The sequence below is a fragment of the Corythoichthys intestinalis genome, chromosome 2 (genome assembly GCF_030265065.1).
Source record: "Corythoichthys intestinalis isolate RoL2023-P3 chromosome 2, ASM3026506v1, whole genome shotgun sequence".
Lineage (NCBI taxonomy): Eukaryota > Metazoa > Chordata > Actinopteri > Syngnathiformes > Syngnathidae > Corythoichthys > Corythoichthys intestinalis.
In genome coordinates, this window is record NC_080396.1 from 50,754,090 (window position 1) to 50,826,178 (window position 72,089).

Below are 72,089 nucleotides of genomic sequence, written 5' to 3' on the forward strand. Positions count from 1 at the left end.
ATCAAAGTTGGTTAAGCCTGTAGTGTGTAGTGTGTTTTTCCACTTTCATTTTGAGTATAAATCCAAATCCGGACCTCCATGGGTTGATACATTTAATTTTCATGGATAATTTTTGTCTGACTTTGTTGTCAGCACGTTCAACTATGGAAAGAACAAAGTATTTAATAAACATATTTGATTCATTCAGATCTACAACATGTTATGTTAGTGTTCCCTTTATTTTTTAGCCGTATATAATGCAAATAAGGTTGCTTCAAAGTTGGTGGGGAATATTTGAGCATCCCGAAAAATTGCTAGTGTAATGTCCCTAACGTCCCTATGTAAACCTACGCCCTGGTTTATTAGAATGTTTTGTAGCATATAACTAACGGGGAAAAAATAATTTCAAATTCTGAATTAGTTTTCTTTTTCTTTCATGATAATTTTATTAATCCAATTATTTTTACTTTAGTAAAGCAGTCAAATTAATGGTTTTAAGAGAGTCTTTTTCTGTGCAAGTACTGCGAGTGCTTTTGTCACTTGATGTTCAGAAGGCGCTGTCATGTTGCAGTAAATTGAATTCACTGTTAGGGGGCAGCACAGTTGTGTCCAAGTCTTTAAACGGAGATAAACAAATCGGGCAGCGACGAAGAAGGAGCACCCGTCACTGCAAGCTTGTAGCAAGATTGCTAATGCGGGGACGAAACGACTTGTTTGTAGGTATTGTCAGTGTATAAATCTTAGTGTTGTTTTGGAACTAAATAATTGTTGGTCTAAATCATGCATGAACATCCTTTCAGGTTGTATTCTTTCGTAATGGTGGAAATGCTGTAGCCTGGCGTCATTGTTGTGTTTTTTTCATCAGAGGCCTTAACGCGTCAGAATTTAATATTCGTGTTTAGTAAACGACGATCTTATAAATGTAATAATGATTACGCTGGCATTACCGTTCTTATAGTGAGTTAAGAATAGAATGGATTTCCGACTGGAAGCTCGGATGTTTCATGCTTCTTGTATTTTTAGGATATCATCATGAGCTATGCAGAGAAACCAGACGACATAACAAGGGACGAATGGATGGATAAGCTCAACAATGTCCACATACAGAGAGCTGATATGAACAGACTTATTATGAACTACTTGGTGACAGGTACAATACTCAATAAGAATAGAAACGATCAAGGACCGGTGCAAACCATAAAAATAGAAGTGAATGTGTATGGCACCTGTTTTTTGTGCAACAGAGGGATTCAAGGAGGCTGCAGAGAAGTTCAGAATGGAGTCTGGAATTGAGCCGAGCGTGGACTTGGAATCCCTTGATGAAAGAATCAAGATCAGAGAAATGATTCTGAAGGGACAGATCCAGGATGCTATTGCGCTGATCAACAGTCTGCATCCGGAATTGCTGGATACAAATCGCTACCTTTACTTTCACTTGCAGGTAATGAATGGATGAATGAATTAATGCTTTTATTTCAGAGCCTATTCTAGCTAACTATGGGCAGTAAAGGCTAAACGGGGTACACCCTGAACTCGCCGCCAGCTAATCGCAGGGCACAATGATGCAATTATATTTGCTCATATTATTATGTCGGACAATTTGGAGTGTCGAGTCAACCTACCATGAATATTTTAGGGGAGAGAGAATATAAGAGTAGGTGGAGACAGAACACACAGGCATGGAGAGAAAAGGCAAAATCTGTACGAAAGCCAGAGCCTGGAATTGACTATTAAACTGATAAGGTGGCAAACGTGTGGAAACCTTGTTTTACCAATGGTGTGGTGTAGTGTGCAGAATAAACCGGTCAAATACAATTTCATGTTAAATTGGAGTCTTGATTCCGAACTGTGAAGCATTGTGCTGGTCAGATCGAGCATATACCATTTAAATTTGGTTCAAAGGTCCAGTGGAAGACTCTGTTACATAAAATGACTTGAAGTCTTCAAATGTATGTAATACAATTTTATATACCCATATGTGAATTTTAATACCTTTAAGATTCCTGTATAATATTCCCCAATAAGCACAAGCATCCTGCATCTTGTCCGCTTTTATATACGTCACATACTGAAATTGTCCTTCCATTGCGCTGCAATGACAGTCAGCACCACAATATATATGCTTAACCTGCTCACCTGTGTTTTCTAGTAGATCCAAATTTAAATGAGAAAAATCCTGAAGAAAACTCAGCTCATTCTTTGTTTCCACAAGTATTTACATCCATTTAAAATTGTCTTTACAGCAGCAGCATCTTATTGAGCTCATCCGCCTGAGGGAGACTGAGGCGGCCCTTGAATTCGCCCAGTCTCAGTTAGCAGAGCAGGGAGAAGAGAGCCGAGAATGTCTGACTGAGATGGAGAGGACACTGGCCCTGCTTGCGTTCGATAACCCCGAAGAGTCACCTTTCGGAGATCTGCTCAATATGATGCAGAGGCAAAAGGTAGCGTTCAAAAGCATATTTCCTCATTCCGTCCTTTTGTGACTATACAGTTAAGAGTTTTAATTTGTTTCGTGACCACACTTGTAACATTTGAATCTCAATAATCTTTAACATTTGAAATGAAAGAGAATGCCAATGTTTTTAGCCTCTCCCAAAATGACAACAAAAATCTTGTAAAATTGGTTTTATAACAGAAAAATAGCACTATGGCAAATTATAACACGTACTAATATAATTAAAATTTAAATTAGTAGTTTATGACTTCTATTTTTTTGCTTCAGCTCAATGGACATTGTTTCTGATATGTGCATTAGTCACTGGGGGGACAGTAAGATTTTCACGACTCGCTCAGTAAGATGCAATATATATATATATATTTTTTGCCAAAGATAAGAATGTGTGTATGAAAATATTACTGTGCTTCTTGTCTACTTAAAGTGCTCTAGTGTAGGGCTGTCCCAAACGACTAATTTCCTCCCGATTAGTCAGCCGTCTATTTTTACGATTAGTCGACTAATCTAATTTTTTTGGTTTGTTTGTTTGTTTGTTTTTGTTTCCTAATTTAATAATGAATTGTTTGTTGAAGCTTATTAATTCACAAAAAAACATTTTGGAACACCTACATTCTTTATTAACGTATAGATAAATAACATAAATATCAATAATAAATCACAAAAAATGAAGTCAAATGCTGCTGGCATTAACTAGTGCAAAAAAAATGTAAACGGAAACACTGTGACTTCACCTTTTTAACAGGAGTCAAAACAATTCTTACTCTTTTTGTGGTATGTCTATATTGTTCTAAATGTTAAAATTAATTTCAATGTCCCGGACAATCATTTTCAGAATACTTTGTGTGAGTTCAGATGCTCATTCTAGTGCGCATTCCGCATTTTTTGGGGAGGGAAAAAACTGTTCAACTTTTGTTTTAATTTAAAAATAGATAAAGCAGAGGGCACACTGAAATATTACCACAATTATTTTGAATGAAAGGCACAGTCATGAAAGGCATAGTCAAAGTAACAAAAATTAAATATATAGTATTAATTTGATAGTATACTTCTATATGTATATTCACAATAATACTTTATGATATAAAGTAACTAACATTAGTGCAGTCATGGATTATAGTAAGCAGGCCAGTGCTGTGTTTCCATATATTTTTTTATTATATTATATATATGTATATATATATATATATATATATATATATATATATATATATACCCCCCAAATTGGAAGCTTCCATGATCCTAATAAATACAATCTGCACGCTGTGCACAGAGATGTCGATATCTACAGCTTTCAGGAGCAGCAGCAGAGTAGGGTAAAAACATGAAGTATGTGTGGAAAATACTTAATGATGCAAGTTGATGAGACGCACATAAAGGCAACTTCAGTTTAAAAAAAATCTTTAGAAAGTTGTATGGACTTAAAAAAGGCCAGTATTTTTCAAGGACACATTCGAGTATATCGACACACGACGAGTCTAACCAAATGATGTGCAGTAGACGTGCTGGGGTCCACATTGTCGCAGACAGCAAGGTCGCTGATAGCTAGAAATCTGAGCAGTTCTTGAACGCGGCACGAGCAGTAACTCGCTCATCTGCACACAACCGAGAACTTTCTACCGACTCCTTCCTTCCCTCCTCCTGCACCTCCGCCCGATTTCTCGCGGCAAACCAGACGATCTCTCGTGGCACAATAGTGTTGAAAAACACTGCGCTAGCTTGTTGTATCATGTTGTGTTCCAAAATTACACTTGGGTGACGCCGCTTCAAGTGTTCATTCATAGCCAACGTGCTACGTGCGGGTATGCGAGCTCAGCTTAGCAAGAGTACACTGTGGCACCCTCCATATTTTCCTTGAAATAATTCCAGGCTCTGGCCATTCTGGTCCACCTTTTCCACCGCTTGCATCGCGAGCGCCCGCCATTCTAAACTTTATCCGCATGTAATTTTTTTTTTTTTAAACCGTCATTACCCGTCGACGGTATGTTTTGCCCATCGACGTATGTACGTCATCGATGACGTCGACAATGTCGACTAGTCGGGACAGCTCTACTCTAGTGATTGTGTTCAAAATATCCGTTGAAGGATTATAACACTGTAACAAAGGTGCCATTTGTGAACTTATCTATGGCGTTATGGCTCTTTTGTCTGTGATTAAACTGAATGGACTTTATTAAGGCAAAGTTTAGTCATTTTAAATGCTCAAAGTGCACTTCTCTTCAGTGTATAGCTTCTGAGTAAATTTAAACCAGGAATGGCAATAAACCGTTTCAAGACTAGAAGGACTATTCACTATCTGCAAAAAAAATGCCTTGAATTTCTAATATCTAGTAACTTGGGTCACTCAGGTTTAAGGGATGTTCCTGATCGGATCACGTGATCGGGAATTGGGCCAACTGCGCCATTTTTTTCAGAGGATCTGAATCGGGTGAAAAGGATCGGGTTTTAATTTAAAAATGTGTATTGTTTTTTAAGGACTAACAGTAACAAAATAATCCAGAAACACAATGGCATTGCCAAAAGAAACAAAATACATATGTTTTATGCTCCGTAACTTTCCTGGAAAAAGCGGAAAATGACTTACAGTAAACAATTCAGGACTGTAACATGTTTGGAGCTTCTGTTTGGGGAAAAAAAAAAATCGGTGTTGGATTGGGACGGCATGTTCTCAAACTCGGGTGACTCAGACTCGGGTGCAAAAATATGCAACAAGGACATCCCTACTCAGGTCTTAAGGCTTCGATGTGTATCATCATAATAAGAATGGAATACAAGGGTAATAAGGTATTGTTCATGACATGTCTGTCTGTCTATTCAGGTGTGGAGCGAAGTGAATCAGTCTGTGCTCGACTATGAAAACCGGGAGTCAACACCCAAGTTGGCCAAACTTCTGAAACTGCTGCTGTGGGCTCAAAATGAACTGGACCAAAAGAAAGTGAAGTATCCAAAAATGACAGACCTGAGTAAGGGGACCATCGAGGAGCCAAAATAATGAAAGCATAAAATGGACACGTTTCCGGTATCTATTTATACTCCAACAAAATGATGTTAGATCATTTTTCTGCCCAAACCTTTATTACATGAACTGGATTGATACCATTTTAAAAAAATGACCTCTCACTCGATTGGAACATGTTTGACATTATCGTTTTGGTTCACATGATATCTTTTTCATATTTCCATGTCCACAAGGTTTTTTTTTTCTGTCTATTGGCAGGGAAAGTTGGGATTTGAGGATGAATAAAGCCTAAATTAGGCTGTCTCGGTGTGACCATTAAGTTATGCTTCCAGTTAAAATGTTTGTTGTGTTTGCACGTCCTCACTAAAAGCTTCCATGTCAGCAACCAGATGACACAAGACACAAGAAGACATTTGGATTTTTTTTCAAAATACTCGTTTAAATGTAACTATCCTTGTCACAGTTGACAAGGTTGCGGTTACAAGCACATGATAATAAATACAGAAATCTGTCGTGTACGTATTTAGAATAAGCTGCTCATTTGCCGTGCTTCTGTTCACTGCTATTTTATTTTGCAATAAATACAATTTTACAATTTTAACCGTTATTGGAGTCTTTGATAACCTTGGATGTTGTAGCTGTCATGAACTGGGATTGCCGTCATAGCCAATCGTGGCCTAGCCCATAGGTCAAAATTAGTCTCAAAGGTACCATATGGGCATTATGTACCTTTTAGATTTTATTTTGACTAAGACATTAATGTCACCTACCTGAAGCTGTAGAAAATTACATTTTGACATAAGCACAGGCAACTCTACATTGCACTTTCTGCTTAGCATTGCTCATGTGACTTACCGCGTCATGTGAAATCCAACAATTTTTTAAACCCATTAATAGGGCACTCATTTAACTCATTAGCTGTCATTGAAAGATACAATCCATTTTGATTGGGTCCCTGAGTCCCTGTTAATAGTCTATGCTTTTTTCTCACACTTTTAAAATTCCTTTTTATTAATTGAAAAAAGGAAAATAGTAAATGTCTTCCATCTACCGCTTAATCCGGGGTCGAGTCGCGGGGGCAGCAGCTTTCACAGGAAAGCCCAGACTTCCCTCTTCCCAGTCACTTCAACCAGCTCCTCCGGCGGGATGCCAAGGCGTCCCCAGGCCAGCCGAGAGACATTGTCTCTCCCATAAGTGGATTTTATGGGGGGCCAGGCCCCCTCTGGTGTCCAAAAAGTGTCATTGCACGTAATTGACTTTCCTATATACAGTGCCTTGCAAAAGTATTCGGCCCCCTTGAATCTTTCAACCTTTCGCCACATTTCAGGCTTCAAACATAAAGATATGAAATTTAATTTTTTTGTCAAGAATCACCAAAAAGTGGGACACAATTGTGAAGTGGAACAACATTTATTGGATAATTTAAACTTTTTTAACAAATAAACTGAAAAGTGGGGCGTGCAATATTATTCGGCCCCTTTACTTTCAGTGCAGCAAACTCACTCCAGAAGTTCAGTGAGGATCTCTGAATGATCCAATGTTGTCCTAAATGACCGATGATGATAAATAGAATCCAAATGTGTGTAATCAAGTCTCCGTATAAATGCACCTGCTCTGTGATAGTCTCAGGGTTCTGTTTAAAGTGCAGAGAGCATTATGAAAACCAAGGAACACACCAGGCAGGTCCGAGATACTGTTGTGGAGAAGTTTAAAGCCGGATTTGGATACAAAAAGATTTCCCAAGCTTTAAACATCTCGAGGAGCACTGTGCAAGCCATCATATTGAAATGGAAGGAGCATCAGACCACTGCAAATCTACCAAGACCCGGCCGTCCTTCCAAACTTTCTTCTCAAACAAGGAGAAAACTGATCAGAGATGCAGCCAAGAGGCCCATGATCACTCTGGATGAACTGCAGAGATCTACAGCTGAGGTGGGAGAGTCTGTCCATAGGACAACAATCAGTCGTACACTGCACAAATCTGGCCTTTATGGAAGAGTGGCAAGAAGAAAGCCATTTCTCAAAGATATCCATAAAAAGTCTCGTTTAAAGTTTGCCACAAGCCACCTGGGAGACACACCAAACATGTGGAAGAAGGTGCTCTGGTCAGATGAAACCAAAATTGAACTTTTTGGCCACAATGCAAAACGATATGTTTGGCGTAAAAGCAACACAGCTCATCACCCTGAACACACCATCCCCACTGTCAAACGTGGTGGTGGCAGCATCATGGTTTGGGCCTGCTTTTCTTCAGCAGGGACAGGGAAGATGGTTCAAATTGACGGGAAGATGGATGCAGCCAAATACAGGAACGTTCTGGAAGAAAACCTGTTGGTATCTGCACAAGACCTGAGACTGGGACGGAGATTTATCTTCCAACAGGACAATGATCCAAAACATAAAGCCAAATCTACAATGGAATGGTTCAAAAATAAACGTATCCAGGTGTTAGAATGGCCAAGTCAAAGTCCAGACCTGAATCCAATCGAGAATCTGTGGAAAGAGCTGAAGACTGCTGTTCACAAACACTCTCCATCCAACCTCACTGAGCTTGAGCTGTTTTGCAAGGAAGAATGGGCAAGAATGTCAGTCTCTCGATGTGCAAAACTGATAGAAACATACCCCAAGCGACTTGCAGCTGTAATTTGAGCAAAAGGTGGCGCTACAAAGTATTAACGCAAGGGGGCCGAATAATATTGCACGCCCCACTTTTCAGTTTTTTATTTTTAAAAAAAATTTAAATTATCCAATAAATTTTGATCCACTTCACGATTGTGTCCCACTTGTTGTTGATTCTTGACAAAAAATTAAAATTTTATGTCTTTATGTTTGAAGCCTGAAATGTGGCGAAAGGTTGCAAGGTTCAAGGGGGCCGAATACTTTTGCAAGGCACTGTATATAAAAGTTGAAAAGCAATCAAATGAAAACAAAATAAAATAAAAAATAAAACAAAAATGAAAAAAAAAAAAAAAATTATAATGGGTCAAAATTGTTTTTCGAGCACCTTAGACGGTCATTTGTTTGCATATAATCAAAAAAAAAAAAAAAATTGGGGGGGGAAATATTTTTTAAAATGATTTTTTTTCTTTGACCGAAAATATTTTTTTTTTGATTGAAGCAACTTTTCTTGGGGATTGAATGATTTAGACACAAATGTCCTAATCATAATATGGTCCAAACACAAAAAGGATTGCTTCAATCAAAGAAAACTTTTTCAATGAAAAATTAAGTGTTCAAATGCAAATTTTTCAATCTCAAATATTTTTTCGCATTCAAAAACTTTTTCAATGATTGAAATTTTTCTTTTTTTTTGATTGAAGTGATTTTCTTTTTTAAAATCTATATTTTTTTGAAGCAACTTGTTTTTTCATTGAATAATATAGACACCAGTGGTGGACTTGGCAATTTTGGGGCCTAAGGCGAACATATCCAGGGGCCCTCTTCATGGGTCAGGGGTTAAAAAGGTGAGAAGGGTGTGGAGGAAATATATTCTGGTACACTAGGGCTGTCCTAAACGACAAATTTTCTCCTGATTAGTCAGCTGACTAGTTTTACGATTAGTCGACTAAACTAATATATATATATATATATATTTTTACTAATTTAGCAATGACCTTTTTGATGACGCTTATTAATTCACAAAACCATTTTGGAACACTTAAATTATTCATTAAAGTACAAATTATTAATTAATCACAAACATTGAGGTTAAATGCTGATAGAATTTACTAGTGCAAAAGAATGGAAAGTAAACTGATTCAGAACACTGACTTTGCCTTTCCAACAATATTCAAAACAATTCTTCAAAATAAAATTCTAGCATTATTATTCTAGTATACTACTATATATAATAGTAGTATAATAATTATAATAATTATTCATTGCCAATCATATTTGTCATAATGAGTGTCATTTGAAAGCTATTCTTAGTGTAGAATCTGTAGTATTTACTCAACATATTATATTAATATATTATATATCTGAATTATGCGGGATTAACTCCAGAAATCGTTATTTATATGACGAACATGACATGCCTTTATTTTGAAATATTCACCGGAGGTACGTTCGCTAAACCGCTAACCGAAAGCTTTACACTCCTTAACAAAACATTCTTCGCCATTGCTTGATGTGTCACAAATATTTTATTTTTTTTTTCGTTAGCAAATGCTGTTAACCATCTGTTGAGTGCCATTTTATGACTGATTGGAACTGTACTGCATTGTTTCGCCACAGGGTGTGCTGTCATGTATTTTATGTTCGGTGTGAAGAAGAAGAAAGTTAAAAGAGGCATTAGCGGTTTGTTCTCAACTTCTCCCGACCCTCACTGCACTTTGGCTCTCATTGAGAGCACGTTCGCTCATGTGTTCGAAATAAACGGTAGCCGACATGCAAAGTAGCAAGTGAGCTGTAAAAATAGCGAGCTTAGTGGCGTGAAAAACGCGGGAGAGCTTAGTGAAGCTAATGAACAGCTAAGCGGAGCTATGCAATGCTAAGCGAAGCTAAACGGCGCTAAATAAAGCTAAGTGACTGATACTCAGTCCGTCGTCGTGGAACAGTCCATTGTAGTGCGTGTGTGTGGGGGAGAAATTATATAAATGCAGCATTCAAATGGCTTTCTTTTTTTGTTTTGTTATTTGTTTGGTATGCTGACATAATTATACATGACGAATAGTTGGGGGTGCTGCTGGCTCCGGTGGCCCAAGCCCTTGCATGTTGGGGCAAGGGCAGCTGGTTGGGGGCCCCCTACTGGTTGGGGGCCTAAGGTGATCGCCTACTTCGCCTGAATAGTAGATCCGCCTATGATAGACACAAATGTCCTAGCCAAACTGTGGCCCAAAAACACATCAACATTACTTCAATCAAAAAAGTTGCTTCAATCAAAAAAAAAAAACTTGACTTCAATTAAAAAAAAAAAAAAAAAATCAAAGAAAAATAGCTTTCATATCCATTTTTGGGGGCGGAGGGGGGAGTTTCAAATTTATTTTTGCATTCAAACACTTTTTTTTTAAATTGAAGCAACATTTTTTTGGGGTTGAATAATAAAGACACAAATCTACCTACATATGGCTCCGCCCAGGGGATACCATTTTTGACTGGGGTAACTACATTAGCATGATACCGGCGGGCATACCATATTCAATGGATGACAATCTTGGCGAAAAGTATTGCCTAAGCGGTCTGATTTAGAATTCCCCTCAAGAATGATGGGAAACAAAAAAACACTCATTGTCAATTTATGATTATGAATATTCTTGTAAGTTAATTTTATTGCTGACACTACGTTTCGGGGTCATCAACATGTTGTGCCGCCCCTGCCCCAAAAGTCAAACTCCGCCTATGGTCTCTCCATCGTGTGCTGGATCGTCCCGGGAGCCTCCCTCTGGTGGACATACTCGAAACACATCTAGTTAATGTTTTATTTTTTTATATAGCTTAAAAATTCTTATTTAAAAATTTCTCAAACATCGTAAAGACGGAAAAGGGAATTAAAATGTTAAAATCTGCATTAATAATTTCAGTGTCATTGAATGTTTTTGTTTGTATTTGTTTTAATTTTGTTCAACATTGTATAATTCATAAATGTTTTTATTCATTATATGTCATCTCTTTATGAGGCAAAGTTTTATAAATCACAAAAAGTAACTATTTGCTCTATAAAAAGTTAATTCAAAATTTCATCAGTTATTTCGCCGTGGTTACTTCCTGGTTGAGCGACCTCTTCCTTCCGAACACTCAATGACGTGCAGGGTTTTTGAAAAAATGACACGTGGATTTCTCCAGCATTCAGTGACATCAGGACAGAATTTACCCTTTCCGGTCGCCAATTCTAGTCCCGGCTTTTCCTTGGCAAGATATGCGTCTCCGAACATCGACACTACACCGTGTCTTCCTGCCTTCTTTCCCGGGAAGAAACTGATCAACTGTCGAGGCTGCCGCCAACATCATAACGCGTTGAATGGCAGTTATTCAAAAACATGGCAAGATTTATGGTCCAGATTTGCTCTGTCACAAGGAGAACCATTCGGTCGAAAAGATCGGAGTCCCTGGATGTCACAAGAAGTGGACAGAACACAACAATAACTGGCCAAGGTAATGTTGGTAGATACATTTGGACATTTTGTACCGATTGTTGACTCTGATGAGCTACCCTCAAGCTAGCTGAACTTGCAGTCAAATAGTACTGTGGCAACTATTCCGCTTGTAACTACATTGCATTGATTAAAACAAAAAGAGGCAGCTTCATCTCTGCTAGTTATTTGAGTTGAGAGCATGCGCTATGTTACTGTATGTACACTGTGTGAAAACGTAGATGTAACCCATGGAGAGGGGTCCAGCTGCGGCCCACAGTTCTCGCCAACCGCGCCCCCTGCCCCTGGTTTCAACGAATAATCAGAGCAAGCTTCGTCATCCGCCAATCGCGCCTTCTGCTTACAACGACCCTAACCCATGGAGGAAGTCGGCGTGATGTCACGATGACGTCATATTGCTTAGCAACGTGTCGCCATTTTGTGAAGGGGGCACGCACAGCTAAACAGCTGTAGACAAACGTTGTCTGACATATATTTCAGCTGTGTTTTGCATATTTTTTTTCATAAAAACATCTTAAACATGACTTTTTATTATCACGAGTCACTGCCGACGGACGCGAGGAAGCGGTAAAACTTTCCATTTTTTCCTCCTGAGTTTTTGGTTTCCGTAAACGTATGAAGAAAACATCCTTCATAAGTCGTCATGTCTAGAGTCGTTTCTACAAGTTTAAAAAAAGCAATGTGTAATTGGCATGTTCGTTTCTGAAAGATTACCTGAGAAAAGTAGCACAAACTACATTGTTTCTATGCGAGGGCGGGTCTATAATGTCCCACTTCGGCTTTACTTCCGCTCTACGATGCGACGTCACGGTCTAAAAATAGCATGCGTGCGGTACCATTGGACACACTAACGAACTACTTTCAAGTCAAACTGAATTGCGAGCTGACGTGCAGCCATCAAAAGACATGATAGAAATTGCCAAAGTGTTACATACAATTATAACAAAAGTCACTGTTAAATTTTAGTAATCATGATGTAATTGAAGATATAGACCCTACACACCTACATCACAAAATGACGTGTCGCTGTATCCGGCCACCATATTGTCCGTCATTTTTTTAGCCCTATTCTCAATGGTTTCAATTAGTCGTGCAATTTATAGAGCAATTCATGGAAGCCCCGGTGTTATCTGACGCTGTAAACTCATTGGATGCGTTGCATAAAAGGCGTTATGTGGAAAAGCTTCAGTTTATCCATTCGCCAGATCCGTATTTGATGCCTAAATCGATGTTTTTCGACCCGCTGTCTTTGCCCGTCTCTGCCCGACATCTGCTACCCTGATATTTACAACTATCTTGTCCACTCAAAATCAGCCTATTCTCACGAAAGTTTGAAAAACGTAAAGAGCTTGGAGGCTCATAAATACTTCGTTGCTGGTTGGGTGAAACAGGTCTTCGTCCACGAAAATTCGGCAGGAATCTATCTTGTGCTTGGGAAGGTGAGTTACGAAATTTTCAATTCAAAATCTTTTGTTCTTGCTAACATCCACTGTCAAGAGCAATGTATTTCATGTCATTTGTCAATTGAGCTAGGGCTTTTAATGTTTATATGGTTTAGCGATAGCACTCTCACTACATACATATATAATATGTAATAAATATGAAGTGCGGTAGCACTACTCCAGATTGTCCCTAGTTGAATTTATTTTTTGGCTTTTGACCTCAATAGTGAAATTGTAAATTAATTGTATGACACCTGTCTTATTATCCCCTTATAATTATATATTTTCAGGTAGTTCATTCACAACGTCTGAGTGTATGTTGTTGGCGATTAGCCTAGCAATGATCTTAATTGTGGTTGTTAGCCCAAAACCCTCTAAATATATATTAAATGCATCTTACCAGATATAAAATGACTACTACATAATCTGTGGTTATCGTTTGGAGCCCAGTTTTCTCGTCGAATTGCAGCAGCCCATCTCGCTCTCCTCTCTGGGTCTCTCGGAATCCGGTAGAACTTCAAGTCTCTCTGTCTGTCTTCTCTGTTATTGCAACCGACCGCCACACACGCCTTCACCATTTTGATTATTAATGTTAACGAGCAGAAAAACACGCCATAATAGGAGGAATTTACGTAGCGGTAATGCATCAACAGTGACGAGTTGACGGACAATATGGTGCTGGGGCGTGGCTGTGACGTCATGTGAGTAGGGTCTATTGATTGTTCTATGATTGCACTAGGTTATATGTGACAATATTACCAATAAATTCATATTATTTTAAAAACTGAGTTTAATTTTTGTTTCATATTGCACGCTATATAAAATTTTGTAAGGTTAGGCAACAGTTTGTAAGGGCATACGTCAATATTTGTAAGATTGCCAATGGCCTCGGGTTGACAGGTATGCTAACCTTAACCCTAAAGACCAACCTAACCCCTTTTCAGCGTCATGGGACATGGAAGGCACCAAAAAGGGGCATGGTAGGATGGGCGAGTACTACGGGTCACAACCCATGTTGCAAGTTGCCGATATTTAACCCTTTCATTCACAAATTAAAGTCTTCCCCTATCCCCCAAGGGCACTCAATGAACTCATTGACTGCGCTAGACATCCAATCTATTTTCACTGGGTTAGTGAATGTTCGTTCATTCGCCCCTCCCACTCAAAATGGATTCGACGTTTAGCACTCATTGGCGCTGAGAGCTGAGCAACCAGTCCTCCCCGTTTAAATGAATTGGACGTCTATCGCCGTCAATGGTATGCAATGAGTTAAATACAATCAAAAAGGAAAATCACTTAAGTTTTAAATGGGGCCATAATCAGTGTGTATTTCAATTTTTATTCATATTAATTCCGATATTTTAGTTCATATTCACATGGTGTTAATTGATAAATGGTTTTATATAATTTATTCAGAACTGATGATAAATAAGAATAATAATGGCAGATAGTTTTTTTTATTTTTTTTTTATTTAATGACCAAAAATAGTCACTTGCTCTACTGTATCAAGATTTAACAGTCTTAAGTGTGAACTTTTGAATTGCTCTCCGCTGTTGTGACCACTGTTCCTGAAAGGGCTATTTTGCCATGGTATACAGTATATTTTACATGTGCAAAATTTAAACTGCAATCCATCCTGTGCAGGTCAGTTGCGAGAGTGTGGACAGTGGTGCTCCTGCTTGGTACGTGCCTCCTCTACTGTGCCCGGGTTGCAACGCCCATCTGTGCAGTCAGCATGGCGGAGAAGTTCAAATGGAGCAAACGGGAGTCTGGCATGGTCCTGGGCAGCTTCTTCTGGGGTTACTGCTTCACACAAGTTTTTGGAGGATATGTCAGTGACAGGTAAGTGTCAATGATCTATGAGATCTACCAGCTGATTCCGATCAAGGTATTGGCTACCTTTGTTGTAAATAATCCAGTCATTTTGCATCGAGAAAAACGGACCTGAAGAGGCCTGCCAGGATCTGTCCTTAAAACTAGAATTCTGTGGCATAAATCTTCGCTGTGTTCACAGGGTGGGTGGAGAAAAAGTCCTCCTACTCTCTGTTGCTGCATGGGGCTCCATTACTGCCTTCACTCCCATCTTGGCTCATTTCTGCTCCCAGCCGATCTTTTCCATGACACTCTCACGCTTTCTCATGGGCCTTTTACAAGGTAAACTAGCTTGATTGCACTATATGATACCCTAATTTTGACACCGAGGCTAATTTTGATAGGATGACTATGGCCAACTAGAATGTTGGGACAAACATTATTCAGTAGTTTGTCAAGTCCTACAAGTACAGTAGTTCTATTTACTCAGTCTAATCCTCAAACTGGTTTTCCCCCATTTACAAATAAAAATGAGTGTAACTCCTAGGTTCACACGATTCAACAAAAAAGACGTACTGTAAAAGCAGGGCCGTGCAGAGACCGATGGAGGGGCAGGTGCTCATAGATCAAAGGGGCACATGAACAAGAGTTTAATACACCTTGTAACAACATAACTTCCAGTTAAACCAGCTTTACAGAATAATTGGCTGTGACTGTGATGGATTTGAGAGGGGGGAAGAGTGAAAAGAAATCAACACTTTCTGGCTGTGACTGAGTCAGTCTTTGCCTCTTTTCTTCCTTCAACCTCTACATCAAAACTTCTCAGCTTGTTGTTCATTTGAGAACAGACCACATCCGAGGTTCAGGGAGCCACCATCAGCAGTTTTTTCAAAACTATTTTTTCATTATTATCCATATTTGACAACTCTACCACCTAATAATTAATAAAGTAATGAGACAACAGTGTTTCCCCTAGGATTTTTTTAAGCTGCAGTGGTGGGCTGCATCGGAGTCGGACTGCCTCACCATGTCGTGCCACGGCAAAATTGCGTATCATGACATTTGCTTCCCAAAAAGAACCATAACAAATATCTATTTGAAATATTTCATGAGCCAGGCTAATGTCGTAGCTCTCAGCTACGGTTCATGTACGTAAAATGCGTAGCTGATTACAGTTACATTACCCTACATAATAATACGACTTTTTTTTCTCGTAGATATAGTGTGACTTTCATTTCGTAGTCCTTCTTTTTCCTTTTATTTGGCCTTAATATGTACTGCATAACACAACAATAATAGTACTTCTGTTACTGGACCAATGGCGTAGGTTTGCATAGGGACGTTAGAGACATAACACTAGGAACTTTTCAGGATGCTCAAATTGTCCTCACCCAATTTTCAGCAACCTTTTTGCATTATATAATGAGTTCAGTTATGGAGGTCATTTAGATTGTATTCACATATTTTGTAAGGATAGAATCGACCCTACCATTATTAAGTGAATTACTTTCATTATGTTCAAACTTACACTGACACCATTTTTTCCCCTCAAACGCACGTTTGATTGGCAGATGACTAAATTCCCTTGTTTTCAATCTACTAGAAATAAGTGAAATTATCTGCCAGTGCTTTTAAGTAAATTTTACTCAGATTTCTTGAAATAAGATTTTTTTTCAGACAGCTATTTTTTAACACTTATTTTAAGCAAAAAAATTTTTTTTTTCCGTCAGGAATGTTCTGAATTCAACAAGTGATATTGTTCAAAACATTACTTGAAAGTATTTTTCCCCTTGATTTTGGTGAAAAATGACCAACTTCTAGATGTTTAGGCTTAATAAGAACAAATGGTAATATTTACCTGAAGTAAATTAAATAATATGACCCATTAATCTGTTAACTAGTCTCTAACACTCAAAACAAGATGGAGAAAATTATTCGAATAGATTTTAAAAAGAATCATCGTATTAAAACGTTCTAAATTTGCAGTGTGAAAGTTGGTACGTCAATACAGATTTATTTTTGCATTGATCATTTACCCTACCAATTAATTAGGTTCAAATTGGTGGTGAGAAATGTAGCCTTGACCCCCGTTCACCCAATCTGTTGGGTCTTTTTACATTAATGTCCGTCCCCAGCAAAAAGTGTACATGCATGGTTATGCTGTTATATCGTCCCTACCAATACTGAGACCAAACCTACGCCCTTGTAATGGATCCATTTCAAGGAATTGGGGGAAATTCTACTTGCCGTGTAAAGAGATTTACTAGTTTCGGTGAGAACTTTGTGAATATTTTTTTGTTGTTGTTCTTCGTGAACTCCATTTCCACACAAACGCACATTGTAGTACCAATTAGCTCAGCAAGGAGAAGTATGAGAGTAATTTTTTGAGTGTCCCAGAGCTCGCGGAACTTGGATAAAAAGAGCGCATTCATCAAGGTTTCGTCAGCCGTGATTGCGTATATCCGTCCGCCGAAACAGCCTGGTAGCAGATATAATAAGTACGCCTGCCCCTCTGCTATTGAACGCGTTGTTGATATGAGCGCGGCGGCGCTCTTCCCGCCTCTTGGTGCAATTTCATTCAAACTTGCCGTTCCATCCAAGACGGCCGTCTACTGCTTACGTACTTTTGCCGAAAAGTCAGATCCAAAATATTGTAATGCCCCGGATGGGGGGAGGAAGGGTAACACCGTTTTTTTCCAACTACCAGATGTCCTCGGACTCCTCAACACACACCCGGGTCATAGAGGAAATGTGCAGGGAGAAAGTGTGTGTGTGTTGGGGTGGGGGTTATGCGGCAGCTTAGCAGCACACAGATGTTTTATTTATTTATTTATTTTTCTCAACAAGGTGTTTTGTGTGTTCAGGTAAAGTATTCGGTGGCGTGTCTGCACAGTCCGCCAGCACACACATACGCACCAAAAAACAAAAAAAAAGCCCAGTCAAAAGGGGCACTTTGGGCATTTAGGGGCAAAAGGGCAGGTGCTCAAGCACTCTCCCCCCACCCCCACCCCCTGCATGTGTCTGCATAACAACAACAACAACTAAAAACAATAGGTCACGTAGTAGGGATGCAGGATGTATGTGGGGTCAGCTGATATCCAGGTGCCTTTTAATGACTGTTATTATGAATGCTGTTACGTGACTGCTGCTCCTAACTTGTAGTTTTGCTTCTGATTCAAATGATTTTATTGAGCATGCAGAATTAGTCGGAAATGTATGGGACTCGAAAACCAGGAAAACCAAAAACTAGATGGAATGACTATAAAATCACATTTGAAAGAGAACAAAGTGGACCAAGGGAACGCATTTAACATTAAGATAAGGCTCATGCAAAAATGATGATTGCATGTTCTCTAATGATATGGTACTATTCATTTAAATTGGGATAGTTTGAATACCTCAGTTAGACATGATACACTTGCTCACATTTAGACATCTGGAAGGTACAGCTGTAATAATAAACACATTATACATCTTGTCTTGATTACACTTTACCTTAAACTTTCTTGGTTATTTGTGAAATATTGATTCCAGGTGTTCATTACCCTGCTTTGGCAAGCCTGTGCTCTCAAAAGGTGGTGGAGAGTGAGCGAGGCTTCCTTATGAGCACTGTGAGCAGCGGCTCCTACCTGGGGTGAGTCACATCTTACGTAAGCAATATGATGTGCAGAGGGGGCCGTTGTGCCATGTGCACCTGTGACCTTTTCCAGCACCCTTATGATTGGTGGGGCTGGTTCCCTCATGCTGGAACTCTATGGCTGGGAGAGCGTCTTCTATGTGTCTGGTATGCTGGCAGTAATTTGGGCCTATTGCATGTGGAAATACTTACTCAGAGGCGAAGGCAAGTAAGGTTTTTAATGTAGGCTTCGATTGTGCTTGTCCTTGAAGTCAGTGTCCTCTCATATGCTAGCATTTCTCTTTCATCTGTCCTCACAGGACCTATTATCACTCTGGAATCCCTGGGTAGAGGTGGTCCACAGTCCAAACTGACCAAAAGGCATTGGTTACGGCTCTTCAAACAACCTGCAGTCTGGTGAGAAAATAGTTGCAATGCATTTATGTGTAAAAGTAAAACTGGAGCGTCTTCCATGGCGACCTGGCACGGAACTTGTTCTGGCAGATTGTACCTGGAATCAACCTCATTGCTCAGAAATAATGTGCAATGACAATACATAGCTATTCTACTTTATGCTGTTCTATTTACAGTAACTACACTGCTGCAGCTTGAATTAGGTAGCCTTAATGTAAAGCCAGTAGTAGAGGGAATTACGTTGGCTCTTACATGAAGACAAAGCAACATATTACTCTTTATATACTAATAGTCACCATTAATTTAGTTTCTCTCGTTTGCTTCATTTGCTGACCAGTGCTGTGATCATTACGCACCTTTGCGCAGTGAGCACCTTCTTCACATTGTTGTCATGGCTGCCAACCTTTTTTAAAGACATGTTCCCTGATGCCAAGGTAAAATAATTAAGACCAGCTTAGAATCAAGAGCATGACCTATCAAATGATTATCTAATACTGTATGTCTGTGTGGATGAAGAAGTAGAAAACCGAAGGTTACTCTTAATGTGGTTACACAATGCCTTTTCCATACTTTCCTGTGATTATATGGTAAAGTACTTTAGTTACGATGGCTACACTTTACACCTCATCTTTGACAATAAGCAATACAATGATAGCGGAATACAAAAATGCTATTGTTGTAAGAGAAAGAGTGCAAAATAATGCGCAAGTAAATTAATAGAAAAGATACATACATTTTTTTATAGACTGCAAATGTTATGAGGAAAGTTAAATGGGTATGTTACATTTTACTGGAGATCTCTAAATAAATTATTGTGATTAAGTAATACAGTGTAGCTTCCACTAGGGTTGGGTGTTCAATGTCATTCCTTGGTTGGTGGCCATCCCTTCGTCGGTCTTGAGTGGCTACCTCTCCGACCACCTCATCAGTCAAGGTACAAAGTATATTCTTTGGGTGTTACCAGATGATTTACTGGCACTTTTTCAAATGTCATGGTTTCACTCAACAGCTGTTCAATTGTCATCCCAACAGGCTTCGAAATAGTCTCAGTGAGGAAGTTAATGCAGGTACTAACAACATGGACCTTGAAACATTTGTCCAATATATAAACTTATACTGTATCTTTCTGTGCACACTCTTCTTTTAGTTTTTCTCCATGGGGGTTTCCAGTGTGTTCACCCTGCTTCTGTGTGGAAATACCACATTTTCCTGGGCTGTAGCATACGTGTCTGCCACAATGGGCCTCACCACCTTCTCTCACAGGTATTGTAGACCTTTTTTTTTTTAGAACAAAATACATATGATAAAAGATGACCATTGGACAGTACATCCCCTATTACCTGCAAAATGGCAAATTTCCCCAAATAATTGTCTATATTAGTAGTTTATTCATAAAGATGCAACAATCTCTTCACTTTCATTTCAAACACCTAACTTAATGTTTTACTGTACCCTTATTAATACAGTTCAGTAAATCGATATCAGCTAAGCTTTCAGATGCACGATGTGCAGTATCTATACATATACGCCAAATATTTTGACAATGACAAGGAAGAAGAACTGCTGTAATGGTACAGTCCGTTGTAAAACAGTAAATATTTTTTTTTTCTTAAGCCTCTCCTGTTTAGCTGCTAGAACACAGAGAATAGGAATTTGAGTGTGCCACATGAGATTTTGGTGTACCATTGTGGTTGTTTATATTGTTTTGTTTATTACGAGAAAGCAGCAGAGAGATTGTTTTGGGGTGACGGAGACAAATGGTGAACAAAAAAATTACATGAAATACACATGCTGCCTATTATACATAGATTGCTGGCCAAAAGTATTGGCACCCCTGCAATTTTGTCAGATAATGCTCAATTTCTCCCAGAAAATGATTGCAATTACAAATGCTTTGGTAGTAATATCTTCATTCATTTTGCTTGCAATGAAAAAACAAAAGCGAATGAAAAAAAAAAAAAAAAATCATTATCATTTTACACAAAACTCCAAAAATGGGCCTGACAAAAGCATTGGCACCCTCAGCCTAATACTTGGTAGCACAACCTTTAGACAAAATAACTGCGAATAACCACTTCCGGTATCCAACAATGAGTTTCTTGCAATGCTCTGCTGGAATTTTAGACCGTTCTTCTTTGGCCAACTGCTCCAGGTCTCTGAGATTCAAAGGGTGCCAACTCCAAACTGCCATTTTCAGATCTCTCCACAGGTGTTCAATGGGATTCAGGTCTGGACTCATTGCTGGCCACTTTAGAAGTCTCCAGTGCTTTCTCTCTCCAGTGCTTTCTCTCAAACCATTTTCTAGTGCTTTTTGAAGTGTCTTTTGGGTCATTGTCCTGCTGGAAGACCCATGACCTCTGAGGGAGACTCAGCTTTCTCACACTGGGCTCTACATTATGCTGCAAAATTTGTTGGTAGTTTTCAGAATTCATAATGCCTAGCACACGGTCAAGCAGTCCAGTGCCAGAGGCAGCAAAGCAATCTCAAAACATCAGGGAACCTCCGCCATGCTTGACAGTGGGGACCCTGTTCTTTTCTTTGAAGGCCTCGTTTTTTCCCCCCTGTAAACTCTATGTTTTTCCTTTTCCCAAAAAGCTGTACTTTTGTCTCATCTGACCAGAGAACATTCTTCCAAAACGTTTTTGGCTGTCTCAGGTAACTTTTGGCAAACTCCAGCCTGGCTTTTTTATGTCTCTGGGTCAGAAGTGGGATCCTCCTGGGTATCCTACCATAGAGTCCCTTTTAATTCAGACGCCGACGGATAGTACCGGTTGACACTGTTGTACCTTTGGACTGCAGGACAGCTTGAACTTGTTTGGATGTTAGTCGAGGTTCTTTATATATTGTACCATCCGCACAATCTTTCATTGAAATCTCTCGTCAATTTTTCTTTTCCGTCCACATCTAGGGAGGTTAGCCACAGTGCCATGGGCTTTACACTTATTGATGACACTGCGCACGGTAGACACAGGAACATTCAGGTCTTTGGAGATGTACTTGTAGCTTTGAGATTGCCAATGCTTCCTCACAATTTTGCTTCTCAAGTCCTCAGACAGTTCTTTGGTCTTCTTTTCTCCATGCTCAATGTGGTACACACAAGGATACAGGACAGCGGTTGAGTCAACTTTAACCCATTTTAACTGGCTGCAAGTGTGATTTAGTTATTGCCACCACCTGATATGTGCCATGTTTTTTCATTGCAAGCAAAATAAGTGAAGATATTACTACCAAAGCATTTGTAAATGCAATCATTTTCTGTGAGAAATTGAGCATTATCTGACAAAATTGCAGGGGGCCAATACTTTTGGCCAGCAGTGTAGTTTTGCTATCATAATCTGACTGTGTTTACCAGATGAAACCATGTGAGGGGTGGGAGGCCTAGCAACCGCAAGATAAGAGGAGGGAAGATGGGTCCAATATGGGTGTGAAAGGGCAAGGTGGGTGCGCAAGCAATACCAGTAATGTGAGGTGGGGAACCCAGGTTTGGGAAAAATCACCTGTAAGCATTAATTAGTCGAAATCATATTTTTGCTATCTTATCGCTAATCATGCTTCCAACAATTTTATTTACCGCAATGCTTCGGTTTGCACCTAGTCATGCATGTAGCCCAGGGGTGGGCAAACCGGTCCTCAAGGGCCGTAGTGGGTCCTGGTCTTTGTTCCAACTGATCCAGTACAGACAGTTTAACCAATGAGGTTTCTGCTGAAACAAGAAGCACCTGACTGCGATCAACTGATTGCGCTTGCAAGACACCAGATTGGTGAAAAGGTTTCCTCCTGACGGGTTGGAACGGAAACCCGCACCCACTGCGGCCCTTTGTGGAATAGTTTTCCCATCCCTGATGTAGCCACTGTGTGTTAGTCATGCACAGTGGGAGTTGTGTTATGGACAAATAATCTTTGCAAGATCTTTGTTGTGAGTAGGATATGTAGACTACTACTACTACTACTAAAAATAGCAAGCCTGCAAATATTTTGAAAATATGTTCCCTCTGCAGGAAAGTCAGTCTAATGGTTGTCATATGACAAATACATGTTTTGTATTTTACTTCCTCCTCTACATACAGGGGTTTTATCGAAGGACATAACTCCCGCATGTCTTTGTTAAACCATCTGCTGCTAACAATGTAAAAAAGAATTAGAATCATTAGACTTTAGAAGCTGAAAGACACACATAATTTGGCTCTGGAATTGGGTTGTAGTTGGTGAAATTGAGCTGTCAATTTTTTGGTAACAAGCTGCATTTACAATGCTGGGGGACAATTTAGGAAATAAAAACATTTCTGTTGACTTAGATTTTTATGGTGATTAAAACTTTAATTTGAACAACTCAATACAAACAACAACAAACTCCCATGTGGCACATTAAAACTGTTCAGCCTATAAAGACACTCAGATTGCCATTCTTCGCTGAACAGCACAGTTAATAAAAATAAATGATGGCAATGTGGTTTTAATATTGCAGTCTATCTTTGTAGCATGGTAACTTTATTCTCCACACAGCTTGCCAATTTACTATGTGGTTAACTTGTTACTACCTGCACACAATTATACTTATAGTAGAATTATTGTGTAAAATTGTATAAAGCAAGCACATAGTGTGTTAGTGAGCAATTTTTTCTGTCTCATTTTCTCTTCCACATATTTTTGCTTGCATTATACTTGAATGAGCTAATGGCCTCATCACTTTACAGCGGTGTATCAGTAAATGTTCAAGATCTTGCTCCATCATGTGCAGGGGCCTTATTTGGTAAGTTAAAATCAATAACGAAAACATCCACAAAATGTATATTTCATATGAAACTTCAACACATCTTTTACATGTGTGTGTTTCTTGGACAGGTGTTATGAACACATGCGGCTCATTCTCAGGTGAGTTTCTTTTATATGAGACAACAGCAGGAGAAACAGTGAATCAAAACATGAATATATGCTCAAGAATATTTTTTTCTTCACGTTTTTAATACGCTTTGGTCAAATATTTAATCTACCTCTCTGAATACCGACTTTGAGCTCACACGCCTGTTGTCAGAGGCTCCGTGTGTCATATTTATTACATTATGAAAGCATGACACCGTCCTTGATAGATGAATAATGGAGGACGCAAAATGACAAGCTTTGAGGAAGCCTCAAAGAACTATGACATTTTCTCTGCGGAACCTACCGCTATTACAGAGCTTTTATCCCTTTAGCCTAATCTCATACTGTTTTTGTGCACAGGGGTCCTTTTGGTGTATTTCTCAGGGTATCTCATTGAGTCCACAGGCTCATGGACATCCATGTTTGGCCTCATCACTGGTGTAAACCTACTGGGGCTGTTCATCTTTTTGGCCTTTGCTGAGGCCCGCCGTGTCGACATCGAGCCCAACAAGATACGCCATCACAACATACACATCTGAATGCTCTGGACCACTCAGAACTCGACTGGATGGTGAAGAGATGCTAAATCCTCCATTTGGGAGGTCTGTCTATCTCTTTCTCTTCATTTGTCGCTAAACTCACAAAAACATCTCGCGTCATTTTACTCATAAGGCACACAGCAGTGTCTGCCTATTGTTGCTCACTTAGAAACACAAACTGGAATCCTAAAAAGACCACAGTGGAGTCAGGGACAGTGGCGAGTGGTAACGATTTTTTGGATGAACAAAAAAGCACATCATGGTTAAGTGGGTCAAGCTCCACTTTTCGTTTTATACGGTCATGAGTTGATAGTAGTAAATGATAAGATATCATGATGTCATGATCACACATCATGAACGCATATCATATTTATCTCTGGCCTCTTTTAATGCCTCTGATTTTGTATACAAGAAACAAACAGAATCGCAGACAAAAGAGACAAATTAGATGTCAAACTAAAAAAGTCCGGCGGACACATTCATGAGCTAGAGGGTCACAATTCTGTAGGCTTCAATGATAATTATGACTTGCCCTGTCGAACTATTAGAACCTTTGTTGCATTTGACACGCCACTCCATTCTATGATAGTCATAGTTTTTGAGTTGCGTGCCTTTGGTAACCTTTGAATTCTTGGAAGAAATAGTGGAAATTGTAACCTGTCTAAGATACCTCTTTTGATACCTCATTTTTGTTTGTTTGCTTGTTTGAATTCTTAGGGGACTGTATACAAAGAAAAAAAGATTATATTATTAATATAAAGAATATTATGTAATATATTTAAATGATATAAAGTCATTAGCTGACACTGAAAGTGTTAGATGTCCCAATCATTTGAACAAGGAGAGATTGCAATGAATGATCATGTTTCAGGTCTGTTGACGGGAGTAGATGTTCAATCCATTTTCACTGGGAGGGGCTGACAATGAATGATGGCTTCCAGACCCCTCAGCCAAAATAAAGTGGATGTCTATCACTGTCAATGGCAGTCAATGAGTTCACATTGGTTGCTTGCTTCACAAATAGTGGTAGTGCTTGCTCTGCAACATGCCTGTAATTGGCACCAGATTGAATAGACAAATCGGCGTATTATGACTGTTTTAACAAATAGTGTTTTTAATGTGGATGTGGGGGCTGGCAATTCATATATTTACAGAACAGGCCAAATGTTTGGACACACCTCATTCAATGCACCACAAATGATGGTCTCAACATTGTGATGATAAAGCAGGAAACACCATTAATCAACCCTGATAAATAAGCAACACTTCTGGTCACTACCTCTTCAAGCCCATCGAGAGAATACTAAGTGTGTGCAAAAAAGTAGTCTGAGCAAAGGCTGGCTACGTCGAAGAAACGAATATAAAATGCTTCAGTTCACCTTTTTTTTTAAGGTAGTGATAAAAATACACGAAGCATGAATGAAAAGGTGTGTCTACATTTTTGGCCTACAGTGTACATATATATAAGGACATACACAGTGCATATAATTATTGAGTACACCCCAACTGATATTTCAGAAAACTTCGGTTTTCCTTTCATAAACAACATTTTGAACGGGAAATGACAAAATCATCCAATAAACTTGGGCAGTTGATTTACAGCAAGATTAATTTGCACTGTCAAAAAAAGATGTTTTATCAAATATGTAAAGATAAATACACCCTCATGAAACCATTTGGGCAAAGGCAGACAACTTTTGCTAACAAGATTTCAATCACCAATTAATGTAATTATTCATTACACAGTTGTCAGGCAAACAGGTGACTGTAAAAGCGGTGATGACTAATGAGGAAACCCCTCAACACTTCATGCTGACAGCAATGGCACCACATGGACGAGAAATGTCTCAAGATCTCAGGAAGAAATGTATTTTCACAGAAAGGGTAAAGACTATAAAAAGATCATTAAAGCTTTTCTTGTTCGTCAAAACACTATTAAAAGTGGTGGAGAAATTTAAAAAAGATGAAAATACAATAATTTCAGTTGGCTGTCCAAGCCGTCCAAGGAATTTACCGTCTCAACAGGAGAGTCAGCTGATGAGAAAGGTAGAAAAAATTTGCTACGCAAGTTCGCTGGCTCAATAATTAGTTATTATTAATTAATAAAGCCAAACCAGGATGACTCTTTACTATCACACAATATGGCGCTCACAGCAGAAGAGTGACATGCAGGATGCATTAACCCTAACCATCCACGTAGGAGCTGTCCTTAAGCCAATGCTAAAATAAAGCCATAAATAATAGCCTACACCGAAAAGCTCCTGTTGCCTTTGTAAAACACTGAGGTAATTGCGTCCTTATACAGGGCTGCGTGTGTGCTACTGCTGTTGTGGAGTTTTATTAAATTGACAGAATCTTCAACTCTTAAATGTACTGTTGTATTTTAAAAGAGAAAATGCTACCATCACTTGATCGTTGTTCAGTTTTCCGACATGATAACGAACGCCAAACAGAGTCAAGGATGAGTAGCACTTTTTAAGAACAAGATCAGATTGATTCAGTGTCCAACAGTTCTCCTGCTCTCTGATTGAGCACATGTGCGGAATTCTGAAGAGCGTAATTGAGCGTCGCTATCCCAACATTAAGACTTGAAAACAGAACATTCTTGAAGAATGGAAGAAGATAATGTAATCTGTCAGAAACTTGTTCATTCAAAGCATTGAAGACTTGATGTTCTTAAAAGTAAATGGAAATTATATGAAATAATAGCTATGGCAGCTTTCGTTAGGGGTGTATCCACTTTTGCACCAACCAGTTTACATAAAATTGGCATTTTTGGCATTTTATAAAAATCGGTTATGTGTAAATACTGTTCTTGTATTAAGATACTGATTAAAATCTGACTTGAGGGGTATACTCAATTATGATGTGCACGTGTGTAATATATTGTATACTGTATATACACAGTACATATATATAAAAGCCTTCATTTTGTAGTGCAATTTGTTAATCCTGATAATGGCATAGATGTTAATCTGTGATAGGTTTGAATTTTGCAGAAAAGGGAGTGAATAGTTCATCATTTTGCAAATCTGATTATTTAATTTGTTTTAACAATTGAGACCAAAAATGATGGGTGTTGTGAATTAAGATTTTCAGCCTTAGTTGAGGTCTGCACTTTGGAACAGGATAATCGAGGTTCACAACGGGAATGGTTCTGCAACGTCACTAATATTTGAATGTCATTCCAGTCACAAAATGTTTTAAGTTTTTTTGTTCTGCATGTGCCTTGTGTTTTTTCTAAAGTATTAGTGACGGCAGCGTCTTGTATTTATCCTATAATGTTTAGTGCCCATCCCCATTGTTACACATTCTATTGTGGTGAGGTGAAGTGGCCAAATATGAAGTAATGCGCGTGTCTAACACGTTTGTAGCAGAAAAACCAAAGTTGCTGAAAATTTACTTTTTAACGGAGATTTTTTTTATTTATATCAATTTTAGTATTAGTGCTGTCGAAATACTTATTTTGAATACCATACTTATATATTTTTATGGCTAAATAGTTTTTGGTATATTTTTTCAGAGAATGAATATATTAAGTTGACACGGCGGAGATGGGGACGGTAATGTAAACAACTTGCTTTGGTGGAAGCAGGTATCAAGATGTCAAAGTCAATATCTTTTTTATGTATGTGTTTAGTTCATTATTATTTTGTTGTTTTTTTTTTTTTTGGAGAGATGACTTGTGTTTCTTCACTCTGTCCTTAACATTCGACCTTTGGTGAGAATGTTGCACACTGACTTAATGAATGTTGCATAACTTCCATGAAAATGGGAGACTTATCAGTTTGTACAACAGAAACCTGTTTGTGTTCTAGTGTCGCACATTAAGAAAATGAAAATTAGTGCCTCTGGCTTTTTCTCTTCCAGGTCGGAGTTTTCATTTGTAGTTCAGGTGCTTACTTAACTGTCAATCTATGCATTAATGCTTTTGTGCCTGCTTGGTGGTCACAGTGATGTGATCATTGTGTCGCTACATATCATTTTGACATTCACATGCAAAGTCGTACGGTAACTTTGTATGCATCTTGTGATGGACATTTTGTAAATGCATGCTACATTTGTTGTTACAAAAAGACTAAATAGTGTTGTATCATAGTGAAAAATGTTTTCCACTCTCAAAAATCCTCTGTTGGTTCTGCTATGCAAATGGAATCAAGCTTGGTTACAGTACTACATCACAACATAATATATCACAGTCTCAGATTGGGCATCTGCTGTATCTTATTTGACTCAATATGAATGCCTTTTCATTTTATAGCATTGGTTTCCCTTCCCATTCTGTTATCTTGCAAATTGTAGCAGTTCTGCAAAAAGTTGCTCAGTATAGTTCTGAGAGCTTTCCTTACTTTTGATATATAAAATCCAACAATGTGTCACGGCAAAATGACAGTAAATGTTTTAATTTTTAAATTATGCTTTTATTTAAAGGCATGTCTTTTGAATAAAAAAAAAAATCTGACAACACATGAATTTCCTGCAATAATTAAATCATCTACATGTTGTTTCTGTAAAATTCCACTAAGTGGCAGTAAAAGGTTGATTAAGGCCATGGCAATGTTGGAGGCCTCACTGTAACTTCTCTGCTGAAAACTGCTATCGACCTTACTTCAAAACAAATCTCTGCATCAACTCTTGAAGTCTTTCTACTGTGTGTCCTGTTCAACTCGTGGGCCACCCCAGGCCAACACCCCAAGTGCAGGCCTGCAAGACTTGACAATAGTGGTGGCACCATATGGCATTATACTGGGTGCCATGCTGTCAAAGCCTGTGTGTGAATGACCAGACACTAGTTAAGCCAGCCTTCTTCTCATGGGGCCCAACAGCTAGGTTGCTATGGTGACAGGTAGCAATGTCGACAGGGGGAGAAAGGTTGGTAAAAGTAAAAAGAAGTTACAACAAGGTGAACTGTATACAGAACCTGGATCAAACAGCATACCCGTAATGATGCAGCGAGCCACTTACTGGCACTCTTTTCCAGACAGAAATGGCACCATAAAAGCACATATAACCGAGATGAGCAGCCCACTATTTAATTAGCAGAGGAAGCGCAGTGCAGCGGAGAGGGACGATAAACCCCCCCAACTTGTCGGCCAGTCAGCGTAACCCACTGACAGAGCCCATCAGAGAGTCAGAGATACATGTAAATGAAATAGTCCCATTAATTAGTAATTAACATCAAGTTAATGACATTTCACTGTGTTGCCATCTCGGCTCCTGTCCTTTCTCCTGGTGGAGGGGTTGTCTCTTCTTCCTGAGTAGAATGATAATTAGTACAAAACTAACTGCTTTATAGGCCCACCTCATAATATAGAGGCCCTGTTGAAGAGTGGTCATTGTGTGGGGAGGATTAATCACTTTGTAGTAATAGATCGGGAGGCATTATAAGTCAGCCGCTCCTTAGAGGACTGTAATATTAGGGGCCATTGATGGGCTTTATGTGCTAATTGCACTGCGCCTTTCAGCCCACTGTTGGGAGTATCCCTCATGACTTACTACTACTTTTAACCATTCTGACAAGACAAAACTCACTACTTTATAATCCATCTTTTCATTACTAAGGAAGCCACTTAAGTGTCGAAAAGTGAGGATCACACTATGGACAAAAGTATTTTGTCTGCTTATTAAAATATTGGTATTGATCTGTAATATCAATTGGTGCATGACTTTTTTTTCTTTTTTTTTTCCCCACTATGGATAATGACACTTTCTTACTAGCATTTTAACATCTTTAGCGTACTTCTAGAGCGGTGGGATGGCTGGACACTCCTATGATGTTTATAATTATCTGAACAAATGAACGTAGCCCCTTCAAGAAAATTGAAGCGAAATTGCATCCAAGGATGGGCCAGCTGCTCATTTTCCCTTTTGATTTCATGGCCGATTTTTTTTTTTTTTTCCTACGATTTCAAACAAATAAGCAGACTGTCTGAGTTGTGGCCTAAAATACACCCCCAGGTGTGCTGTCAATTAATCCATATGTTGTCCGTTGTCAGAGCTTCCAAAGCCATGAACCCATCATCTGGACTTCTATATGTTCTTTACATACACAAAACGTACTATATATTTAACTTTTGCCCACAAATGTTTTTTTTTTCCCGCTCTCATTATTGTAGCATTTAAGAGAATTAAATAATTTTGATAATCCTGACTGACCTGAAATGGGAGAGGTTTAGTCTGATTTGGCTTCAGACAGTGACAGAACATGTAATGTGTTTTTATTTCTGGCAACAATTGCATATAATACCTAGTATATATACAGTATTTGTACAGTGATTCCTCACAACTTTGCGGTTCACGCTTCGCGGCTTCAATATGTCACAGGTTAAAAAAAAAAGTTTTAAAAAATGTAATTAAAAGAAATACGCGTTGATTAATGTTGATGTGTGAGAGAGGAGGTTTAACAGTGGGCCAAATAAAGAGACTAGTTGACTCTGAGGCTTTGTACATATACATGGGCGCGTGATTGGTTCCCGGCCCAAGATCGACCAACGAGAGCACCAATGAGAGTGGATTTATCCTGTGAGCGGATTGGCTACGTATCACCGCAGTCAAACCAGCATCGGGATCGACCAATGAGAGCACAAGTGGATTTATCGATTTCGTGAGCTGATTGTCTGCACATCATTGCTATGGAAGAGAAAGTGAAATTACTAAACATGATTAAGGAAGAGTGATGGTGTTATGGCTGGAACTCACTGACGGTGCGCTACACAAAGAAGGATGAAGCGAAGATCAATGAAATGGCTTCGATATCTTTTAATAGTAATACAAAGTGTGTTGTGACACGACGAAACATTGCTACGGACCGTGGATTCAAGCCAAGTAGATGAAGATATGGTATGGGTTTTTCAATTTAAGGCCCAAGAGATCAACAACAACATGGTCAGAGCCCTGGAGTTCAGTAACCGTAGTGAGTCGAACATGACATACAAGAGCATCTTGGCTCAAAAGAATGCAGTAAATGTGCGGTTTGGTATTTATATTTTATTTATATTAAACATTAAAATACAATGCATATAATTGTTATAAGCATTTACAGTATAGTGTTTAATTAGTACTTTTATTATATACACATATACATGAACATACAGTAGACAGTTTGTCAGACGGGTGGTTGGTCCTTTTTTCGGGGAGGACACTACTTTGCAGTTTTTCACCTTTCGCGCGGGGTTCTGGTCAATAAATGAGGGACCCTTTGTTTTTGTTTAAACAAATCTATAGCTCAAGTGATTTTTAATCACAACACAAACTAATTAGTCAAAGCTGGTTTTATTTTTGTCTCCAGCAGTATGAAACGTAGCACACTCGAAAATGTGTTATATTTGCCATAGTTTCTGACTCAAGCTCATAAATACCACAATATACTGTATAAGGCTAGATGTCTGATGCACTGTGTGAACCAATGGCAACACTGTTTTGTGTCTGTGCCATTTAAAGATCATTGATATAGTCAATGAGTCTGTACTTTGAAATAGCTACAGATTGCTACATTTCCATCGATTCTCAAACGGCTTGTTCAGAGATGGAGTAGTATTTAATGATTTACTAAATACTTAAGAATTTTCATAACATTTTCCCAAATCCAGCCTGAATCATACTTACATTAATACCGTTTGTTATAAACGAAACCTTTGTAAATCCAGTCAAGAATTCAGCGAGTATTTTACCGATGAAAAATCCCTCACCTTACATCGGCTGCGAAAGAGGCGCCAGAGAAGTCCCCTGGCGCAAGATGCCTTTAGACATCTATCCTTTTATATCTATGTCCAAACTGGCCGACCCATTGTGCATACAGGTGGACTGACAGCTGCCAGTGCATGTTCTTTAGATCAACATGAAGCTGTGGGCAAATTGTATGGAACGGTTTTAATATCAGTTGATTTTATTTTATTTATACATTATGACAATGGTTTACTTATATTCATTTCAGTGTCAGAAATGTAAGGTGTAGCGTAGGGTTGAGGATGGACTGAAATGCATGTCTCACTCTCAGTGCGTGAGAGTTTAGAACCCTGCATATAATTAAAAAAGTAGTCAATACAATAAAAAAAAAAAACAATGAAAATGAGGCATAGGATGCCGAAAAAGTTGAAAAAGTCATCTAAAAACGTCTGTCAAGCAAGTAGTGTTCAGTGCCAGCAGTCCCTCTAAAAATGGATTAGACCTCTATTGCCATTAATAGTAGCAAAACATAACGTTTAACTATGTTGTCGCAATACCTTGTATTACAAGATCATTATTATAGCACACATGCACGCTATTTATCATCTTAATCTTTCAGTGTTCTCTTGGCTCCTTTTTCCTGTCAACCTCAGGTCTGATACATAGTTGACCCGTTGAAACAATTCCAATGCCTGAGCTGACTGACAATTAGCACACTAGAGCCACACAAACACAAAACTAAATATGTTGATTTCTGTCAATTAAACCCTATCAGCTGTTTGCCTCCTGCCACACATATGGCTTGTGTTAAATCTACTGAGCAAGTGGAGTCGGCCTTGAGAGGGGCATCGTTTTAATAGAACCCTGAGGGATGAGACCCACACCTGCGCAATAATAACATTAAACCACATGAAAAACCCACTGGCCAGATGAGAACAACATTGAAGTCACGGTGTATTTGTGTGTGTTATTCCTTTCATTTTATTAGATTTGTTATATTCCTGTGTTATGTGTTATATTTCTTTATTATGAGGCAGTGATGGATAAGCACACCTTTGCTTTTAAAAAATTACATTTCCTAGGACACAGCGCAGTGAGGTATAGGTTATCACATTTTCCTCAGTTCCGATGCTTGTTATTTGAATCTCAGTTCCGGGTTTTCAGTGTGGTGTTTGCATGTTTCCGTTGTGCTTGTGGTTTTCCCTGTGTATGCTTTTTTCCTCCAACATGCCCAAAAAATAAAATTTCAACTCCTATTAAATGTGAAACAGGACACATGTGCCATTACCTGTATATACATTTTTAAAATAAATTTCAACTGTTGCAGTAGCTGACATTTTGCCTGAAGGTTTTGTATAACAAGGACAGTTATTTCAAACATTTCAAAATTCTCCACATTTTGACTGAGGCTGTAGTTTCATTGTGGGGTAAGAAGAATAAGGAGTCATAAAGCATAATGCTGCCATTACATTGCATAATGGAATGTATGGTGCTATTTTTGCGAATGAGTGATGTCTCTGCACCAATGGAATTTTTACAAAGTATCGTCAACCTTTGTTTCAATGTACCATAACAAAAGAGTAAGAGAAACCTTTAGAATTCTACTTGAAAGCCAAAGAAAAAAAGTCATAAAAAGCAAATTTGACCAATTCCTATATACTGTATTTGGTGTAATCAAAGGCATTTGAAATGATGCATGATGAATCCCATTATAACATGATATTGAATGTAATTATTTTATTCGAAATACAGTCAGTTCAATTAAATACAATAGGGTGTCCAGATTTATACAACCACGTTATTCCTGTTGTTTATTTCTTAATTGCCTCTGCAAAAACAGGGAATAGGACCCATTGTTAAAAACAAGCGCTTATGTGCTTCTTCTAGATCACAGGTGTCAAACCGATTCCAGAAAGGGCCTAGTGGGTGCAGGTTTGCTTTCCAACCAATGAAGAGGACACCTTTTCACCAATTAGATCTTTTACATGTGTAATCAGTTAAACTTTGTCAGGTGCTGCTTGTTTCAGCAGGAAGTTCATTAGTTAAACTCTCTGCGCGTTATCGGTTGGAACAAAATCCAGCACCCACTATAGGCCCTTTCTGGAATCCGTTTGACACCAGTGTTCTAGATAGCTCTTAACGTACAGGCAACAATAAGTCTGCAATTAATTATTCAGCTCTGACACAAATACATTTTAAAAATCGGGCTCCATTGAACGATGAGTATACATCCCAAGAATATAACCATTAAATTTAATTGTGATCCATCCACGAATAATGGAAGAACAGATAGAAAAAATTATAGTGTACTCATTACTACCATCAACAACAATATGCGCGGTGACTTGAATTGAAAATTATTTCTACTTGTCTCATCTTTATATCACAAAACCATTGCATGTGAACAAGGTTGTGTGAACCTTTCATATCCACTATGTGTATGTGCTCCAGGATGGGCGGCCAACTACTCCAGAGTATAGTCTCTACCCAAAACAGTTGGGATAGACTCCAACTCATCTTTGATACTAATAAAGATAAACAGTCTATGAGGTGATTTTTACCTAATATTTTATTGGTCCCCTATCTAAACACATATTGTTTTGGAATATCAATAAAAGAAAAACCCTATATATATATTTTTTAAATCATAAAGAAAGAAACATTGCTTTGCCTTTGTTGAGAGCGTCAGATGGAGAAGTCACAACTGTGTAAATACGGACAAATCTTTTCTTTCCCAACACAACAAATTAATTGCGTATAATCTCAGCAAACATACCAATGGCATATATATTATATCCTGGTAGATTAGTTTAAATATAGATGAAAACAAACATGTCTGTTGGTTGTGTAAAAATGTAAATATAAATATATATATGTATAAAGCGGTTTTAGTTGGTGGTGTGCACATTTATCCCACATTTATTTAATAAGAAAAAACAACACAAGTTAAAATGGTAATTACAGTATGTGAGTGCATAAAACTAAATGAATAAAGCCTTAGAAAAATATTTGTTCTGTTAGCATACAACTAGAACCACAACATTCTGTTTGTGAATGCATGCGAGGAGGTGAAATACCCCCCACCCCCGCTGGCCGCCCCCCTCCGCTCATCTGTTCCAGCTTCACATCGCTCACACCACCAGATCTCCCCCCTTTTTTCCTGGGCACTCTTTACAAAAGTTTGGCTGTCAATCAGCAGTGGCCTCAGGCAACAGGCACTGATGAAAAGACCCCTGAGACAAGGAGACCCAAATTAGATTTCAATAAGGATGTTGAATATTCATATCAGGAAACATCTAAAGGTAAATGCTTTTTGATCTCGGCGCACAAATATCACTTGTGTGCATTACCGGGTCCTGGTGCTCTGGTTCTGTACAGTTTCACACAACCTCCCCCAGCCTGGTCCAGCCCCAGCGCCTGGCCTCGGCTCACTCCTCGGGGGCCTTTGGTGGAATAATGATGACGGCCCTACAAAAAGAGCTATAATGAATGTTTATACTAAAGGGACCCAATAGAAAGGGCATCCACACTAAGTATTCAGTAATTAGTATTTAGCAGAAGTTGATTGCAGAGCACACACACGCAGGGCATCATTTTTTGTGTGAACTTTAGACATGGGAACCCCTTGACAGCAATGGGTAGAACATAGGCCCATTTCACCTGTCAACATGTTTGCTTCAAAAATCTGGCTGGTGTTATGTTGTCTCTCCACTAAATATTAACAAATGCGGTCTGTGCTCATTTTTCCAAATTTTTTTCTCTCGTACATGTCAGCATTCAGATAAGCTAGATCATCATGGACTGTTCGCTAGCAAACTTGTAGGGCGCAAACAAACAGACAACCACTCACTCCCTTATTTACTCTTATCAGAGGTTCCATTCAAGCATGGAGAGGTCATCAAACTTCTCAAAGAAAACAGCGACTTGATTTTCATAACTGTGATATACAGTGATCCCTCGCTACTTTGCGCTTCAAACTTCACGCCCTCAGTCCATCGCAGATTTTTTTTTCCAATTAAAAGAATAAATAATACAGATGAGGCGTCCCGAGCCGATCACGTAGTCTCACTCTCACTCCTGCTGCTCCTTGTTGGTCAGGCAGTGCACTGGAGTTGCTTATTAAAATTAACGATGATTGACAGACATTTAATCTTTGATCTTGCCACAGACGCTTGGAGGCCAAATCTTCCAAGCGCTGCATGCGTCAATCATCGTTTAACTTGTTATACAGTTGCTGTGGCAACTCATTGTGTGTAAGTGAGTAGCTTGAGCGGGTTTGAGTGGACTCACTCAATAAAGCATGTAAAAAACACTAGCATTTTTCTACTTTATTCTTGTTTAAAAATAATTCGGTGCGACAGTAACATGTTTACAACATCATAATTATTACATTTGAACTGCTTAAAAAAACATTTATTAAAATATATATACATTAAAGTTTTTTTAAATTATGCTTTGGGGAAAAGTTTTTTTTTTTTAAACTGTCTTGAACTGCTTAAAAAAACATTTATTAAAATATATATACATTAAAGTTTTTTTAATTATACTTTGGGGAAAAGTTTTTTTTTTTTTTTAACTGTCTTGAACTGCTTAAAAAAACATTTATTAAAATATGTATACATTAAAGTTTTTTTTAATTATACTTTGGGGAAAAGTTTTTTTTTAAAAACTGTCTTATATGTATCCCTTTCCAATGCTAAATCTGAATAAATATACCCCGACTCCTTCGTGCTTCCCTAACCAGAGTTCATTTAGAGAGATGGTTGTGAAACCCAGCGAACTTCAAAAGAGGAACTCTGTGTTTTGGTTGTCTTGTTTTCGAATTTTTATGATTCTATGATTTTATTACTCTGCTTGTTTGAGGTTTAACGATATTTTCGTTCAACAAACACCTTTCCAAGTCATCTAAAAATCTTTGGGCAATTTTTTCTTTTTATTATGGCTATGTTTGAGTTATATATTTTTGCATGAAATATGTAATACATCGCGCAGGGCTTGGTAATGCCCTGAAAGGCGTGAGTTGAGAACTTTGCACAGTCACCAAAGTAAAACACTATCGTCAATAATAATGATGAAAAATGGATAAATAAATAAAATAAAATGACAGGATGTCGAAAGTGGACATGCCTAGGAAAAAGAGAATATTTTATCACCCTTTTGATCAATCATTGATGGTAGGACATGTATATTTAAGTAAAACTGGGTTTTTAAGACTGGAGTAATTTTCCATCCCATAAATATGTAAACAAGAGAAAGGTTTGGGTCAATAACAAGAAATTAGATTTATAAAGTAATACAATTTGAATGGCTACAAACTGCTGTTCGACAGCTTCACCACCTACTAAAATGTCTGAAATAATTTTGAATTCATTTTGCCATAGCAAAAAAATTGTGTACTAATCGCTGTCTTGTTTTAAATGTGTTCATCACGTGACAAGTACCGTCAACCTCACAGGGCCCCTACTGGTCTAATCGTTGGAAGTGCGCCAGCTTCCATTACCAGCTCCCTTTAAGAAATCTGCTTAAACCAGTAAAAACATCGTCTGTGCTTCAATTAATCATCAATAAGAAACGAACACCTTTCTCCATATTTGGCATTTTTAATTACATACAGTATATGTATAATTTTTTTTAACTCAAATTTTGTAGTGTGTCCAAGTAGTACATGAAGCAATGTGTTGATTTTTGTAGATTATCAAAGCCATTACAACTGAGTTGGTAAAGAAACGAAATGGAGAATCGATATAACTCTTGTGTTTCAAATAGTGATGCATGATAATACATTTTTCAACCAATACCGATAACCGATAATTTCCTCCTCGTTCCAACCGATAACCGATAATGTCAAGCCGATAATTCTATTAATGGATTTATATAAAATTTTAAAGTATACACAAGAGAAAATATTACTGTGCAAAAATATAATTTATTGCTCCTTTTTTCAACGTCAAATGTGAACAAGTGGTAAATTCCAACATCTAAATACAGATTGTCTGACATTGTGTAATGGTAAACTTTTGGCAACAATTACTTACAGAGTAAATACCTAAATTGCAAAAAATGTGTTTAAAAGTAAGCCGTTCCTAACTTATAACATTACAACACTGCAAAAACACACCTCCTTAAAACTAGTTAAATTCCCTTGTTTTCAGTGTAAACCTATTGGAAATAAGCGAAATTATCTGCCAGCACTTCAAGTATATTTCACTCAGATTCTTTAAAGAAAAATAGCTAGCTGAAAATAATCTTAACAGCGTAATTTTAAGCAATAAATTATTATATTTAATCCTAAAAAAAAGTCAGAAATGTTAAAAAATGTTCAAGAGTAGGTATGGTTCAAAACATTGTTTGAAAGCATTTTTTTCTTGATTTAGGTGAAAAATGACCATTTTTCTTTTAGATGTATGGGCTTAATAAGAACAAATGGCAATATTTACTTCAAGTAAGTGGAAAGATCTGGAACATTCATCTGTTAGTTAGTTTTTAACTCTCAAAACGAGGGGGAAAATTATTTGACTAGATTTAAGATGAATGATCTGATTAAGACGTCATAAATTCACGGCGTACTGAATGCATTATCGACTTCTTGTGAGTGGTTTGGTGCATGTTACAATGAGCATCTAACCACTGTGCCTAAGCATGCTTACTTGACATAACTTATCCAAAGGTCCGTGATGAAACTCATGTACCGTATTTTTCGGACTAGAAGTCGCAGTTTTTTTTCATAGTTTGGCTGGGGGCGCGACTTATACTCAGGAGCAACTTATGTGTGAAATTATTAACACATTATGATATCATTTCACATGTTATTTCAGTGTTTTGGAGTGACACTGAAGGTTTGGTAAACTTGTTAGCATGTTCTTTATGCTATAGTTATCTGAATAACTTAATAGCTATGGCCACGTTCGCGTTCTGCCTTTGGCAATGTGTGTTCAATTGTATTATTGATTTTTTATATTGAAATACATGCTTTTAGTATGTGGCGCTTTTACGCCCACGTGGGGGTGCACTTGTACTTGTTTACCTGAAGAAGAGCGCTCATACGCCAGAAGAAGACTGACAGTTACGTAGCTCTGACTGAGTGGGTGAGTTAGTTAGAGAGAAACACGGCAGCGAACCTACGTTCATTGTTTATGCTTGTAAAATATCTCTACAGAGGCAACGCCTGTGTGTATTATCTTTTCTGTTGTTGTTGTGTGTTTTCCACCCGCGATCGGACACTTAGAGCCAGTTGTGTGGTTGTTTGAACGATGCGCTAATGTTAGCGAACGCATGCTAACCGTTTGTGTCATGTCATTGCTTTAAAAGCACCTAATTATCATTTATTTACGTCGATACGAACCTGTTTGGTATCGAGGAAGAAATTGACTCAGCAAATTATACGGACGTCCAGCATCGTCATTTGGGAGTTTAGCCCGCTGAATAGCCAGGACGGAGCCTTAGCGTCCTGGTGAGGACAGTATATTCGCATTTCGTTGTTCATGCACTGTACACTTATTCAGCATGTTGTTCTCTATTGTATTTTTATATTAAATTGCCTTTCAAGATGACATGTCTGTTCTATGTGTTGGATTTTATCAAGTAAATTTCCCACCAAAATGCGACTTATACTCCGGTGCGACTTATATATGTTTTTTTTCTCTTCGTTGGGCATTTTATGGCTGGTGCGACTTATACTCAGGTGCGACTTGTAGTCCGAAAAATACGGTAATCGACATGTTTTTCACAAAGAATGGTGGTCGTATTCGGCATCCACCCCCGTCTGTGCCCTTCAGTCCATCCGGCCTCCGTAGTGCACGATGAGTTGAATTGGAGATGAGTGGCGGCGGCAGCTACGTTCGTACCGGTGTTATATCCATCCGCCCCGGCCGTCTTGCCGCAGCATATTCAGGCTATGGCTCTGCTCCGGACGGAGGTGTGCGCTTCGCGTCACGCACGCCGTGGTGGAACGTTCAAGGAACCGGGGTGTTCGCCGGAGGTCACGCCACCGGGCAATCGGGCTCTAGCCGCCTGCCCGCCCCGGGCTCCGTCGGAAGACGGCCACTTGTCGACTATTGGTCTCCTTGCCGGTGTTTAGCCTTAAATGGAGTTTACCACCGGCTTTGGGCTGCATTCCTAAACAACCCGACTCCGGGAAGGGAAGGCTGCAGCGTCTCTTTATCGTCACAAACCCCGTAGTTTAGCTTGTTTATGTGTGTTTAGCTGTAGCATTCGCGCTAGCAGCAGCCAGCCTCTATTCGTTCCAAAAATCTTTGTGATGCAGTTTTAAATGGCTGCTGGGTTTGTGGTGTTGAATGAAAACTCTTTCTTTCCGCCTTGAGGAACTTCTGCAGTGCATGTTTTGCAGATGGCGAGAGCGACATCTGTTTACCACACAGAAAACCACCCACGTTAGCGAGATCCGCTATAATGCCTAAACTCTGTTGTGTAACTCCACCTCCTCTATGACGCCATACTCGTCAACCCTTCCCCCCTCAGGGGCTTCAGAGAGAGGAGGGGTTGAGGAGGCGGCAGTGGAGAAGTGGACAAAACTGCTTCGTTTGCGGACATTTGGATGCTAAATCAAGTATACAATTATCGGATTGCATTATCGGTTGAATTCTTGTTTATCTGCATTATCTGTGTGACTTCATAACTGTAATTGTCGGCCGATAATTATCAGTGACCAATATTATCATTCATCTTTAGTTTCAAACTTGGAAGATGACGCTACTATGTTCTAAAACTGGGCTGTATTATTGGTAGGAACGAAGATTCAAAAACTACAAATACAGCAAGTAACATATTTAATTCCTCTTGTCATAAAAATACAACTTTTTTGGTATTTTTCTGACATTTCTGTCAAACCAATCCATGGACAGCAACCTTTTTGCTCTTATTTTGTGTTCCACTCAACTTTTTTGTAATTATTTCAGCCAAACTAATTGAGAAAAGTATTGAACAATAATAAAAATAGACCCTTTTGTTTAAAAAATGCCTGCAGTTGAGTAAATAAATCCCCCTGTATTTGTGAGAATATAGTGATTAATTTTGCCTGTCAACATAAATCATTTGTTTCCCGAATCCTCCCTATCTTATTCCTGAAATTGCCTTTTGTATATTAATTATATAGTGTATAAGTCGCAGTTCTTATACTTTTGGCTGTGGTGTGTTTGGGTGTGACTTATATGTATATGTGAAATTATTCAATGGACGACCCGACTGAAATGCTAGTGGTTCTATGTCGATGTAAGTCACCATTGTTGTTTAGGTCACGATTTGTTCTATTTAGTGACCTAAATGGTGCTTAAGTGGCTATCTGTAGCGATGAGCTCAACTGTTCAGCCTTTCCAGTTTGAGTCGAGGTGAAACGTAAATAACGTTATACAGTATATAATAATAGCTGAATGTGTTACGTTAGCATACCGTCAATCTAGTCAGCCTCTTGTTTTCTATTTAATTTTTATTGTAACGACTGTTTTTAGTGACTGTTCTTATTGGTCTGTTCCCCCCGCAAAGGTTGATGGGTAATTTGATATAAAACTGTTACTGAGCGTAGTGCTGTTCACTACAGACCTGCTCGTGTGCTGTGTTCAATAAAGTGAGCTTTTTCTCATGCGATGTATGAGAAACAAGAGCGGCTATTGAAAGTAAATTTTTTTTGTCTCTCCGAATATAGTTCCCCACGTCGCTGGGCAAAAGTATTTTAAATGGCCTCTTCCTCACATACTATATAATATCATATGATATGCCATATATATATATATACTGTATATACATACTGTATTTATATATATATATATATATATATATATATATATATATATATATATATATATATATATATATATATATATATATATATATATATATATATATATATATATATATATGAACACACATAAAAAGGCCATCGTCCTCTGGATAGCCTGAAGAAATTGCCATCACTTCTATTGTAGCAAAGATGGAAATGTGTATGGATGGTGAGGCAGGGGAGTGAAGGGAGTGGTGGGGGTTTGTAGGGCTGGCTTGCCCTGAGGCTCTTTTCTCCTCGGAGAGTCCTTGCCGCTGAGGGACTTGCCATGAAGCGAGTGGTAAAATGAGACCAAAGCACAGGGCAGCGTCTCTTCATACTTGCGAGAAGGGGCCACGCGGCTAATAGTCCACGTCAAACTACATCATGGTCGGCGCGTCAAGAGCGGCCGTGATGGTGCTTGTCTCAAGGCCATGATGCAGGGAGACAAGTCGCTTCGCAGCCTCCTTCTCCAGTAAAGTTTATCCGGAAAGAAAATCTTACATCATTACTTTTGTCCTTTCTCTCACTCTGTGTCTCTGTGTTCTTCCACCTCCCCCCACCCCTTTCTTACAACATGATGGTCAGTCCATTGCCAGGCAATCTGGTCTGCGATGTTGTTCACACCTCTAGTGGGCCAAAAAAAAAAAAAAATCTTTGAAAAGATATGATGACTTGCCCGAGTAGTTTCACTGTTCTCTTGGTCTCATAGGCGAGACCGACCAAACGGGTGTGTGTCTATGTGTGTATATATACATATATAAAATATATACTGTATATAAATATATATACACGATGGTGTGTTAACCTCAGGCCCTGTGAGGTGGTGCTGTGATGCCGAGTGTCACCCAGCTCCAGCCAGAGCCCTGCAGCCAGGGTAACCAGCTGTGAAACTGACAGGTTTGTGTCCTGCACTCACCTACACTCTTTCTTCCCCCGCACGTGCACACACACATTGCACACTATCGTGGCCTGAGGTTTGAGTGCACATGCACCCCCCCAAACCCAAAAATAAAAAAAATAAAAAGAGAGAGACACACATATCCAGAGACCATCGCTAAAGCTGCAGGCAGTCCCTCTCATGCCAGCTACAAACACACAGTGCAAAAGGAATATGCTCGCAGAGCTGCGATAAAGACTGGCCACTCATAAAAGTGTGTCTTTGTGTAACTTATTGAAAACAGCAAAAGCAAAAATTCTTTAAAAAATACATACTTTATTTCCCCAACTATGAACATTTGGACATGCTAACCACTCTGCCACCGAGGCGACCAAAGATTAATATTGTAGAGTGAATTTATTAATGATGTTTTACACTGTAGACCTTAATAAGTAAATTTTATTGGAATAAATATAGGTTACTCATTGCCTTATTATTTTTTTAAGTAATAGAGGTTTAAAGAAGTAGAAGTTGAATGTTCTGATATGCCCTTTAACTGGTTGGCACCCAGTCCAGGGTGGTTAATCAGCTGGGATAGGCTCAAGTACCCCCTTCAGTTGATAAGTGGTACGAAAATGAATTAACCAATGTTCTAATAAATGATTTACAGAGTAACCACAGAACGTTTGTACAATCATTGCCCACCTAGTAATTTAACTCCGATTGTTAAGTAGACTATTAAAACTCAAGACAATATATTCTTAAAATTTTAAAGTCACGATAATTGAAATGTTTATGCTATTATAACCCAATATTACAGCAACTACTGATGCTTAAAGGGCAGATGAAGAGTTCAATTCTTGAGCGTTTTACTCGGTTAAATTGTATTGAATGCATCATTTGCTGTGTCAAAACTCATATTACAAAAATCAATTTGGAATTGACCTCGTAGTTTTTTGAGTTACTGCCGTAGCAACACCTTAGCGAAGAGGGATCCGCATCACGGCCGGCCACTACTTGATGACGTACAGTGGGGCAAATAGGTATTTAGTCAACCACCAATTGTGCAAGTTCTCCTACTTGAAAAGATTAGAGAGGCCTGTAATTGTCAACATGGGTAAACCTCAACCATGAGAGACGGAATGTGGGAAAAAAAACCAGAAAATCACATTGCTTGATTTTTAAAGAATTTATTTCTAAATTACAGTGGAAAATAAGTATTTGGTCACCTACAAACAAGCAAGATTTCTGTCTGTCAACGAGGTCTAACGAGGCTCCACTCGTTACCTGTATTAATGGCACCTGTTTTAACTCATTATCGGTATAAAAGACACCTGTCCACAAACTCAGTCAGTCTCACTCCAAACTCCACTATGACCAAGACCAATGAGGTGTCGAAGGACACCAGAGACAAAATTGTAGACCTGCACCAGGCTAAGAAGACTGAATCTGCAATAGGTAAAACGCTTGGTGTAAAGAAATCAACTGTGGGAGCAATTATTAGAAAATGGAAGACATACAAGACCACTGATAATCTCCCTCGATCTGGGGCTCCATGCAAGATCTCACCCCGTGGCGTCAAAATGAAAACAAGAATGGTGAGCACAAATTCCAGAACCACACGGAGGGACCTAGTGAATGACCTACAGAGAGCTGGGACCACAGTAACAAAGGCTACTATTAGTAACACAATGCGCCGCCAGGGACTCAAATCCTGCACTGCCAGACGTGTCCCCCTGCTGAAGAAAGTACATGTCCAGGCCCGTCTATGGTTTGCTAGAAAGCATTTGGATGATCCAGAAGAGGACTGGGAGAATGTGTTATGGTCAGATGAAAACAAAATACAACTTTTTGGTAGCAACACAGGTTCTCATGTTTGGAGGAGAAAGAATACTGAATTGCATCCAAAGAACACCATACTCACTGTGAAGCATGGGGGTGGAAAAATCATATTTTGGGTCTGTTTTTCTGCAAAAGAACCAGGACGACTGATCTGTGTAAAGGAAAGAATGAATGGGGCCATGTATCAAGAGATTTTGAGTGAAGATCTCCTTCCATTAGCAAGGGCATTGAAGATGGGACGTGGCTGGGTCTTTCAGCATGACAATGAACCCAAACACACAGCCGGGGCAACAAAGGAGTGGTTTCGTAAGAAGCATTTCAAGGTCCTGGAGTGGCCTAGCCAGTCTCCAGATCTCAACCCTATAGAAAATCTGTGGAGGGAGTTGAAAGTCCGTGTTGCCCAACAACAGCCCCAAAACATCACTGCTCTAGAGGAGATCTGCATGGAGGAATGGGCCAAAACACCAGCAACAGTGTTTGAAAAGCTTGTGAAGAGTTACAGAAAACGTTTGGCCTCCGTTATTGCCAACAAAGGGTACATAACAAAGTATTCAGATGAACTTTTGGTATTGAGCAAATACTTATTTTCCACCATGATTTGCAAATAAAGTCTTTAAAAATCAAACAATGTGATTTTCTGTTTTCTTTTTACATTCTGTCTCTCATGATTAAGGTTTACCCATGTTGACAGTTACAGTCCTCTCAAATATTTTCAAGTGGGAGAACTTGCATGATTAGTGGTTGACTAAACACTTACAGTGCCTTGCAAAAGTATTCGGCCCCCTTGAACCTTGCAACCTTTCGCCACATTTCAGGCTTCAAACATAAAGATATAAAATTTTAATTTTTTGTCAAGAATCAACAACAAGTGGGACACAATCGTGAAGTGGAACAAAATTTATTGGATAATTTAAACTTTTTTAACAAATAAAAAACTGAAAAGTGGGGCGTGCAATATTAAGTCGCTTGGGGTATGTTTCTATCAGTTTTGCACATCGAGAGACTGACATTCTTGCCCATTCTTCCTTGCAAAACAGCTCGAGCTCAGTGAGGTTGGATGGAGAGTGTTTGTGAACAGCAGTCTTCAGCTCTTTCCACAGATTCTCGATTGGATTCAGGTCTGGACTTTGACTTGGCCATTCTAACACCTGGATACGTTTATTTTTGAACCATTCCATTGTAGATTCGGCTTTATGTTCTGGATCATTGTCTCGTTGGAAGATAAATCTCCGTCGCAGTCTCAGGTCTTGTGCAGATACCAACAGGTTTTCTTCCAGAATGTTCCTGTATTTGGCTGCATCCATCTTCCCGTCAATTTTAACCATCTTCCCTGTCCCTGCTGAAGAAAAGCAGGCCCAAACCATGATGCTGCCACTACCATGTTTGACAGTGGGGATGGTGTGTTCAGGGTGATGAGCTGTGTTGCTTTTACGCCAAACATATCGTTTTGCATTGTGGCCAAAAAGTTCAATTTTGGTTTCATCTGACCAGAGCACCTTCTTCCACATGTTTGGTGTGTCTCCCAGGTGGCTTGTGGCAAACTTTCAACGAGACTTTTTATGGATATCTTTGAGAAATGGCTTTCTTCTTGCCACTCTTCCATAAAGGCCAGATTTGTGCAGTGTACGACTGATTGTTGTCCTATGGACAGACTCTCCCACCTCAGCTGTAGATCTCTGCAGTTCATCCAGAGTGATCATGGGCCTCTTGGCTGCATCTCTGATCAGTTTTCTCCTTGTTTGAGAAGAAAGTTTGGAAGGACGGCCGGGTCTTGGTAGATTTGCAGTGGTCTGATGCTCCTTCCATTTCAATATGATGGCTTGCACAGTGCTCCTTGAGATGTTTAAAGCTTGGGAAATCTTTTTGTATCCAAATCCGGCTTTAAACTTCTCCACAACAGTATCTCGGACCTGCCTGGTGTGTTCCTTGGTTTTCATAATGCTCTCTGCACTTTAAACAGAACCCTGAGATTATCACAGAGCAGGTGCATTTATACGGAGACTTGATTACACACAGGTGGATTCTATTTATCATCATCGGTCATTTAGGACAACATTGGATCATTCAGAGATCCTCACTGAACTTCTGGAGTGAGTTTGCTGCACTGAAAGTAAAGGGGCCGAATAATATTGCACGCCCCACTTTTCAGTTTTTTATTTGTTAAAAAAGTTTAACTTATCCAATAAATGTTGTTCCACTTCACGATTGTGTCCCACTTGTTGTTGATTCTTGACAAAAAAAATTAAATTTCATATCTTTATGTTTGAAGCCTGAAATGTGGTGAAAGGTTGCAAGATTCAAGGGGGCCGAATACTTTTGCAAGGCACTGTATTTGCCCCGCTGTATTTAACAGAAGACTTCACCATTTTTTTTTTTTTTTTTTATATTTTTGATCTATCACATGATGATTTTGGCACATTATTTTTGAATCACTGTGCATATAGTAACTACTCCTCTGTTTTTGCAATTACTTGTAATTATATCACAATGACTGGAGAAAGAAGGTTTAAGAGAGCAATGTTGCCTCTAATTTTTCATGTGTCTTAGCAGACACACAGGCTCCCTGAGCACACTGTGGACCACGGTGAGCAACATCAGATGTGTACACTGTGGCCATACACCAGTATGACGCCTGTTCAAAACCTTGGATCATAGCAAGTTACGTGGCTTATTACAAGAATGAAGTTACAGCAGCAATTTTCAGTAGTTTATAATTTTTCAGTAGTTAATATAATTGATTTGGCCCACAAAAAATGAAAAATACAAAAATCTCGTTGTTCATGAGATGTGCACTGTGTTATATGTGAGAGTCCGGCTTTCACCATCGGAAGAGTCCCGCTTTGGCCTGGTTAAGGTCCAGTTGTAGCATAGGTGAGTTAATAAATGAAACATAATGAAAAACCACAATAGGAGTATGGTATATCGAACTCCCACATTAAAACTGTTCAGACAATAACGATACTCAAGATTCCTATTCTCCGTGTCTGAGCAACTACACTGCAAAAACACACCTCCTTAAAACAAGTTAAATTCCCTTGTTTTCAGTGTACATCTACAAGAAATAAATGAAATTATGTGCCCAGTGCTTTAAGGAAATTTCACTCAATTAGATTTCTTGAAATAAGAAAAATAGCTAGCTGAAAATAAGCATGACAGACCTATTTTTGAAAGCAAAATTTTCTTGATTTCAGTAAAAAATGACACAAACTTTTACATGTATGGTCTTAATAAAAACAAATATTAATATTTACTCAAAGTATGTGGAATAATCTGACACATTAATCTGTTAACACTCTGTAACACTCAAAACAAGATGGAGAAAAGTACTAGATTTAAGAAAAAAATATCTGATTAAAACGTTATAAATTTCCAGTGGGTGCAGGAAAGGTTAAAAAAAACGGGGGGAAAAAACAAAAACTCACTGAGTTTTACCTCTTGCTCTTCTGTTTGCACATACTCTGACAGCCATTCCATCTTAAAAGAAGTGCATTTTTTTTTTTACTCTGGCTTGATGAGTTGCTGCACTGTTGTTAGCTAGCTAACTTTTACGGTGCGTATGGGCAGGGCACACATGCATAACACTGTCAAGTCTATGATAGGCTGCGGACCGTAAGTGAAGTGATCTGTATCGTATCATTGGCTAGACACCTGTTGTTCAATGAGTTACGTTGCAAAATGGTCTAGAAAACAAATTTGTTGGTCTAATTAACTAGATTATTTCAATTCTATAATAAGATTAAATATTACTCGCTTGCAAAGACTGGCAACAGAACGTTGCTTCAGTAAATCAACACAGGAGTCAAGCTTACTTTTCACCAATGGGAGCGTTGCTTTGCCATATCGAACGCACCAACAGGAGTGTTGCGCTGACACATCACAGCGCCGCCGACAGTTGTACCAGTCGCGTTGCCATATAATGCACCAATTGGAGCCTCGTATTGCTGTATCGAACGCAACAATAGGAGTGTCGCGCTAACACATCACTGCAGTGCTGACTGTGTGCTGCATAGATTATCTTGTGCGCTGAGTATGTGCAACCAACGTGCGATTGCGCACGTGCACAGCTTAGAGGAATCATTGGTTCAGAGAGAAATCGCAATGCTAGACATAGGCTTACCACTCTTCGTTTCGTGAAGTGTCAAGCCGCCAATCGGCGTCATCGCAACAGTCTGCTGTGCCAAGTAAATCGTCGTCATCTGACGCCTTAGGTTCAAACGTTTAAGGATTAATTGTAGATAATCTTTCCTGGGAGCCCTCGTCATTGCTAACGTCACGAAAAAGCGATCCTGAACGGGTACTTTCGCTGGAAATATCACTATCGCTGGTTCTACTATGGATAAAATCCGCCATGTCTTCTGTTGACATCACACTCGGGAAGGCAGTTACGCGTTAGAAATGACAGTCGTTTCTACGAACTCGTCCGAAGTTTAAATTTGTCAATTTGCCATATATAATGTCCGATTTAGAAGAGCTTGGGTTTGAAATTAGTGTTTAGTGTAGCAGTAAAAAAGTGAGCCCAACTTAATTTTGCATTAACCTCTCAACAGAACAAGAATTGTGTGTATATATGAACGAGTAAGATCGGTTCTAGTCCTATATTTGTTAGTGTTTAACTGTAATATTTATCTGTAGGGACTCTAACTATGGGAATATGTGTGTGCCAGGGTTTGTGCGTGCTCTTTGCATGTGCACGATTTTTGTATCATGTAGGTCAGAGTAGACAAACAACATTGCCAAAAGCATTTGAACTTGTGTTCCATCCTGGAAATTCAACCCTGAGGAGATACCGCCTTGGATGGTGGCCTCCCCCCACACCCACCACACCTTCCAAATACACACACACCAACTCATGACACACAGTGGTGAAGGTTGCCATGAGTATCCAGGTGTCTGGCGGCGCTGTGGCGCCTTTCACATGTCACAACGACGGAAATCAGTGTCCCGACCAGAAGGTGTGCAGGCACCACATTTGTGGAAATGAATGTGAGTGTTGGTACATCTGTGCATGTCCGAGTGTGTGTGTCTTTTCCTAGAGGGTAGGGGATGGGGAAAAAAGTGTGAAAACAACAAAGCAAGTTAAAAGCAAACGAAGAAAGCCGCAATGGCACCTGTTCCCTGAATGTTGAGGAGGGTGAACCTGCAATCCTTCATGTCGCTTTTATCAAACTACCGCATCTCAGAGCATCCCAAATCAGCAACATGGACCCAATCACCTCCATCATCCCTCCCTACTAAACTTGTACTCTCCCAAACACACATGCGCACTTTTTTGGGTTCAGTCATGTGGCCAGATGTCCAAGTTGACACAGCGCTTAAGGCGTTTGACTGGATGAAACAGTGCATTGGCTGCGGGTAAAGAGGGATTAAAACAGGGCCTGAGGCACTTGTGTTATATTGAAAACATCCTGGGCTGCTTTGTATGGAGATTTGCATACATTGGAGTCTGTGCAGTGACGGCCCATCTGCTGAGGTGCACTGTCTCCCAAACAACAAAGTGCATTTAAATATTTCACATCTCTATCTGATGGGACAGAGGCACATCAAAATGTGTGGTGACTGTGGTAGAAATTAAACACAAGAAGTTGTAAGGGTGGCTGAAAAAAGAAAGAAAGAAAGAAGGGAGATCGGCACGACTTTGAATTTAAAAGGCTCCCAAAAGTCACTTAAAATGAGCATCGTTAAATAACTTTGCTTCTCTTCAGAATTGTAGGATATGAAGAGACTAAATATATTTATAAGTAGAAAATCTGAATTAGTTTAAAAGTCTTAACTACAGCGCTGTCATGATTGACCTCGGAAAATGTATAGATTTATTTCAGCATGCCTGCAGTGTGAAATTAAATAAAACATGCAGGGAAACATCCACAGACTGGTACAGTGTTAACTTATCACCCTTGTGGCCCGAACCCTCTTTATTGTATTAACGCCATAATTCTGGATTACTGTGACATTTAACGGCACTGTGAAATTAGATCATTAGTGTAATATATCTGTGTGTACTCATGTCCGTTTGGGAGGTCAGAAACATAAAAATGAATAAATTGCAGGATGGATATGCGGAGGAGCAACTTAAATGAGAAATAGTTTGTGCAGCAAGTTTTATTTATTTTTAATATTATTAATGTACGGAAAAAACACTGAATGTCCTTTCTGTGTTTGCATATCTCGTCTCATGCTTACAGTAGCCCTGCATTTTTATTTTCCTCCAGCTCCTTTCCCGTGTGTCTTTCAAAGCGAGCAAACCAGACATGAAATGGAAAAACATGCTCAGGGCAGCTGATGGTGGATGGAACAGTAAGGTGATTTAACGACGGGACGGTTTGTGTGTAGGCTGGACAGGCTGGTGCAGCCTCCGTCCTCACATGCGGCGCACACACACGCACACACAGACACCAAATATCTGAAAAAAAAACAGCCAAGATGGACGTGAGGAACATGTTGCCTGCACGGGGGAGGATTTTGGAAAGAAGAATGTGGTCAATCTGTTTGTTTCACTGCCACATCCAAGAACAGTGATAATAATTTCATTTGCGTTCATTATTTTCACTCTTTTACTCCAGTGCTGGTGACAGATAGTAAAGACTGTATCAGAGCACATTTCATTCTATTAGTTCCAGTATTTAGTGAAAAGTGTTTGAGCATTGTCACCCAATGTAAACGAATTGCACGATGAACTTCTTGCTGCACCTCTGTCATTACCTATACTGTATGCAATATAGACCTCGGGAACATGTTGTTACGGCCTGTTATTTGTCATGTTTGGAGCCAATGGTCTTTTGTTTTTACTTGAACGTGTATTCAAATATAACTGTATTTTAGCTGAAGGCTGAATGGGAAGTAAAACGCACAAATTTAAAACAAAAATACATAGTATGCACAAGCACTAGACAGCAACAAAAAAAAATAGCCCAGTATTGAATTGACTCCCACAGAGTTTATTTCAAAAGTTTGTACTGCTCTACACCCTCTGGAGTTAAATCAACAGTGTTAAAATAGTTAAATATTTAACAAAAGGTATATTTTTTAACTCACTATAAGTAGCGGTAAATAACCCTCCAGGAGTGGACAAGCAATGCACACTCAACACTTTTGTTTTCCTTCTGTCAGTGTTAGTTTGACTACTTACAAGGGTCTTTCAATAACAGAAATAGTTAAGATTGTTTCTTCAAAAATAATAATTATTTATTATTTAATTTAAAAAAAAAAAAGAGTCACTGGCCTTTATTTGACGCTTTCACTCTGAATCGGGACATTGTGAAAGACGGTATGATATACAGGTTGTCATTTTAAACAATGCATGAACTTGTTCATGTCAATGTAAAAGCAGTCACTCTTGTTTTTCTGGTGTCCCACAGCAAGAAGGTGTGGATGCCGACTCTGTTGGAAATGGATATGCGCTTCAAGACTGCACCAGGACTGTGGTTGAAAAGAGGAAACTAAAATGTATACACATGAATGATGACAGAGAAAATATAATAGTTAATGCTAAAACTTATTATTAATTGGCAGTCAATTATAGATATTTATTTATAGATATTACTGTACTAATACTACTACTGCAGTGTATTACTCTAAAAAAAAAAATCTTTGCATTAAAAGAATTAAATATAAAAGACTCCAAGTCACTCAACTCCATCAGACATTTATTTTTTTGAATCTTTGGAGGTGGTAGAAGAGTATGCAGTACCGACAGTAGCAGCAGAGATGCCACTTCTTGACCACAGACTCATGAGATAAGTCATAAGTGGTAAAAACGTCTTTTCTGCTTGTTTCGAAAAATCTAGACTATATATCTTATACTTTTTAAAATTATAAATTGATCCATGCTCTGTACTGATTATCATCATTAGGCTTACTAGTATGCTGGAGTCTATCACGTCTTTTTTTTCCTGTCTCAATTCGATGGACAGTGTCCTGCTCCTTCTGGTGTGTGTCTGTTTTTTGGCCAGTGACCACATACATGGAGATATCTCTTCAGAATGGCAGTAAGCTTTGTAGATCTTTGCAAACAATAATGAAGATATGTGTGGAAGTTGTGAGATATTTAAATATCCCATGTTTAATGACTTACAACACAATAAAATCGATGCTATTAATTAGCTATCTGTGACATTTCCCATTATGTGTTAACATTGTGTTAGCAGACCTAAGGCAAAATTGTGTGATTGTTGTAAAGTTGTAATTTTCTTTGTTTCATGTTTAGTTTGTTAGTAAGCAACAACTACAAAGCAAAATGGCTTCCGAAGCCCTATACTAGAGGACTGAATTTGGAGCATGCAGCACGTACCCGCGCTTGTAATTGCAGACTGACACATAGAGACAGAAAATCACATTCACAGCTGTAGTCCAGGGTCTTCAATGAATTCCATATATTTTTGGAGCACAAGAAGAACCTAAAATTACCTCTACCCGGCAAATCCTGGGCGGGTGCAGAATCAAACCAGTTTTGTGCTGCTTGGCGAACTACTGGTCCACTGGAAGCAGATGCACATTAACCCGTATTTAATCAGGATTACAGAGAACAAGCAAGCATTATTTAACAGACATAACAGAGCACACTAACAGCAGTCTGGAAAAAAGGGACACACACATAACACATACTTACTTACATGCACAGGCGCACAGCACAAACACAAATCCAACACAATCAATTTAATGGCTCGCATTAGTTAACTGCCAAATGCTGGGCTTTTTATGGCAGGATCACCGAGCCCTTGAAAAGATAAATACGGTGCACAGATCCCAGTAATTACTGCAATCCCCTTACAGCACACAGATACTGGCCTGGCTCACAAGCATCTCTGGTGGACTGCGGACTTGTAGATTAAATCATTTTGGACAGTTTAAGACATGAGGGGCTTCACAGGTATACTTTCTAAAAACTCTGGCCACACCCTCTGATCATCACAACATATTATCACTCCAACATTGGAAAACGGACTGGTATAGGCTGTCCCAGGTAATGTAAAGAATTGTGACGTCAACAACGTTTCCTGCTCTCATGAAACACATTTTAAAATATTGTAAACCAGTCCATCATGCGTTGAAAAATTTGGCAATCATTCATGAATATCTCACAAGTGATCTTCAGAAAGGATGAACCATATATAAATCAGCAATTCCAAATCAAGGCATCGCTCCTGACTATAGTGTGCCATAAGCAGTGTTGTCAGTAGTGCGTTAAGTAACGTGTTACTGTAATCTGATTACTTTCTTTCAGTAAAAAGTAATCTAACGTGTTCATTTTTCCGAGCCAGTAATCTGATTAAAGTTAGTTTCCTCAGTGTCTGTGCGTTACTATTTTGTCATTGCCTCATAATGTACTTAGAATAAAGAATACTGTAGTCATGTCCGAAGAGCATTTCTAATTGAAATGTTGCTCTTGGGTTTGGGTGACATCAAGCGTCACGTTTTCTCATCGGAGAACAAAAAAAGAAAAAAAAAACGAGTCACGTGTATTTCCATGCTGTGTGAGCGGCACTGAGAGTGTGGCCAAAACAACAGCATAGCTACAGTGTATCACAAAGTGAGTACACCCCTCGCATTTCTGCAGATACTGTATTTAAGTATATCTTTTCACGGGACAACACTGACAAAATGACACTTTGACACAATGAAAAGTAGTCTGTGCACAGCTTATATAATAGAGTTAATTTATTTTCCCCTCAAAATATAGCCATTAATATCTAAACCTCTGGCAACAAAAGTGACTACACCCCTTACAAAACTACATCCCTAAATGTCCAAATTGAGTACTGCTTGTCATTTCCCCTCCAAAATGTCATGTGATTCGTTAGTGTTACTCGGTCCAGGTGTGCATAGGGAGCAGGTGTGTTCAAATTTGTAGTGCAGCTCTCACACTTTCTCATTGTGGTCACTGAAAGTTCCAACATGGCACCACATGGCAAAGAACTCTCTGAGGATCTTAAGAGACATATTGTTGCGCTACATGAAGATGGTCAATGCTACAAGAAGATTGCCAACACCCTGAAACTGAGCTGCAGCACAGTGGCTAAGATCATCCGGCATTTTAAAAGAGCAGGGTCCACACAGAACAGGCCTCGGGTTGGTCTTCCAAAGAAGCTGAGTGCATGTGCTGAGCGTCACATCCAAATGCTTTCTTTGAAAGATCGTCGCAGGAGTGCTATCACCATTGCTGCAGAGATTATAGAGGTGGAGGGTCAGCCTGTTAATGCTCAGATCATACGCCGTGCTCTACATCAAATTGGTGTGCATGGCTGTCACCCCAGGAGGAAGCCTCTTCTGAAGACAGTACACAAGAAAGCCCGCAAACAGTTTGCTGAAAACATGTCAACAAAGCACATGGATTACTAGAACCATGTCCTATAGTCTGATGAGACGAAGATTAATTTGTTTGGTTCCGATGGCCTCAAGCATGTGTGGCGGCGACCAGGTAAGGAATACAAAGATAAGTGTGTCATGCCTACAGTCAAGCATGGTGGTGGGAATGTCGTGGTCTGGGGCTGCATGGGTGCTGCAGGTGTTGGAGAGTTACATTCCATTGAGGGAAACATGAAATGAACTCCAACATGTACTGTAAAATACTCCAGCAGAGCATGATTCTCTCCCTCCAGAAACTGGGTCGCAGGGCAGTGTTCCAGCATGACAATGACCCCAAGCACACCTCCAAGATGACCACAGCTTTACTGAAGAGGCTGAGGGTAAAGGTGATGGACTGGCCAAGCATGTCACCAGACTTGAACCCAATAGAACATCTTTGGGGGATCCTCAAGCGGAAGGTGGAGGTGTGCAAAGTCTCAAATATCCGGCAGCTTGGCAATGTCGTCATGGAGGAGTGGAAGAGCATTACAGTAGCAACCTGTGAAGCTCTGGTCAACTCCATGCCCAGGAGAGTAAAGGCAGTTCTGGATAATAGTGGTGGCCACGCAAAATATTGACAGTTGAGATGTTGTATGTTAATATTGACAAATTTCACTCAGGGGTGTACTCACTTTTGTTGCTAGGGGTTTAGATATTAATGGCTATATTTTGAGTTATTTTGAGGGGAAAACATGTTGATGACCATTATTTGTATTGCATTGAATGAGGTGTGTGAGGTGACATTTTGTGTTCTATCCTCTGTTCAAGCTCAGTTGTTGTTAAAGGGATCCTCTATTAAAACCCCCTCTTAATGTTTTTGTTTTAATTAAGTTTGTAAAGTTATTTTAAGTGATAGGTCGCCATTCTTGTTACGTCGCAGTGTGTGACGTCACTGGTCCCGTTGCCGAAATTCCAGCGTGTCACTCGTTAGCTTTCCCAACATGTCGTCAGTTCTACCCTTCCTATTTGAACCAGAGCTGAAAAGTGAAGAGCAGGACAGCACCGTCGGTCGTTCACAAGACGAGCTTCAGGGAAAAATGCGTGCAGCAAATACCTGATAAGACAAAAGTTGGGCAAAACTGGTGATGCGAGAGAGTCCTGTTGGGAAGTCCGGTTGGGAGCGAGAGTGTATGCTGTCCGGTTTTATTGGCACATATTCAAGGTAAGCATATTGCGTTTTCAAACTTATCCCAATATAATTGTGTAGATTGTTAGCATCCAGAGCTGTTGTGTGCTTTACATACAGTACAGGCCAAAGAGCACACCTTGTGTACGCCATGTCTTGTACATTGTAACGCGTGGTAACTAGGATACGTGTATAAAAGTACCAAAAAGGGGAGAAGCTTCCACTTATGCACATTTATTCACTAAAAATAATAATTCCACCTTGACCACTCACTTCACTCCCCTTGTTTCCATTTGATTGGAAATTGCATCCAAAAGCAGCACATCGTGGCATTTTACTTCGCGAGTTTAGGCAGCAATAAGCAATTGTTGAACACGAAAGATCCCAATGACGTCATCACTGCGAGCCCGCAAACCATGGCGCCAACTAACGGTCAAAATATGTAGTAAATATTATAAAATATTGCCATTGATTTAACATTTTATGTGTTTCTAACAACATATTTTAGTACAAAAGAACAATTGTGGTTTATTAGAGCCTACATGCATTTAAGTTAGAGGATCACTTTAAAGCTTTTGAAAGCTTAGGTTTAAAGAAATTCTAAATATCCATCCTCAGCTGTAGTTTTGGCTAAGCAAAGCAAAGGACCGTCTTTAAGGTGCTTGTCATATGATCGCTTCAAAAAATTATTTTGACCCATTATGAGATACTTTGTAGGATTCTTGTTCATCCCATTCATTTGTGTTGTTTGTTTTATTTCTTTACAACTTCTACATGCAACATTTTAATGACTTAGGTCTTTATTTTGAAGGGGAAGTTCAGAACTTTTGACATTAGGTTTAATCTTTGAGTGGGCAGGGGTGTAATCAGCCATTGGAGTTGATTTGAACAAATTCTGTGCAGTTTGTCAATTATTTGTTAGTTTTAGGGCTCTGGAGTGGCTAAGCTAGCGCGAATCGATGATGGTTGAAATCAACTCCACTGACTAATTAGCCCCCTCTAACTCAAAGAATAAGCCTTATGTGAAAAATTCTGATCTACTTTAAATTCTCGGAAAGTCAATTACATGCGATTACATTTTTCTGCTGTCATTCCTATGTTGAGGCAGCAAAGGGCGGAAAATTGGTAAAAAGTAACTGATAAATTACTTTTAAAGTAACTCAGTTACTTTGATAATGAAGTAATAGGTAAAGTAATTAGATTACTTTTTTAGGTGTAATCAGTAATCAGTAATTAAATTGCTTTTTCAAGTAATCGGCGACAACACTGGCCATAAGAGATTATCAGGAGTGCCTGTTGTCAATTACAAATCTTCTCTCTCTCTCTCTCTCTCTCTCTCTCTCTCTCTCTCTCTCTCTCTCTCTCTCTCTCTCTCTCTCTCTCTCTCTCTCTCTCTCTCTCTCTCTCTCTCTCTCTCTCTCTCTCTCTCTTCAAACCTTTCCTGTTCAGCTGCTTGATGCGGGAAATGGAAATCTGAGTGTCCCATTGGTCTGAATAGTTTTAATGTATCACATGGTAGTATGACTTACTCCCCTTGTGAAAATCTTTTTCATCTACCAAGTCCTTTGATGTATGATGACAGGCAAAACAACCAAATGTTCTTGAATTAGATAGAATAAGGCCAAAACGTCAATATTTTAGCCTTCATACTTTTATGACCGAGTGGAATTCTTGGCATAGTATGTAATACTATGTACTGTAAGTATTATAAGTAATTAATTTTAGTAGATAAAGTAGTTCTCAACCTAAATCAATCAATTATCCTAAACAAACAAATTAAAGTATACGGGCAAGGCACAAAGATGTGGCCGTGAACTTGTACAATATAATGACTAGAACTGTATCAAATGTTCTGCCTTTCTTAGGATAAAGTTATGATTGACCAAATTAGCAAAGCAAAAAGTTTGTTATTGTGGAAAGGTTTTAGTATTAAAGAAAGACAGTACCTACTGAGTTCAAAAGTACTGTACGAGTGTTAAACTTTCCTTTGGGCAGATGTGTATCATCATCATCATCATCATCATCATTTCTTATAACCTTATACGAACTCCCTCCCTTAGATCTGGCAGGGTAACAGAAGTGGACAGAAGAGGCAAACGAGATCCATAAAGACACACAGAGAGACAAAACAAAGCGACTCAATTCGTAACAAGGCAAGTTTCCAATAGGAGACAGACACTGCGTGTGGTATGGAACAAAGGAAAGACATCTTGGACTTGATGAAAAAGGAGGCGGACAGAGCCATCAGATGTTCCTTGTCTTGTTGTGGGCTGCTGAAGTAAGGCAGGAGAAATTTGAGTCATGGGTACCGAATGAGAAATGTCAACAGATTGAGTCAGAGCAGAGCTGGGAGAATGTATCAACACACTGACTGAGACTCATGTAGCAATTTGGGACTGGGCTACTGGCAAAGTGATCGGACACTGTGCGTGTGTGTGTGTGTGTACATGTTGCATGGGGGCGGATGTGGTATTGGCTTAGTCTGCTGTCTATAATGAATGGTTAATGTTAGTCGGGGAAAAAATGAATACGGTCACCATCTGCTCGATCTAAGTCTGCGTTCTGTGCATGTGTGAGCGTGTCCAAATTCACACACACACGCACACACACATGCACAATTTGCTCTTAAAGAGGGATTTGAAAATACAGACTGGAAGAAGACGGGAGGGTGAAGAAAAGAGGAGCAACAGAAGAAGGATAAGCAATAAAGACCTGCACCAAACAGAGAAAATAGACAATGTCAACTTAATTAAAAAAAAAAAAAAAAAAAAAATTGCCATGCAAACATAAACAATAGCTTGCTGCAGAAGAGATGAGCACAAATGAGGCACAAATGGTGAATTCTGTCGGGTCACAATGATAATACAACCATCACACCAATGCAGAATATGTATTTAGCCATTTGCCAGGGTTTGCAATACACAACATAGCAACTGAGCAAATGATTCATGCTTTTATTGGTGTTTTGATATCTTCTTAAGACAACTTTTGATGTAACAAAATGACTACAAAATGAATTTGTGTCACGTTCTTTGACATGGACTGAAAATAAATATTGACTAAAAACAATTGCCAATTCAAATAGATAAAATATTGTGTGTTATCCTTTAAGAATGTTGAATTCCCTTTAAAGTAAAAATATGTACATCCGTCTTGTAAATTTGACACATCATAATGAATAGTGTTGAATATTGAAAAAAAAAAAAAAATCAAGTAAATTCAATGAGATTTTGAAATTGTAAATAATAATAATGAGCAACTGTTGGCATGTTGAGTGTTGTGTTTAGTTCTCATGCCTCCAACATCTCTACATATTTTAGCAATGAAAATATATACCTTCAAAGCCTCTGGTGGCTGAATATATCCCTCTATCTAACTACTTGTGTGGTTTTCACAACTTTTCACGCCGTGACAAGAAACAGCTCACAAGCTAGCTCACGACCTAGCAGTTCTTTGGCCTTACATTAATAAATAACCAGCATTGATATTATGACAATGACAGATATTGATGCATTAAATCATCTTCAGCATTATGGAAATACAGTCATGAACGAATCAATCTGTGTATCCATAGTTTGCTATATTTTTGTTTTGTAGTTTTCAATGAGAAATGTGTCTCTTCACTCAGAAAGTAGATTACACTGTATAGACGAACAAAAGTCATTGAGGTGGAAAGCGGTCTCCAATTTCACTGTGCAGATGTCCCTAACCAAATTCGTGTATTCTTTTTTTCCTCTTGATCTGCTATTACGTTCTCTTACCAAGTGCACATCAACCTTCTAACAAGCACACCAGTTTCTCCTTCTGACAGCTAGAGGAAGAACAGCACAAAAAATGTGTCCAGGTTTTAAATGGAATGTCAAGAAGCCTGCTTATTGGTGTGAAAAAGTCAGAGGTGTTCACGTCTTTAGGCGGCATATCTTTTATCGAATCTCTAAATTCACTTTTAAGGTTCTGTAAAGTAAAGGCCAAAATGCAGTACTACTGTCTATGTGCTACCATATTTAAAGCTTTTGGGCAATTACAAGTGTTGAGGACACTGGAACAATATCATCCCGACTGCGCTAACACATAGACACACTCTCTCGCCCACTCACACCAGCACAGTACAAATGCATGTCTGTTAATTTAGATTTTTTTTTTTTCTGTTTTCAAATTACGACTGGAGCGAACAGCAGCACTGATAAAACATTTGTGATACATCTCAGAACAGCGCTTGATAAGTAAATACAGCCTACATCCATAATCCTCATGTCACTATGCTCTGCATGCACACATGCACATGCACACACACACACTTGCACTGCCAGGTTGTGATTAAATTCTCTGTGGCCTATGATCTGCCTTTAAATCTTTGCAATTTTCATTTTATGCAGCTTTAATATGGATCATAGTTGCTCTCAGAGTGCCTCATCTCCTAATCTGGTGCAATCTGAGTTGAGCCTGACTGGGCCAACATCTGATGCTAAGACAAGCAGTCACACCCAACCAGCCTCTGTGCAGCCATCAGACCAACAAGGCTCTGAGATAGACAAATTATTTTTTCCCCCTAACATTATCCACCGAATTAATTACAACAACCATCACTGTGTTTTCTTGAAAATTCTGTTAGTGCACAGCACATTTATTAATTATATCTATGTTTGACTTTATATTTGCATGACCTTAATGAGCGTGTGGGAACTGTTAGCATGTTTGTACCATGTTTGATTTAGTCTGAAATTGATGTGATTAGAAAAACATGAATACAAGGATTATTTTCTCATGATATACACTCCGTAATACACAAGCACATGAGAGAGAGCAAGAGATGACCCTGTTTTCGGAGCATTGGGTCATAAGAGGATTAAGCAATTAAGGGCACACAGTTAAAAATGTATAATAATATTTTAGTGCTTACACCCAGGAACTATAAGCTCATTGTAAGCGTGAATGTTTATACAGCAGAAGGAGAAAGTTGACGTCTTATTTCCCTCAACTGAAATTCAAGTGTCATGCCAACACAGTGGCGAGTGTACAGCTGGCGACTTGGATCGGAACCAGCAGGCCCCCTACAGGCCCTTCTGTAAATAATACTGCTGCTGATGCGGGGAAAACCCACAAATTGAGCAAAGCTCATGCTTGGCTTAAGACCCCCCTCCTACCTCGACATATCATGCCCTCTTATACTCACACACACACGCACCGTGCAAGTGACAGTAGATATGTCCATCTGCATGAGGTGATTATGTTTGGTAGCGGGGGAGGGAGTTCCTGATTGTAACATTAACGAGGAACAGAGAGTGAGAATAGAAGAAGGAGAGTGAACACGAAAGGGGAAAAGGGGTCACCCCACCACCTCCGCCTGCTTAATCCCCAGATAGAGACAGACGGCTAGACCAGTTCCATATCACAAACCCTGCACATATTTGGACATATTTAGTGCTTCTGCTCTGCTGGGACACGTTGTTTCACCATATGCTCCCCTGCATGAGGAGTGCTAAAAGAATACAACATTTAAATAGCTGTATCATCAAAATGATGATCTTGACTTTGAATGCACCTGGGCATTTGTGCTACCATTATCTATTATCTGTCTATATGTTCTTATCTCTCAGACCTCATGTTGCATATCTTAGGTTAGCTGCGATATTATCTACCCAGAAATATACCATTCGACATTCCTTCACGCTATTTTACAATCAATCCTCACATTACTGTAATACAGTACATACAGTGGATATACAAAGTCAACACTCCTGTTGAACTGCCACGTTTTCTTGATACAGTATGTACATACATGTATGTGGTCAATTTCATGTACAGTCTATCACAAAAATGAGTACACTCCTCACATTTCTGCAGATATTTAAGTAAATCTTTTCATGGGACAACACTGACCAAATGACACTTTGACACAATGAAAAGTAGTCTGTGTGCAGCTTATATAATAGAGTTAATTTATTTTCCCCTCAAAATATAGCTATTAATATCTAAACCCCTGGCAACAAATGTGAGTACACCCCTTAGAAACTACATCCCTAAATGTCCAAATTGAGTACTGCTTGTCATTTTCCCTCCAAAATGTCATGCGACTCCTTACAGGAGTGCTGTCAGCATAGCTGCAGAGATTGAAGAGGTGGGGGCAGTCAGCCTGTTAGTGCTCAGACCATACGTGGTACTCTACATTAAATTGCTGTGCATGGCTGTCACCCCAGGAGGAAGCCTCTTCTGAAGACGGTACACAAGAAAACCCGCAAACAGTTTGCTGAAGACATGTCAAAAAAGCACATGGATTACTGGAACCATGTCCTATGGTCTGATGAGACGAAGATTAATTTGTTTGGTTCCAATGGTCGCAAGCATGTGTGGTGGCTACCAGGTGAGGAGTACAAAAGATAAGTGTGTCATGCTTACAGTCAAGCATGGTGGTGGGAATGACCCCCCCCCCCCCCCCCACACACACACACCTTTTCAATCTCTGCAGCAATAGTGACAGCACTCCTGTAATGAGTCACATGACATTTTGGAGGGAAAATGAAAAGCAGTACTCAATTTGGACATTTAGGGATGTACGTAGTTTCCATTCGGTGTACTCACTTTTGTTGCCAGGGGTTTGGATAAAATTGGCTATATTTTGAGTTATTTTGAGGGGAAAATAAATTAGCTCAATTATATAAGCTGCACACAGACTACTTTTCATTGTGTCAAAATGTCATTTTGTCAGTGTTTTCCCATGAAAAGATATACTTAAATATCTGCAGAAATGCGAGGGGTGTACTCACTTTTGTGATACACTGTATAATTCATCCATGTATTCATTATCTGTACTGCCTATCCTCACGGAAATTGCAGGGGTGCTAGAGCATATCCATATCAACTCGGGATAGGAAGCCGGCTACATCTGAACTTTTTGCCAGCCAACTGCAGGGAACCAAGACATTCATGAAAATTTTCTTCTTGAAGGGAACTAAAGTTGTTGAGAAGCACTGGATTTCTCTAAGGCAGTTTAAACAGTGGCAGGTGTGTGTTGACTCATTTAACATGAATCTGAATGCGGTTGGTTCATTCTTAATGGTCACTTTTGAAAAAACACATTAAAATTTTTTTTTTTTTTTTACTCTCAAAGCTGGAACTTTTTTAAATTAAGTTTTACGAGTCATATATGACATTTTAATTGTGGAATAGGTTTTTGAATATTTTTTGGACACTTTTTTTTTTTTTTACTCTAAGTTTTGCAAGAATTGGAACAGAGGAGTGTAAACTCTTTCTATCCACTGTATACAGTACTGTATAAAGCATTTTCCTCTTTGTGTAAGTGTGACCATTTATCACGCTAATGATGCCCGTCAGACTAATGGGAAGACCGGTGCAGCGTTTGTTGCATGCCGGCAGTGTACATTTTAACACAAACAAAGACAGACATCAAGTACTCTGTGTGTAGGTGGACAAGTGCAAGTTTACCTCGGCAAACATGATGAAATCCCACAATAACCTCCCTCGCTCCTCCCCTCATCAAATCCTCTTAAAGCAGACTATATTACATATCTGCCAAACAAAGACAAGTCAATCAGAACAATCAAGTGAGTCAGGCCAACCAAGCCTGCCACGCCAGCTTGTCTCATCCCATTGTTGTGATTAAAATGAAAATGGAGCAGGGACATTAGCAGAAATCCCATGTTCACCTTATAAGGAAGATCAGAAGTCACCCATGTGTGAGTGTGTATTTGTGTGTGATTGCATGTGTCCTGTGTAATTCCCTAGCTGGGATCACAATACAAGGTTTTGGTTGTTTGCAATATTATTTTAAAGAAAGATTACGATTCATGGCTGAGATGAGATTAGTCATATTTAGCATTTTCATTCTGGGAAAGTAACACTGTACATTGATTTATTTCATCATTTTTCCGGCACTGGTGGCTGTGTGGTGCAAAAACGTATTAATCACAACTCAGAGACACCTGCCTGCCTTAACTAATTAAATGTTAATAATAAATTAAGAAATAATCATTATTTAATTGTCATGGACACATTTAAATTCAAATCCTGTCTTTTATTTTAGAATCCTTTAACAGTTTTTACTTTTACTTTTGAAATGTAAAATACGGAAATTTAACTGAATTGCACTAGTCCAGCATTGATTGGATTTCAGGTTTAAGTAATTACTAAACATGAGACGGATGATGTACTGTGTTAATAGAAATAGTAATCTATCTCAGGTAGAGAAAGGCAAACGGTGAGAAGAGGTGTGAAAATTTGAAATTTAAAGTCTGATTTGAGAGCAAGCATGTCCTCTGGGTTGCAGTGGTCACTGTAGAGCGGCTCATTGTCTTGGTTATTTATTGACTGGATATATTTTCACAGCACAATCAAGTGGTGGAGGCACGCTGGCAGAGCGATTAGCATGGCCTTCTCACATTTCTGAGATTGTTGGTTCAATCCCATCTCTGACCTTCCTCTGCATGTGGAGCTTGCATGTTCTCCCTGTGCCTGCAATGGGTACTCCAGTTTTCCAAAAATATGCATGTCTGAAAACTCCAAGTTGTCTGCATGTATGAATCTGTTTGTCTCTATGTGACTGGCTGGCAGCCAGTTCAGGGTGTACCCTGCCTCCTGCCCATTGTTAGCTATGATAGGCTCCAGCACTTCCCCAACCCTCATGAGGATAAGTGGTTCAGGAGATGAATGAATACATGCAAAAAGGATCAAGTACTAGCATGATCAATCAAGTGCAATCCATTTTTCTGAGTCATAAAAGTGACTTTGATTGGCAGCTGGCAGGACATTCAAGGCAGAGTCTTTGAGAGAGGAGAGAACAATTTATTTATTTATTTATTATATATTTTTTTTAAAGTCGAACATTTTTTTTAATCCTTCAAAATTAACTACATCTATCATAACACTCTTCTTGTGGTGTGTTAAATTTATAGTACATGATATTTGTACTTTCATTTTGTGTAGAATTTAAAAAATCATTGGAAGGCTGTTTCATAATATCAATATCTTCTGTGTTCATATCAGAAATTAGTATTGTAATACAAGGGAGTAAGGGTGCCTGTGTGAGTGTCTGTTTGAGGAAGACTTCTGAGTGGTATTACAGTAAGAATCATACTTCAGATTATTGTTGCTCCAGTTCACTTCCTGGGATAATCCCCAAAACAACAGAGGGAACGGCAGGTGACAAGAACCAACAGGGATACAGTATGGGGCTCCATTAAAACACAATCAAGCACGTACGCACTTACATGCACGCACTTACCCATATAACTAATACCAATATGACCGTCTTCACCCTCCCCCCTCTTCGAACTGAACTCGTGCATCACTTACTAGTAGTGTAACATTGTCACCCTGCTGGCTAAAACAGAACATTGTCATTTATTCATTCAAAGTCATCTCCCCCATTAGTGGCATTGCCTCATCAAACTTGTAAATAAACACTTTGAGCTTATCCATAAGAAATTTGTAGAAGGACAGCAGGGCGTCCGTGAACACAGATTAAAAAAAAAAAAAAAAAGAATGGCAGGAATAACCTTTAATTTGTAAAAAAAAAAAAAATAATAATAATAATAATAATAATAACTGAGATCAACAGTCTGATGAGATGATGATTTCTACAGCACAAAAGCAAAACAACAACATAGCAGGTGCAACCTCGGACACAAACAAGAGGTGTTTTTCTCTTGTGGTTGATGTTGCACTTAAAACAATTGGAGAATAATAACTATCTCCACAGATCATATTCTCTGTTATTATCCTCTTGTTTGCATTCTATGAACAGGGAATAACAAGGTAGTGGAACTGCAGCTTATCTAGAGCTCATCTATTAACCACTGCGGCATTAGCATTAAGCCACACTCTCATCCAGTATATGAAGGTGACAAAAAACCTTTATTCCTTAAGTTTTTTATTATATTTCTTAATGCTGTCATGTCCGAGCCTTTCGCTGGAACACTCACTCTCACTCAGTGTCTGTGACTTCATCTTTCAATCAGAAAAATGTTCTTCAGTGTCCTCATGATAGATCCGATTAAAGAAAACAATTTCTATATTAGAATGAAAATGTTAAAATATATCAGCGGAATTATCCCTTCTGCAAAACACTATAAAAGCTCTCTTATTGGTGCTAATCCTTTAAAGGCTGATATCACCTGATAGGATGTCATACTATGTGACCACTATCAACAAGGCAAGGCAAAAATAATGTAAGCAGGTCCCTGTTGTTGAGATTAGAGTGAGCATGTTTCTATCCCAATTTAGCTCTTCCCCTAAATTGTTTCTTTCTATTTCAGCATCTCCTCTTGGCTTTGGGAAGTGTGCAGCAAATAAGTGATGTCAATTTTCATGTAGCAGAAGCTGCAGGCAGGTTTCAATGTGGAAAACAGGATTGGTTGTCCCCTGTTTTTCAATGTTTCATATAGTGGACCATTCTAGCTTGGGTATTTAGCAGTTGGCCTTTACATGGTCTACAAAATTACAAACTGTCTATTTGTTTGTTTAAATTGTGTCAGTCCAGATTTGCAGTTGATTGTTTTGGCGTTTCCTGAGAGGCCGTGCAGGATAAGCAATATAGAAAATATGGTCCAGTGCATAAATATTGGATGAAAGGAATTTTTATTTTCTATGCCACCAAAGAACACTATGTAATCTGAAACTTTTTTGAAAAAGGACAAACTAGGAGTGAGCACATGTTACTAGGCAAGTTGTATTTCTGAAGATTTATTTTGTTATTGTACAACCACAGTGGTCTTGGACAATCCAAAATATTAAAAAAAAAACAAAACAAAAAAACCATCAATCCTCAACATTTAAGTACTAAAAGTGATGTTTTGGCTTTCTTGAAAAATATATATATCTGTAATGTACAGCACGGTTGGTGTGAATTATTATTAGGGCTGTCAAACGATTGAAAATTTTAATCGAGTTAATCACAGTTTAAAAATTAATTAATCTAAATAATCACAATTCAAACCATCTATAAAATATGCCATATTTTTCTGTAAATTTTTATTGGAATGGAAAGATAACACACAAGACGGATATATACATTCAATATACTGTACATAAGTAATGTATTTGTTTATTATAACAATAAATCAGCAAGATGGCTTTAACATTAACATTCTGTTAAAGCGATCCATAGATCGAAAGACTTGTAGTTCTTAAAAGATGAATGTCAGTACAAGTTATAGAAATTTTATATTAAAACCTCTCTTAATGTTTTCGTTTTAATAAAATTTGTAAAATTTTCAATCAAAAAAATAAACTACTAGCTCGCCATTGTTGATGTCAATAATTACACAATGCTCATTGTGCTGAAACCCATAAAATCAGTCGCACCCAAGCGCCAGCAGAGGGCGACAAAACACAAAAAAACACAAGTAACAACTAGACATGACACTGCTGTCATTTAAATCTGTCTGAGCAGGGCATGTGCGTTAATTGCAACAATTATTTTAACGTGGTTAATTAAAAAAATTAATTACCGCCCGTTAACGCGATAATTTTGACAGCCCTAATAATTATGTAACAAAATGTAAAAAGTTTTTTTCATCTCACTTGTTTATTTTCACTCATTTATGTGATAATAATTCAAATAATAAAAATAATAAGTTACAGACCTGCGATTGGCTGGCAACTGAGTCTGTGTGTACCCCTCCTACTTCCTGTAGTTAGCTGAGATTACGTCCAGAACCCCTGCAGAACCCTCGTGAAGATAAACGGCTTGGAAGATGAATGCAACAAAATGTTTAAAACTGCAAAAAAAGTACTCAATTGCCAATATAGCCTCAGTGTATCCATTAATCAGGCCTCCGATTCACAGAGTCAGTGAGTTTCTTGCCGAATCAAAATTTTGTGCAGGCGCAATTTGAACCTCCCAGAACCTTTTCATGGAAGTAGAATGTTTACCTTCCTGGTAAATTGTCTCTTTCATGCTGATCAGTTACAATAACCTAGATCTAGTAATAAGTACTACAGTATTTTTTGGACTATAAGTCGCACCTGAGTATAAGTCGCACCAGCCATAAAATGCCCAACGAAGAGAAAAACAACATATATAAGTCGCACCGGAGTACAAGTCGCATTTTTGGAGGAAATTTACTCGATAAAATCCAACACATGGAACAGATATGTCATCTTGAAAGGCAATTTAAAATAAAAACTACAATAGAGAACAACATGCTAAATAAGTGTACAGTATGATAATGTTACCTGATGCATGAACGACGAAATGCGAACGTGGCCGGTATGTTAATGTAACATAGCTATTGAGAGTTATTCAGATAACTATAGCATAAAGAACCTGCTAACAAGTTTACCAAACCATCAGTCTCACTCCAAAACACCAAAATAACATGTGAAATGATATGATAATGTGTTAATATTTACACACATAAGTCGCTCTGGAGTATAAGTCGCTCCCCCAGCCAAACTGTATAAGTCGCACCCCCAGCCAAACTATGAAAAACACTGCGACTTATAGTCCCAAAAATACGGTAAATAGTTCATAGCGAACGTGGCGGTTTTCGTTTCAACAGGCCGCACAATAATTCCCCTGAAAACTCCCCCTCAAAAAGTGGACCTGAAGGCATTATTGGAGCTACGCAGTTCCTTTATTGTGGAAACAAAATAGTTTCGCAGTTCTAGCAGCTAAAACGGCCTATGAACTGCTAAGGGTTCCAGCAGTGCGAAAGGGGTTTATGTCCTGCTTAAGAAAGACCCAAAAGTTGTCCATAATGTTTGAGGCAGCTGAGTTAGTTTTTCTATTAGTTTTTCATCTTCAAGGCCTTTACTTTTATATTTAAGGACTTTACTGGCTAGCCAGGCAGTGGAGTACTATGATGCATGTGGTGGATTGTTATCTTGTATATAAGTCAAAGTCTTCTTGGAAAATGTGGACATTTTCCTGTACTGCTTGACGAAAGTGTCTTCTGAAATTTGACTAATACTATGAGACTCGATTTTGATTCCGTTTTCTACCCCAAAAGGTCCAACTACCTCATCTTTACTAATACTTGCGCATATCAGTGCCCCATCCATCCGGTCTGTCAAGAGTCACTCGCATCTCAACGGTTCACAAAACCTTTAAAAAAAAAATGTCTTTGGTGATTACTTGGCCCACTCTTGACATTTCAACTTATGTGTTTTATTCAGAGGTGGTAAGGTTTCAGCCTTTCTTACCGTGGCCACGTCTCTGAGAATGTAACACCTCATACTTCTTGACACTCAAAGTAGGTTACAGCTGTGGAATATGGCAGCACTGGAGGACAATGGGCTCTTGGTAACCTCATGTTTGATTGTTCTCAAATCTTTGGCAGTTAATTTGCGTCTTTCAATCTCAACACATTTTTACTACCCTGTTGTCTATTTGCAGCAAAACATTTGATGGTTCTGTGATCATGCCCCAATATCTTAGATTTTTCAAGAGTGCTCCATCTCTCTGAAAAACTTCACAATTTTTTAGTTTTTGTCTGAGCAGCCACATCCAATTTGGTCCTATGGCCTTTGACCCCAAAATGCAATAACCCTTTTGTTTCAAAATGCAAACATATGCTGCAAGTTTGATAACAATCAATTTCCTTGATCTTGAGTCACCTTGATCACAAACATACGGAAAAACAAACAGACAGTTATACACAATCGAATACAAGAATTAGATACATTTTGATGTAGGGTGTTGATCTCATTAGGCCCCATCCTCCGTCGTGACACAAATACTCATCATCTGCATTGCAAATCAACAGTTTGGAGTCGGGAATTATGGATTAAACAATGATACGGTCAAAATTTGCCACTTGCCTTATAATTATGCACACAGTGTACCAAGGGCGTAGGTTTGGTCTCAACATTGTTAGGGATGATATAACAGCATAACCTGCATGTACACATTTTTATGGGGACGGGACATTAATAAGACCAAACAGATTGGGTGAACGGGGGTCAGGGCTACATTTCTCACAAATATGAAACTAATTAATTGATAGGCTAAATGATCAATGCAAAAATAAATCTGTATTGACGTATACGAACTTTCATGTGTATCAGTTCAGGTGATACACCGTCCAATTCAAACCTTTGTTATCAAAAACTACTTAAGAAACATTTTGAAAACTTCCAGAATAAATGTCTGGATTTCATTCACAAATTTAATTTGCAATATCTGAACATAAATTATATTCACACACACAATGAAAACACACTTGGTATTTCTCTCTTAACTATCCAGAATGCATATCCAGAATGCAAAAAATAAACATTTGTCTTAAGACCACTCAACATTTTTTGTTTAAATAAATAAAATATAACTGAAAAAAACTAGGGTACTACAAAAATAAAAATTGAGCCTTCCTTCAGGTAAAACACTACTGCTCTCGTCCACAAGCACAGCTAAACTCAACAAAAAAAATTTTTTTTTTTTTTTACCTCGACTATGATTAATGTATGATTACCTGGAAAAAATGTCTGCATAAGCTGAAGATAAAAATATTTTAAAATAAATAACGTAGAAAATAAATGTAAAAACATTTTAAATGAATGCAAGTCATCAGCCAATCAAACGTGCGTTTGAGGGGCGAAAATGGACCGGCACATTCAGCAAGTGAAAAGGGGTAATTGTAAGTCTGAACATAAACAATAACGTAATAATGGTAGGGACAGTTCCATCCCTACAAAATATGGGAAGACAGTTTAAATGACCTATATAACTGAACTCATGGTATAATGCAAATAAGGTTGCTTAAAAGTTGGTGGGGAAATTCTGAGCATCCTGAAAAGTTGGTCGTGTTATGTCCCTACCGTCCCTATGCAAACTTACGCCCTTGCAGAGATGGCACCCCTGCAACTGTGTCAGATAATCCTAAATTTCTCCCAGAAAATGATTGCAATTTCAAATGCTTTGGTAGTAATATCTTTATTTATTTTGCTTGCAATGAAAAAACACAAAAGAGATTAGTAAAGAAAAAGAAAATCATTATCATTTTATACAAAGTTCCAAAAATAGGCCAGACAAAAGTGTTGGCACCCTTTAAAAAAATCATGTGATGCTTCTCTAATTTGTGTTATTAACAGCACCTATTACTTACCTGTGGCACATAACAGGTGGTGGCAATAACTAAATCACACTTGCAGCCAGTTAAAATGGATTAAAGTTGACTCAATCCCTGTCCTGTGTCCTTGTCCTGTGTCAACAAAATATTGTGCGGATGGTGGATGAAGAACCTCGACTAACATCCAAACAAGTTCAAGCTGTCCTACAGTCCGAGGGTACAACAGTGTCAACCCATTCTATCCGTCGATGTCTGAATGAAAAGGGACTTTACGGTAGGATACCCAGGACGACTCCACTTCTGACCCAGAGACATAAAAACGCAAGGCTGCAGTTTGCTGAAACTTACCTGAGACAGGCAAAAACGTTTTGGAAGAATGTTCTTTGGTCAGATTAGACAAAAGTAGAGTTTTTGGGGAAAAAGGCATAAACACAGAGTTTATGTGACGGGTACACGCAGGTCCGCGTGTGTGAGGCGGTGCGTGGAAACCTTCCCTCCGATGCCTTCAAGTAGGGACGCTGACGGCTGTGCCGTTGGCTCGAGGTTTATTGGCGCAGTGATTAGCGTCCCTACACTGTTGATATGGAGCGCATCGTGCAGCGTGGCGTTGGTTCGCGTCCTAGCACGTTTCAAACCGGTTACATTGGTGCCGTGACCCGGATCGGCAGTGAAGGTTTTCAGGGGGTGAGTGTGACGGGTACACGCATGTGTGAGGTCGTGGTAGGGCCTCGTGTCGGGGAGTGGCGCGTTACAAACCGGTTACATTTACAGCAAATAAAACAAGGCATTCAAAGAAAAGAACACGCTCCCCACAGTCAAACATGGCAGAGGTTCCCTCATGTTTTGGGGTTGCTTTGCTTCCTATGGCATTGGACTGCTTGACCGTGTTCATGATATTATGAAGTCTGAAGACTACCAACAAATTTTGCGGCATAATGTACTTCAAAAATCACTAGAAAATGGTTTTGGAGAAAGCACTGAAGACTTCTAAAGTAGCCAGCAATGAGTCCAGACCTGAATCCCATAGAAAACCTATGGAGAGATCTGAGATTGGAGAAGGCACCCTTCAAATGCATGCATGGCATTATGAAGTCTGAAGACACCCAACAGATTTTGCAGCATCATGTAGGACCCAGTGTGAGAAAGCTGGGTCTCCCTCAAAGATCATGGATCTTCCAGCAGGACAATGACCCAAGACACACTTCAAAAAGCACTAGAAAATGGATTGAGAGAAAGCACTGGAGACTTCTAAAGTAGCCAGCAATGAGTCC

At 38.9% G+C, this 72,089-nt stretch overlaps 2 protein-coding genes across 3 annotated transcripts; both read left to right on the forward strand.

Moving 5' to 3' along the window:
* The first annotated feature begins 564 nt into the window (after positions 1-564).
* Positions 565-5,991, forward strand: LOC130911806 (glucose-induced degradation protein 8-B homolog). 2 transcript variants are annotated; one of them, XM_057829350.1, is made up of 5 exons: positions 565-695; positions 1,003-1,129; positions 1,224-1,420; positions 2,223-2,420; positions 5,250-5,991. In XM_057829350.1, exons 1-5 carry the CDS (start codon positions 672-674, stop codon positions 5,421-5,423), a joined length of 720 nt encoding a protein of 239 aa, XP_057685333.1. In that variant the 5' UTR covers positions 565-671; the 3' UTR covers positions 5,424-5,991. The 2 variants fall into 2 exon arrangements, with proteins under 2 accessions (XP_057685333.1, XP_057685334.1); XM_057829351.1 differs by having other exon boundaries at positions 589-699.
* Positions 5,992-10,929: 4,938 nt separating this feature from the next.
* LOC130912173 (solute carrier family 17 member 9-like) lies at positions 10,930-29,084 on the forward strand. Its single transcript, XM_057830053.1, has 13 exons — positions 10,930-11,483; positions 14,570-14,767; positions 14,940-15,079; positions 18,272-18,371; positions 18,448-18,578; positions 18,674-18,770; positions 19,105-19,201; positions 19,614-19,701; positions 19,800-19,834; positions 19,915-20,030; positions 23,462-23,517; positions 23,610-23,639; positions 23,988-29,084. The coding sequence occupies exons 1-13, from the start codon at positions 11,350-11,352 to the stop codon at positions 24,164-24,166; spliced, it is 1,401 nt and encodes a 466-aa protein (XP_057686036.1). The 5' UTR covers positions 10,930-11,349; the 3' UTR covers positions 24,167-29,084.
* Positions 29,085-72,089: the final 43,005 nt, after the last annotated feature.

Excerpts from the sequence above, each read along its gene's own strand:
- LOC130911806 (XM_057829350.1), top strand. The coding sequence starts at position 672 with ATGCGGGGACGAAACGACTTGTTT. Across the intron at positions 696-1,002 it reads GGGGACGAAACGACTTGTTT|GATATCATCATGAGCTATGC; the intron begins GTAGGTATTGTC and ends TTGTATTTTTAG. Across the intron at positions 2,421-5,249 it reads ATATGATGCAGAGGCAAAAG|GTGTGGAGCGAAGTGAATCA; the intron begins GTAGCGTTCAAA and ends CTGTCTATTCAG.
- LOC130912173 (XM_057830053.1), top strand. The coding sequence starts at position 11,350 with ATGGCAGTTATTCAAAAACATGGCAAGATTTATGGTCCAGATTTGCTC. Across the intron at positions 19,835-19,914 it reads CAGTGAGGAAGTTAATGCAG|TTTTTCTCCATGGGGGTTTC; the intron begins GTACTAACAACA and ends CTCTTCTTTTAG. Across the intron at positions 23,518-23,609 it reads ATGTGCAGGGGCCTTATTTG|GTGTTATGAACACATGCGGC; the intron begins GTAAGTTAAAAT and ends TTTCTTGGACAG.